This window comes from Sinohyriopsis cumingii, chromosome 4, assembly GCF_028554795.1.
Source record: "Sinohyriopsis cumingii isolate HCF-2022 chromosome 4, ASM2855479v2, whole genome shotgun sequence".
Taxonomy (NCBI): Eukaryota; Metazoa; Mollusca; class Bivalvia; order Unionida; family Unionidae; genus Sinohyriopsis; species Sinohyriopsis cumingii.
Window position 1 is genome coordinate 65,922,680 of NC_142964.1, and position 64,526 is coordinate 65,987,205.

The 64,526-nt window shown below is 35.3% G+C and overlaps 1 protein-coding gene across 1 annotated transcript; it reads left to right on the forward strand.

Annotated features, from left to right (window-relative positions):
* The first annotated feature begins 3,965 nt into the window (after nt 1-3,965).
* On the forward strand, nt 3,966-34,584 carry LOC149801363 (NADH dehydrogenase [ubiquinone] 1 alpha subcomplex subunit 13-like). The gene is made up of 4 exons (XM_089955429.1): nt 3,966-4,081; nt 25,221-25,299; nt 30,168-30,239; nt 33,976-34,584. The coding sequence occupies exons 1-4, from the start codon at nt 3,988-3,990 to the stop codon at nt 34,178-34,180; spliced, it is 450 nt and encodes a 149-aa protein (XP_089811555.1). The 5' UTR covers nt 3,966-3,987; the 3' UTR covers nt 34,181-34,584.
* The last annotated feature ends 29,942 nt before the right edge of the window (nt 34,585-64,526 follow it).

A 64,526-nucleotide genomic window follows, 5' to 3' on the forward strand; every position in this document is an offset into this window, starting at 1 on the left:
TTCAGCAAAGGTGCCTGCACCCATAAAATTATTAAAATACATGCATGTACCAATCTTCCCTTCTCTACCTTCCAACTTTGCATGTATATATTCTGACTATAACATCCAAGGCCTGACAACAAGAACAGAATACATTAACTCCCTAAATTTAGATATATAAGGTGACATAAGCCCAGTCATCAGGACCCTCCGCACAAGGCGGAACTAAACTAAAGTCACAACAAAACTTATCATTAATAACACACTACACAGGGAGCACAGGACTTTTTCAGACCACGTGCTGACAATTTTAACTATTAATAAAAAAAATAAAAAAATAAAAAAAAATAAAAAAAAAAAATATTATTATTATATTAGAGTTTGAGGCACAATGATAATTAAGATAATGGTGTGTGGCAGTTGAGCAGAAGGGGACTCCAACAAGAAAAGACCAGCAACTCACAACAACGATGACAGAAAGAAGACACAGACATCGATCAATTGCCTCAAAAGAAGCTCTCACATTGGCTATTAGAGGGCTCTTCAGACATACCAAATTTTTGTGGCCCTAATTCAATATGATCATTTTTGGACACCGCCATCAAAATTCAAAACTTAAAAATTACAATACAAGAACTGAAAGTAACGGGTGACAAACACCTAATTGATTGGCATAATTTATGTTTTTTTTTTATATACATACACAAAAGTACACTCTGTACATAAACAAAAGAAAAGAAAACTGCTATAGGTTAACATAAACAAATCTAACAACTATCAAGATCAGGATAATTACAGTGGCTAACACGACATTGATATATTTAACGTCCATTAGTACAACTGGACTCGATTTGAACAATAGGCTTTGGCGTTTCTAACAACATGGACCTGTGACGTCGGGCTCCTCCTGGACTCATGCCTTCCCTCCTTTGCCACGGACAGACATTTTAATTAAGTAATGCGGTCATCGCATATAAACACGGGGATGTAGTGGCACCATTCCTACAAACCCGATCAAATAAATAGCCTGGTCATCAGGCATTAACAAGACGCAAAAGTACTAGTACGTAAGCGTCTATAATTCAATATTCATCAGTCTAGCTACCCTTGTTGATTGATCAACACAAGAATGAATAGCAGAATAAGCAAACTTCTTGAACTCCAGATACATCTGGAATATGTCAGGCGCCTGTTAAATGAACTGGCCGCGGAGGCTATAGTAGAAGAGGAAAGAATGAAGAACGAAGAGGAGGAGAGAAGACAGAGGGAAGAGGAGGAAAAGAAACTAGAAGAGAGGATGTCGTACAATATTCCCGAGACAGAGGATTGGGGTGTTGAAGCGAATCATCCTCCCTCTGCGCTCCCCAGAAGAAAGGTGAAAGGAGACTGGGGAAGAAGATGCGTGTGTGGCGCCAGGCCAGGAAGGTGCAACCATTAGATAGGTGCATATGGAGTTCAAAAAAAAACAGCCCTTTTAAGGGCTACCCAATACTCTAGAAAAGAAATAACTATTAATTTGCCAATTTGTGTAGGTAGAGTAGTGTGAATATAAACACTAACTCTTTTTTAAAAAATGTGAGTGAATGTGTGTTTGTGTGTTAGTGTTTGTAAGAGCTCAGGTATGTTAGTGTGAATAGTAGATTATAGGTTTCTTAGCGTATGTGAAGAGTATAGTTAGGGTTTTATTATATGAAATGAGAAAGTAGGGGGATGTTTTCCTTCACGTCCGCGCGTTGTTAGGTCATGATCTAGGTAAGATCAATTTTATGTTTTTAGGGGGATGTTTTCCATCACGTCCGCGCTTTCACTATAAGAACCCACCAAGTTTGTCGTTGGAACCATTCTACGGAAGAACCCAAGAAAATGTGTATTGAACTATTTAATGAGTTAAAGGATAGTTGGTACTGGATGACAGATGCAGCCTATGTGGTGGAAAGGCTAGAGAAGGAGTGGATGCATGAAGTTACTAAGGACTTTGTCAAAAGTCAAGTGACGAGTCTAAAACTTGCCAGGGATCTGATTGTGGACATGATTGAAGAGGAAGTTAAAAAGTTAAGAGGCTTCATAAAACTTGACTATGTGAAAGTAGGTAAACTGAAAGAGGCCCTTGATTATGCTATTGAAGTGAGGTGTTTTTTAAAAGATATTTTGGAGTGGACTGAGTGGTCCTATGTGAAATGGGGTTTAAACCAAATGATGAAAGCAGAGGAGATGATGAGGAAAGTGATGAGAGAACAAGTCAAGATAATAAAAGAAAAGTGGTCAAAGGAAGGAAAAGAAGAAGAAAATAGAAAAAAAAAGGATGAACTAGAAAAACTGAACACAAACTGGATGAAAATCCAAGAGAAGTTCCGGGCCATGGGCCACCCGGACTGGCTGCCGGAAACAGAAAAGAAGAAGAAAGGAATGATGGACAAAATAAGAGGATGGTGGAAAAAGTTAAGAAGTTAAAAGAAGAAGAAGAAAAAACCCAAAGGCCCTTTTCAGGGCCAGCCATATTTCTCGAAAAGAGATAGCCTTTCAATTGCCTACCCCTTTTTTTAAATTTAAATTTAAATTTAAATTTAAAAAAAATTTTAAAAAAAAATCCCATGTACAATCCCCCTTGTCCCTAGACAAACCCAAACTCTATGTTCAATTCCCATTGTCCCTAAAGTGACCCACGATTTTTCTCCATGTTAAATTTCCATTGTCCTTAATCGGTCCCAGGGGTGTTTTTAATGCTAAGTCCCATTGTCCCTAATGCATCCCCATTTACTACTTGGGATTCTTGACGCGCTTGCAGTTTTTGTTTAACAGCATCTATCATCGGAAGATATTTCTTAATTGCTTCTAGTCGCTCTCCAGCTAATCTAGCTGTGTGAGATTCCAGCGCTTGGGGGCATTATTTGTTATAATTTTATTTTAATTGATAGCAGCAGAGAGGGTGCAGCCACGGATATGTGTCACGGTGGGTAAACTCGCGCGCGTACCTTTTTAAAAAACACTAACGCGAAAAAAAGGTAACAAAAACAACTAACCCGGTGGAGAGACTCACTCTCAGAAAGTTAGAAGCTTCGGTTTCACGTTACCGGCGTATTTTTTCTTTTTTTCTTTTCGTTTTCATAGGAAGCCTTAGTTTTCCAAAATGGACCTTATAAAAATTGGTCTGTTCACCCTCTCTGCTGAAGGAAAAGAAAAAACTAGAAGAATAATAAGAAGACAGTCAAAGGCCCTTTTCAGGGCCACTCATATACCTCGGAAAGATTTGCTTTCCTGCCTTTTTTTTTTTAGTCGGTTGTATTGTTGTTTGTATCACATACTGATGTTCATCAATCTATGTCTGTATGTGTTATATATGTCTATGTCCCGCCAAGCGTTCTATGTTTTTCCCCCTGCTGTTTGGTCCGATTGAGGTCAGCCCTTTGCAACATTGTTACCAATCTTTAGTACCGTTGCGTCACCTCATCTGTTCCATTCCTCTTGTCCCTATACAACAACCCCATTTTCCCTTGTCCCAATATTCCCCATGTTAAATTTCCATTGTCCGTAAACGTTCCCAGGGGCGTCTGAAAAACCTTGTCCGTAAACTTTCCCACGACCTTTTTGACTGGGATTTCCATTTTCCGTAGCGTATCCCCTATTACTACTAAGATTCTTTCCCTAAAACACCATCTGATGAAAACGGTTGCTACTTTCCTGAGAAAATCACGTGGCAACCCACTGGAATAGTTTAGATTGTGAATCTTGGCGACTTCGTATTTACTCTGAGTTTACCAGTGAGTTTTCTGATCGTAAATGTTCGATAAATCTTTCGTCCTTAAGATCACATGTCTCTATTATGTATATTTTTTGTTTTCGTGATACACTGGCGCATAAAACTTTTATTAGACACTATCCTCTTCTTGCTTAAGGTTCCATAATTGTCGATGAGCCTTTCGGTATCACTACTGTCAATGATTATATCCGGGATCTATTTGACACAAGTAATTTAAATTCCTGTCGCCGGTTTCGAACATCTGAATAAATATGGCCTCCGCCGGAGGTTACACGCAAGACTTGCCACCTCAAGGAGGTTATGGCCCAATTGATTGGGCCAAAAGAATTCCAAAGCGTCTAAATGGTAAAAATATATTTATAGAACATCATTCTGCATTAGAGGGATCATCTGTTTTATAGAGTTTGTCAGTAAGCAGGCTAAATTTGCATGTGACCTTGAACACGAACCATATTTTGAATCTGATCTGATTAGTTTTATTTGTAATTTTTGTTTTGCAACGAAAGGTAGACTATTTCACGTGAGAGAAAAAAGAAACACTTGTAAAAAAATGACACAATACAAACAAACAAACATCAACCGATATCGTAACACGCTGTACAAGCTCGTTATTTGGGTAGTAAGACATAGCACTAACACAGAAATAACGTGCTTTGTCTTACAAAGTTACATTGTAGGACTAGTGTCTGCAATGATTGTCGATAACATATTTTCGAGAATAACTCATTTTCAATCTCTATCTCGCCCATATCACGGCACAAAATGAGTTTCATGTTACCAGTAGACAGACAAATTGTACTCTGACATTGTATATTTCTTCAGGATGACTACAGTACAGATTTGAAAAATTATATCTTTTTACAGTGTTCCAAGTACCTATTTTATTAGTACTAATATTAGTACCCTTACTCGTACCTCGTGGACAGGGTACTAACATGAGCATATACGTGTTAATGGAGCAAGCCGGGTGTGAATCACACCCAGCGCTCTTTTAGCCTAATAATAACACTTTAAAAACATTCCTTGCATATAATCCAATAAATAGAGTAGTCCTCTTATTTAATACTGGAAGTATCGAAAATCATTGTAGAAATAGTTGTAAAATCTCGTTTACTTTTTTCAGCCGATATTTTCGTTTAGATCGTCCGCCATGTTATTTCAAATAATGATTACTTCCATTCTCAGCCTCGTCTGTTTGTGTGCCATATTAGGACATTGACGCCTTATTTGGAAATGTAAACAAATCGTAGTAAAAATTTGGCGCCGTTTGGGTCAAAAAATCTGCGCATTAAAAGTAAATACGGTTTATCGGCAACATTGAAATTCAACCAAGAAGCGATTATTCGCACTTGATTGATAATAATATAGCGTAAAATATCCAAAATATGTTCTGGCAAGCCTTACGTAGAAAAGGGGTCACGGCGAGAGTCTCGCGTTGTCTGTCATGGTGGACAGGATAAGGTTAGAGTAACCATACCAATTTATTTTATCGTGTAAGGGCTTAATAAAGTCAAAATAAGCCAAACTTCTTTCACAACATGATTATACTTATGTAGTTGATTTCTACACTGTTTGTTTTTCTGACTTTAGTGATGATTTTTTTTGCTCCATTACATGATATGGGATCAGTTCGTAGCCTCAACCACAACAAATCAAGTTGAGGCTACGACATCGTAGCTACTATTTTATTGGTGATGGAATTGGTTGGTAGGTAGGGGGTTTGAAAGCTGTTGGTTATATGAATTAGCTTATTGGGTGGGTGGTGTGGTATAGTTAAATATCACATATAGTATGTATATAACGAGTTTAAAAAGTTATATATTATTAGCTTTAAACAGCTCATTTATATTTTCATGGACAATCAGTTTTGAGGAAAATTTATTTATTGGAGCTAAAATAGGCAATTTAATATTTTACTTTATGCTAAATAGATCACAGTATTGAGCTATCAGAGGTCTCGGAAATGCTTAATCACGCGTATTTGGCAATTATTTTTACCTGGGACACAGAAAATCACTTATACAGGAGTCCTCCATATGCACACATTTGCCAGATTGCAAATTCAAGGACTTGCCAGTCCTGCTTCACCTATCTGTTGAGTGGGAAAATGTTGATCAAATGACATTTTAGCTGTGCTGATATTCACAGTGACAAAATTCAGTGGCTGAAAGACCCCCAGCTGTTGTCATTATAAGAGTACATCTGAAGAACATGACCCAATAGCTTGGCGGCAAGTTCAAAGACTTGACTAGCTGCAGAGTGGTGGGAAAATGCACTAATGTTTACTATGACTGAATACAGAAGCAGAAAGACCCAGTGATGTACTTTTGTGTAAGAGTACATCAAATGAACAACATTGCCTTTCATTATTGTGTTCATTTCCAAGTGTAGGCGAGTAAGCAGTGCATGTGACCTTGAAATCAAGACATGTTGAGAGTTAGACAAAATGCTGTTTGCAAATTTGGATAAGTATTTTGGGGCAAATTGGCAAAGATTGTAATGAGATTAAACAGAGTGCTAGAAGTTGATATTTCACATGGAATACTTTACATGTGTGATGCTTAGCTTAGTGCATGGAGTAAGACGTTTCCTTGGCCTGACATAATTCACTCTCACTTTAATGGACAAACAAGAGTTATATGTCAGTGGTATAATGAGATTTGTATAGTCATGTGACTCAGAATGCAAATAGCCAGATCCAGGTCAAATTTCAGCAACGAATACTGTCTGTCACCGGATTCAAGACATGATGAATGCTATGCTCATGATTCTCGAGAAAATAAATCATATTCTTATCGATTTCAGGCAGGTAAATCTCAATTAAAAGTCGTTCAAGTTTGCTGGGCCAGCTAGTAAGCAGCTGCTCCATGCTGACACTAAATGGTGTCGGCGAATTCCAACTTTTCATTAGGGAATGGACTCTAACCCTACAACCCAACATAAATGTCCAAATATCAAAAATGGGATGGCACAGATCAGAGGAAACTCGGACTAGTCACTGGTGTAAAGAAGTTAGAAAATAAAACTCAATGGCAACCACTCATTCTACTCATCTGGAAATTTAGCCACTTCAGGTATACCCAATATGCTTCTGGTAGGGGACTGCAACTTTTGCTGGTGGGACTCTTGTTTTTTTCCAAAATTGGAGTCCTGGACTTCTAGTTTTAAAATCCCAGTGAGACCTCTAGTTATTGTATTGCATTTATCTTGTTGGGTGAAGACTAATCACATAACTGTAAACTTTTCAAAAGCCACCTAGGGAGATTTTTTAAAACCCTTTACGTCTAGTAACCACATTTTGGATGACTCTACTCCATCCATTCTCATTAAAGCGGCTTTGGATGCCTCTGCCAGATTCGCATGGAAGTGCCTTTGGATGCCTCTGACCTATTCTCTTATAAGTGCGTTATGATGACTGCTGTAGACATCAGTAATTTTGAGCTGGGTTTCGTAGTGCCTCCTTCGTGGAAAACCCCCATTAGATACTTCATTCATTTACGTGAATGACCATCGTGTCAAATCATGTGTCTGTTTAAGCTCTAGTTGTAATCTACTATTTAAAGTAATGGGGTCAGATTCTTCTTTCTCTGAAATGGAGAGAGCGGATTTCGTGCAGTAGTTCTGGAGTTTGCACAATTAGAATCACTACTTTAAAAGCTTCAATGACATGGGTAAAGGCTCTGATAATAATGCAGGCAAAATTGAATTTTTTTTATGATTGATAAAATTCTGTTGATTTAGTGATGTATACATAGAAAAAGAACTGCTAAATTTCGATTATGAGAAATGGTAGCTATGGTTGATCACATGTCTTCACAGGCTTAATGGTGAACAAGTTCTCTCATGATTTTTAAGCACACAAAATTATTCTGTGAAAAATCCTTATACAATTATACAGATCATATTTTTCTCTTAAAATTAAATCTTTCTTTATATAATCGAAGAGTACCAAAAATGTAAAATGGTTAAAATTGATGTTGAACATGTACTACACTGCTATATAAGGCCTATATGTATGTAGTCAAATAGGTAACAAGTATTCTGTTTATAACACACTGCACTGTGTAACTTTGGTACACGTATATCAACTGCCTACAAAGCCATATGAGATAAAGGGTTATGCCTCGTTTTATCTAACTATGAACTGATCTTTGTCCAACATGTGTGAAATTTTCACAAAGTACACACCGTTTCTCCCTGTGATGTGCCTTATTTTCCCCCAGAACATGCCCTCATTTCATATTCTGGTCAGCTGTAGCCAGACTGCACAATATCTTAAGGTTAAGTCTTAAGTAAATAAAAGCAAGAAAGCCAGTGTGACTAATTAACAGTTAATCCTTATCATTGCAGTTATCTTGTGAAAAGGACTGGCCCTCTGACATAATTCAAAGAAACCATGTTCTACAGTGTGTGTTATGTAAGCATCAGCAATTGATTGGCATTTAAAAGATGCCCCATTTTGTTGTAACTAGTGTTGCCTAATCTCAAGCTACTGTACATGTGGCAACTACTTTTCTCACATTTTTTTATCCCAAATTATTTCCTTATTCTCAGCTTGAAAGGCATTTAACATTGTTTACTAAATAACATATTTATTCTGGATTAGTTTTTTGTATGTGTATGTGTGTGTGTGTGTGTGTATCATTGGGATATATATTGAATTTTATTGCATATTTTAGAACTATTCTAGTTGTGATATGCATATCCCCTAGTGTGTGAGAAGGCACTTCTCACAAAACAAGAGTCTGAATCAAATTAAGAAAAAGACAGATTTTAAGAAAATTACAAACTGATGTGGTAAGATATGTGAACAGTTGCATACAAGATGATACTTCATTCAGTTCTGGTGGATGTCAGAATTGTCACTGATTGTGAATTGTAAACAAACTAAAGAACATTAATTTTAATAATACATTCTTTTTATACATCCATGTGCTTTTCCACACTTGTGTATGCTGTGTCAAATAGGTCATATAAGTATATGGAAATATCTCTTTTTCCAAGAAATTGGTTAGAAATTTAAACTTGTGATTCATTAATTAATAAAGTATAGAAAACTGAATTATCAATTGTACAATAGATTCTTAAGCTTGTACAGAAAGACATGTGAGGAGACGATATGAATATTCCAGACTCTTCATTTGGTGGAACATTATAATGTTTGTGAATAAAATTATGTCATTATTAATACATGTACTACCAAACTTCATGGAGAATCGTTATCGTCTTAATCACAAAATGCTGCTTATGGTTAATACAGGCTTCTGTCTCTTTTTTAGGAACTACTCTAATGGTTGTTTATTTGCAAACAGTATGTGCAGAAATAAGAATATTTCATGTTTAAAGTTTTATTCAGTCAGTTTCTCCTTGCCACTAAATATGTTATTCATAAGTGTTATTTTATTTTCACTACATCAGTTATGCCCGTCAACCCTACCTGGGTATAGACCGCCAACAAAAGATCGCCATAGACATCTGTCCTGTGCCATCCCCTCAAGCTGACTCCAGGTGTGACCCAGCTTAGTCGCCATGTGTTTCTTGGTTGGTCCCTTCTCTGCTTGCCTTGAGGGTTCCACCTCAATGCCTGCCTGGTAATGTTGGTTGGCGGCTTACGTTGAGTGTGTCATATCCAACCCCACCATCTCTTCTTGATCTCTTCTTCTACCGGAAGCTGGGAGGTTCTCTGCAACAGTTTGGCATTGCTGGTGGTGTCTGGCCAGCGGATCTGTAGAATTCTTCTTAGGCAGCTATTGATGAATGTCTGAATTCTCTTTACGGTCAACTTGGTGCTTCTCATGGTCTATGCTCCATACAGTAGGACTGACTTCATGTCGGAGTTGATCTTCTGTTGGCGTTTTTTGTAGCAAGTTGGGTTTGATTGGGTCAGGTTGCTAGCCCCACACCCAACCCTCCTCTTTTTACATCCAGGCTTGGGACCGGCAGTGGTGGAGTTATAATTGTTTTTTTTTCCCCACTACATACCAACTCCATATTACTATACACTGCATCAGATTTGTTGGACAACAAGGTATGGAATTGTTTTTGTTTTGAGGTATTCTTTCACACACTCGCTGCTAATTGATGTGTGATACTTAACTGAAAGAAATGGGACATCACTATTACCATAATTTTAGCCATTTTTTTACAACCAGAATACCATCCCCCACCCACTTGTACAGAATGGTGCATTACCAATAGCTCTTATGAACAATTGGCAATACAAATAGTCCCAACATTGTGGGTAGGTGTGGTATAGCCATCTTTTCGTGGAATTGAGATAAAAAGGAAAGACGGACTCAAGTTATTAAGACCTAGTATTTAGATTTTTTAATGGTCTTGTTTAACTGCCATGGCATTGTTCAAGATGTTTCAAGTTCATTAATTAATAATGAAACTGTCCCTTGCTAATGCTTGCAGTAGTGTAGTACAACACTGGTTAAACATATTAAGCACCTATGAGCAACATCAGAAGTGTAAAGATAAACATCTGGGCATATGGAAGTTGGAGTCGGGGCTTGTGATAGTTTTGAAGTCACCATCTCTGGGCCTGTATTTAAAAAAATGTTTCTTTGAGCACTGTTTTCATTTTTTTCATTACATACTTTTTGCTACTTGATCGATTATTCATAAGTGTCAGTGACATTTATGTTTCACTACATAGAGACTCCATATTACTGTAAAGGTATGGAATTTATTTAATTATAAGTTACACTTTCACAGGGGCCCCGAGTGGCCGAGTGGTCTAAAGCGCTCTCCGTTACAGATCACTGCCATCTCACCTCTGTCTGCGTGGGTTCGAGTCTCGGATTCAGCCTATGTGGGTATGTGAGAAAGCTTGCCAGTAGCTTCTCGTGGGTCGGTGGTTCTTTCCGGGGTTTTCCCGGGTTCTTCCTCCACCATTAATACTGGCTGCCATGTATAGCCTATCGTGTGCTGAAAAATGGCGTTAAACCCTAAAACAACAACAACAACAACACTTTCACACACTCACTGCTAAATGTTGCAGATTACTTGATTGAAAGAAATGATTTTATCACTTTTTCCATAATTTTTAGCTTTCTTCACAATCCCAGTAGAGTCCAGACTTGCCTTTGGGGCCCCGAGTGGCCAGGTGATCTAAAGCGCTCTCCATTATGGATCACTGCCATCTTACCTCTGTCTGCGTAGGTTCAAGTCTAGGATTCGGCTAATGTGGGTATGTGAGAAAGCTTGCCAGTAGCTTCTCATGGGTCGGTGGTTCTTCCCAGGGTTTTCCCAGGTTCTCCCTCCACCATTAATACTGGCCACCATGCATAGCCTATCATGTGCTGAAAAATGGTGTTAAACCCAACAACAACAACAACAACAACATACTTGCCTTTGCTGAATTGTGCATTACCAATAGCCATTGTTTCCCTTTACCATCTTTTGTGATTCAGACTCCCAAATTTTTAAGTTGGAGACCAGTTATCACACCATGGTTTTGTTTTGTTTGCTCAGTCAGACCCCAATTCTGACACCAAGGAGATATTTGACTCAGTTTTGCATCCCGATGGATACACTGAATAGCCATTAATGCCAGTTGTATTGGTAGGGGTGAAATGATACACCTGTGTCGCATATCGATACGATTCATGATACACAGCCTACAATACAATACATATTGATACACATATGAACTTGATGGTCTTTCTGTCATTGGAAGGTAGGTGGTGCCCCTTTATGTATGTTGACATACTGATTGTATGTCCAGTATGCAGATTACATATATAGTTATATATTTATATGCAATTCTCATCGAAGATAAGAAAACAAATATAATTTCAAAACAGACTACCTGTTGGCTGTCAATGAGTTTTATTCAACATTTTAGGCTACTTACAGGTGGCTCCATTTAACTCACTTTAGTCACCAGGCCCTATGTTTTGAATGGCATGAATGCTTTGAAAATATCTTATTACCAATTTCATGTCTCACTTAAACTTGGAAGACATAATGATATCTTCAAAACAGAAGAAATAAAACAATTTGCATAGAAAAGTCTCATCCTGAACAAATCTGGGTATGGGAATGAGGATGAATTCCAAAAAAATTGATCACATTGTAATCACATTGTACTTCCTGCAGATGCAAAGGACTGCTGTGGCCACAGGTACTTGTATTTGTTTGTGAAGAAGGAAAACTGAGCGGTTTGAAATCTGCCACCTTACTGATTCTGTGCTAATTTTATTTATTCCATCAGAACCTTCATTCACTGGTTAAACATCTCATCATAAAAAGATAAATTTCAAATTTGTTCTCCATGTACAGTTTAAGGAGATATGCTACCAGGATTTTATATTAAGTGGGACTTCACCCTTTGTCGCTCAAAGAAGGGGGGAGTAGAAAAGAATGAGGATGAGGAAACTATCATTGTTCAATATTTACCTTACACTTCAATATCTGTCTCTCTCTCTCTCTCTACCTGCTCCACTTTTTTAGAGCTCTACTGAAATTAGACTCTTTAAAAGATGTCACCTTTAGTTGTATAAGTATTAATCTGTTAATTATTTCTTAGCATACTCTGTTTTTTATCTGTGTATGAATATTTTTTGTTCTTCCTTCTAAAGGGGTATATGCATAGCTAGCTTTCTCAGCTTGAAGATGTGTGGATGTTATTGACAATTTTCCAAAGCTTACAAATATTATCTTTTGGATACATCTGCTCCAAATGTTTTTTCACTAACATAAACTTACTTTCTTGAATCAGTAGTTTACTGACTAGTGACTACCATGCCAGATTTCTTATCTGTTCCATAATGCTGTATTAGTGTTTTAAGTCCATCAGTGCCATAATCTGCTTCTGTAGACAGAGATATTCAAATAAATACCTTTACTTCTTAATTTAATTTGTTTCATCTTTATTTATTCAGTTTCTCTTAACCCTGATATGGATATATGGTTTTGTAGCATATGATCTGCAGAGCTAAATTGATTGATAAAAGAAAGGAAAATTGCATTCTACTTTTAAATTGTCTGTATTTTAATTAGGCTCAGTATTCTGCCCTTTCTACATTTAATTTCAAATTACAGCTGAAAGCAAGATTTACTGCCATGCCATCTATTTGTGTCCATCCAACATATACATCTGACTCATATTTAACACTATTTTTGGGGCCCTGAGTGGTCTAAAGCGCTCTCCATTACAGATCACTGCCATCTCACTTCTGTCTTCACTGGTTCAGGTCTCGAATTCAGCCAGTGTGGGTATGTGAGAAAGTTTGCTGGTAGCTTCTCATGGGTCGGTGGTTCTTTCCAGGGTTTTCCTGGGTTCTTCCTCCACCATGTATAGCCAATCGTGTGCTGAAAAATGGCGTTAAACCCCACAACAACAATAACACCATTTTTGGGCTCAAAATCACCCCCTGATACCTCCATTAACAATTCCCCAGTTCCAGTAATCCAGTATACTTCACAACTTTAAAAATTACTGTCATCATCACTATCACCAGCCAGTATTTGTCAAACGTAAACGTAATGAACCACACAGTGAATCTGACATTTTGGGTTTTCTGGGTAGCCAGTATTTTAAACATGCATTTGTAAAACTTCCTTCATGGAAAGTTCAAACTACGCCATAATGCTTATTCCAGGGCACAATGTGCCAATCATATTAAGTTTAACAACCATTCATGTCATGCTTGAAGAACCTAGATGTGTAAACAGTTGCCTACACACAAAAACAGATGTCAGGTTAAATAAAAACTGATCCTTCATGTGCAGAATGTTCAACTAATTTTCAGGAGTTCTTGCACTTCAAATTCATAAACATTTTGCATGATTCATGCAATCACACACATTTATGTGCAAATTTGTCTGTTGCTGTGTAGTACTTCCTGTTTGTCAATCATTGATTAAGTTACACTGAATCCTGATTGGTAGTCATTATTTAACCCATTTTATCCTGAATACGACTACGATCATAATGCCTCATTCTATCCTGAATATGCCTCTGGTCGTAGTATCCCATTTTTATCCTCAATACGACTACGGTTGTACTCTACTACGTATGTGTGTAGTGTCTCTAGAAATGTGTTACACATCACAGATATTTGTGTACTTCTTTACAAACACAGGAAATGGTTAAAGCACGCATGCACAGTGAAATTTTTTAAAAAATCTGGTTGGAAAAGAAATTGTTGGCTTGAAAATTGATTGATAAAAATACAAACATGGATGTTGATAGTGAGGGTAGTGACCATGAAATTGACGATTTTAATGATTCTGGTGATAATATTGACTTAAATGATGGGTTAGAATTGAATCAAGTTGATGAAAGAGATGGTGCATGGCTTTATACACTTTGTGGCAGTGATTCAGAGAATGAAGCTGACTTTGAAGGCTTTCAAGAGAAATGGGTCCTTAATGATTTTTCACCTCGGTTGCAGCCACAATTTAAGTTGATAGATGGGGCAATTGTTCAACATCCAGAAAAAGCAAATGCACAACATTACTCTGAGTTACTTTGGGGATGATTTAACCTGGAAAATTTCACACTGAACAGGGATGTATAAAAAATCCCCCCCACTGCTGTATGATTCTCTGTTTTACCACATGTATTTAGAATTGCTTCTCAGGAATCAGGCACTGCAGTTGAAATTGGTAAACAGGATAAAATGGGTTAATCTGGACCGAAACAAGCAATAACCAGCAATGAGATCTCAGCGTAACATATTTCACCATGTGACACACCAGCAGTGTAGCTTTCAAATTGACAAAAGTAGACCAGATAAAATTAAATGTAGAAACTTCGCATAAAAGTGGTTTTTAAATGATGAGTAAAGTACTCTATAATATCCATGTGGAACACATTTGGAATGTATCGTATATGCAGAATGCTGCTGCTGTGTTAAGATCAGTAGCATTGGGGGGGGAGATTACAAATCATGTCACTTTGTTTTAATTTTTAGATGGTATGTGAGTATTCTCAATAGTCTTTTTCATTTTTACTAATAAAAATGAGTGCCTCGAACTGCAAATGCCATTTCAAATGAATTCTATATTTAAAGAATAACAAGGCAAACTAATAATTATTTATGACTGCTGAAGACTAAAATAACTTATGGTAAGTATTGGTTTGTATTGATTCTCCAACTCTTGTATCGATATGTTTATCATTACAGCAATAGTATCAATGAATTGATATCTCGATGAATCGTTTCACCCCGAGTATTTGGTAGACATAGAACTTTAAAAAAGCATGGAAAGAATCATCAACCATTTAGAAGCTACCAGTAAGCTTTCTCGCATACCAGTACCCATGTTGGCCAAGCCCGAGACTTGAACCCACACAGGCAGAGGTGAGATATTAGTGATCTATAAAGGCAAGCGCCAGAGCGGCGATCTACTGGACAAATTTTGTTGTCAGTTAAGATTTTTAAATTGTATAGTCCCAATGAATTGGTTACCTGAGTCAGAGAGCAGAAATCAGTTTACTGATGAAATAATATTTGAAGATGACACATTTTTACTTCATACTAAATTTTCAGTATTTGTTTCCACGTCTGCATGGTTCTGGATGCATAGTGTTAGCTGAGATTGATTGCACAGGCAATGAATTAGACTGGTCACATGTAGGCTTTAAGCAAGTCTAATCACATTGAAAGATAGCAACTTAATGTTTTAATAGGAAGTTTCACAGTCGAAAAGGAAATACTGTGGATGATATTTGTACAGTGTACTTCCCAAGGCCATTTACCTTCGTAGTCCTGTTATCCTACCATTTCAGACTGCTTCTGTGGCATAGTGGTTAGAGCATCTGCCTTGGATGTGGGAGGTTGCAGATTCGAACCTGGTCAAGTCATACCAAAGACTTTTTTTAAACAATGGTACTAACAGCTGCCTCGCTAGGCACTCCGCATTAATTTGAGGTTAGTATTAGGACTGGTCAGCCTGATGTCAGGATAATGTGAATTGGTGGGACATCATACTATATGTCTGCAGCTTGATGCCCAAGTACTAGACATCACTGTAAACTGCAACACTGCAGACATTGTAGTGATATGATTGAAAATTTTTAAAACTACGTTAGAAATCCAAATCACACACACACACACATATCCCATCACTTCATCGGGAGATGACTTGGTTCTATAGAGTGGAGAATTGTCAGTAAAACACATTCCACTTGTACATCTCTTATGCCCATGAACAGAACAGTCATCTTTTTCAAGGATGCTTTGTTAATGGTGGTGTTGTACATAACATGACCAGAATTTTTTTTACTTGTTGCAAGTTTAAAACCACATTTTGGTTCTACCTTCAACAGTATTGTATCTGGTGATACTTTTCATCCATCTCATCTTCTCTTTATATGCCGGTAACCCCTGTCCCTTTTAGAAATTTGTTATGGAAAGGACTGCTTACTTAGGTTACTACGATTGATTCCACCCTTTAGGAGCGAAGGTCCACCCCTCTTATTTTCAGTATACAATTGGTTGCCGGTAAGAGTTGTGTGTTAAGTAACAATGCAACATACATTCTACCTCAGCCTTATAAGAATTTGTATTTCTTTATATTAAATAATTGCCTAAACATCAGTTCTGTGATTTTAACATTTTGTCATTGTATATTAAGGGTTCACATGACCTTCATTGTTTTTATGTGTCTGCATTGCTCCTAGAGAATAATAAAGATTTAACATCAAGAAAAGACACAAATCCGTACTTACCTTGTACAGATACACTGGGATATATGTGGCACACAGTGTATACAAGCAAGTGTATTGCCAGTGTTATTGTCTTTTTTCTGATCATTTTTATCTGACAGAACACCATCGGGGCAGTGTGGAAAAGAAATGGGCCCTTGGGACACTCCCCCAGGATACCTCACTTGTTCAGAGAGTACAGTCATGTAAGAATCATAGTTTATGCACAACATGAACTAATGCAGTCTGGAATAGAGATGTATTTTTCGAGGGCGGATGAAACGTCAAACTCAACACACACACACACCTTATCATAGGAATTTTCAGGCGTTTCTTTTGATAGCCACAGGGAGCCCACTATAAGATGACTAGTTCTTCAGCTCAAAAGAACACTCTTGGGTCTCAGGAGCTTATTGGACCAGTCTTTTCTGAGACAGGTAAGCCCCCTTCTGTAGAAGGAATGAAAGTTTGAAAGAGTAAATCACCTCTTCTTCCCTCACCTCACCCCAGTGAGGAGAAGTTGAACACTGCTCATGTTCTAGTCAGGTGAACAGTATTGATTGATTTGATCACTGATCAGTGTCTGGTCACCGATCACTGGGCATTTCATTAATGTGATCATTCAGGGTATGAGTGTGTGTGATTTGGATTTTTAACATAGCTTTAACAATTTTTCAGTCATATCGCTACAATGTCTGCAGTGTGGCAGTTTATATTGATGACTAGCACTGGGGCATCATGCCACAGACATGTAGCATGATGTCCCACCCAGTCACATTATTCTGACACCAGGCTGACCAGTCCTAACACTAACCTCTTAATGTTGAGCGCCAAGCGAGGCAGCTGTTAGTACCATTTTTGTAAGTCTTAGGTATGACCCGGGCGGGGATCGACCTCCCACATCTGAGGCAGATGCTTTAACCACTAGGCCACTGGAGTGGTTCTTCAAGGTATGATAACCAGTCAGAATGTACTGGTCAACAGCCACTGGTCAGATCATATCAGTGACCAACTTTCTATTGAGTATTAATCAACGGCCTTGTAAAGGGACAGGGATCATGTCCCACCATCTCCTCATTAGGTGGCACCAGTCAGAAAGGCTGGGTGCATTAGCATCGTCTAGGACAGATGAGTGGTTTCATCTTTCTCATGGAGCCTCTAGCACTCATTTTGGATGTTCTTGTGGTTTAAGTATAAATCATGTTTGCAGTTTGTGCTGAGATCACTTAAAGCATTTTTGAAGTTTAGTGATAAGATGAATCAATATATATTATCTAGGTGATAAATTCTGCTGTTAAAGAAATCTTACATTATGAAACAATATTAGAACTGAGTCACATTTGTAGACCAAATTTTATTGTGAGCCTTATAACCAACAGCATTACGTGTATATGGTGAATTGACTGTCATAATTTTAAAAGATGAGGAAAACAAACACCAGAAATGCAATCAGAATTCTTTATTTGTAAAAGAATATTGAAACATTATCATACAAGTTTCTGCAAGCAAGGATATAATGCAAACTGGTTTACCTTCCTAGATAGTGTACATGCTGGAGGGACCACTCTGGTGACCAAAGTGGTTGGTGCATTTGCCTCACATGTGGAAAGTCGCAGGTTTGAACCCCAGCTGAGTCATACCAAAGACATATGAAAATGGCAGTAGTGGCTGCCTCACTTGGCACTCATTATTAAGAAGTTAGTGTTAGGATTGGTTGGCCTGGTGTCAGGATAATGTTGCTGGGTGACATGATACTTTATGTCTGTGGTATGATGCTACAGTCTTAGATATCTGTATAAACTGCCACACAGCATCATAGCGATATGACTGAAAATTTGTTAAAGCTACATTAGAAATCCAGATCACACACACAGATACTTGCTGGAGGCTTTAGTACACAATTCTGACAATAAAGATAATTTTTTGGACTATATTCAGGAAACAAATGTATTACTTCTTTACATGATTTATCCAGATGGAGAGAGAAGTAATTTTTAGTGTTTGGATTGTAGGGTCAGTGGCAGTACCTTAGTAGGCAAAGACTTGCCCAAATGCATGATTTCTCATTATTTAGCAAATTATTAGTAAACAGTATTTTTACTGGGGAATGGAGAAAAGCGCTCAATGACATAAACATGACAATGATCCTTTTCAGTGCTAGTGGTGGTAAATAAGCTTGATGTGAATAAACACACATACACACACACACACACACACACACACACACATATATATATATATATATATATATATATATATATATATATATATATATATATATATATATATATATATATATTTCACAGCAGTTAGTGGTGTATATGGCAGCATTATCAAAGGCCAGATTAATAAAGAACTTTTTAAAGTATTTTTTAAGGTTTTGGCATTACTTTTGTATATACTTCCTTTCTCATTGTATTTGGCATGACTATGAATTGCGACAAATCATTTTGACCTTTTACCTTGTGGTCAAAGTCACATTGATGGAGAATCTGCATTAAAAGTACATGTATATATGCAACCAGTATTCTGTGATCTCCCTGGACTGTATGTTATGGTGTGATTCATTTAAGGATAGAATTGATAGTACATTGTTTACATAACTGAATAGAGTTTTTGTTTTAATTCAGGTGCATTAAATGTCTTATACTAATGGTACCTAGAGGCAAGCTTTCACTGTTGTCTGTTATTACTAAAGTGGAAGTCAGAATGGTGTAGTTTGTAGCACTGAATTGTTCAAATTAATCCATAACCTTATAATCCAGCAACTTTTTGTGATCAAAATGATACTTGTAATAAAAAATATCTTGTATACTTTGAATTGTATAGCTTCATGAACTGAGTAAAATTTTCACCTCATGTTAAGGATATAAACAAAGAACATTTGAGAAATTTTTTTTTTTAGATAAAAAGTATGACTTCTTGTAAAGAAATGTTGCAGAGACCTCTATTTTCATTATGTTACTAATAGTTTGTCAAACATAACAGCTGCACTTGGAACGTTTGAAGAAATACTTCATCAGTAATGCAACCATAAAACTCTACAAAATTTCAGTCTTTATAGAGAAGAATAAATGTTCTATAAATCCATAGAAAAAGTCGAAATTAATGGGGGGGGGTTTAAAAGTCATTTTGAAGGCTTCTGAAATGTTTTGATGACATCCTCAGAAATGCATCATTCTTTGTGCGATAGCATGTATCATTAGTTATGAGAACTGATTCACATTTAGAGAAAGATACAGATTTTGAGACAAACTTTTGTTAATTCCACAAAGTAACACTTTTAATTGACACTATTTACAATAAGCTGATTTTTACTTAATTGTTTAGCCGTTAAGTGAACATGAATTTCAGAAAAGGGATGTACAGAAATTGAATGGAAAGACAGATTTAGGTTTTAAGATGAAATATAGAACTTGTTTGTTTTCATTCACATGGACTTTTTCCTGTAATGAAACCAGGACTTGAAATACAATTGATAGGTGTAAATTACAAGAATGATGTTACTTTTGAACAAGATTTTATGTTTCCATTAGAGCAATCAAGCAAATATCCTATCTGCTTATTGCAACTCAGGTACACACAATACAACTTCAACACACCTGTAATTAGGAAACCACTAATCTTCTCCAATTAGAGGGCTTGAGAAAATCAAATGGGTCTTATTGGATTGAATTCCCAGTAATGGTTATTTTATTTATTCTGCCACATCTGGTGTTTATGTTATGCTTTTGCCTTTTTTGTACACCTTGTAATTTAAAATAGTGTACAGACATCATACAAATTATGTGATTTAAATAGAATTAATTTAATGATAGTAAACTGAGGAATGAGCTAATTTGATGTGATTCAAGCAAGCTGTTGCTCTCATCCACTACAGTACTCTCGCTAATTAGATATGTATGTAATGACATTTTCCACACATTCACAATATCAAATAAATTATACAGGATAATTTACATCATGCTATTAAATGTGCATTTGAAATCGTGACATTTTTCTTTGTTATAGGTGGAATAATGGTTCTCGTTGTTCCCAAATCAACACATTTTATTTTATTTTCAGATCTGATTGCAATAATTTCCAAAGTTAGAGTGGTTTTTAATATAATTACTCAGATGTAATATACATGTAGGTATATCCCTTTTCCTTCTTTCATTAGTATTTTGGTAAAAAAAAAAAAAAAAAAATTTTTTTCATATATTTGTGCATGTGTACCTCCCAATAAAATAACTATTCACTTTATTCAGAATCCAGGCGACACATCAGTCCATAACCTGTTTATTCCATTACATACTCACCACAAATGCAATATTGTTTCAGGGAAATTTTTGCACAGTACATTTCAGGGTACAGGTATCAGACAATGGTATTTCATACAAAAATAAATAAATTTCTCAAATGCTAATACCTTGTTAACTCTTATAAGTAAGTTAATCCATAACTTTGTTTTCACAAGATCTCCTGTTTGGGGTATATATATATATATTTCTTCAATCAACAATTTCCAGGCCAATAAAAAGCTCGTATTTTATCTTTTTGGATAATGTCATCACATTTTTATCTAACAGGAATAGGTATTGGATCTTGCATATTTCATATGCAAACCGGTGTTACTTTTAAAGTTAATATAGATTTATCAACATCATCACCAGACCACCTTTAGAGAATGTTGATATAGAGACGAACAAATGACTTCATACTGGAATAACTAAAGTTTTCGAAACTGTTCTTTGAAATACCAGTAATGCATTATCTGTCACTATTGCCTTGCTTACCTTTTCTAGGATGAGAATCCCACAACCAAACTCATAGTTGCAAACCCCATTTAGATGGAACATTCTAGAAATCTAAAATGGAGATAACCCAGAACCAGTCTGAGTACCACATCATTGGCTCATGTGGGATACTCTTCGTCTTTTCCTTGGACACTTGTAACACTAAGGCATGTTCAGTTTGCTCTTGGAATATTGCCTCCATTTACATGTTTAAATAAATTCTATTGTGTTTTATTTGACTGATTATCCCTTCATTTTTTTAATTTAAAATTAGCTCTCTTAATAGTTATGGGGACTTCATTGCACCATGCTCATCTAGTGGTGCTCTTCTGTTCTTTCCTATTATCCTATCCAGTGTCAGGGTAAGTAATTCCTCCTGTGTGGTCATTCTGGAATTTATTTTAGTGCTTTCTTTGGCAGTACTCATATGTTTGCCTAGGGTAAATATTGCTACCCTTCCATGCTACCATAATCTTGATTCCCTTTTATTCATTACTTCTGAAAATGAATAACTAATAGCACTTGCTTTGGCAGTGCCCTTAAAATTTGTTTTTTTATTCACTTATAGAAATTTAATTCTATCCAGTACACTCCAGTTTCTGCATTGAAATAATTTTATAGCACTTAGTCATCAATACATTTTTGAATAAGTACTCACTTTGGTAGTTTGAATTTAATTGTTGCATCAGATTTATTGCACTGCTTCAAGCAAGCACAAATTTGCATGTATAGCTTTCTTTGTTTCAGAGTTCTAGTTTTGGCAGTGCATACCTTTTTTCAGTAATGTCTCAAAATGTGTTGAAATGTAAATACAGGAAGGAACCATGGGATTCTTACTACCTTTTTATCTTGTATACAATGCATATGAACAGATCCTTGCCTATTCTATTTATGGTTTGGCACTGTTTGTGACCTGGCCAATAACTAGTACACTTATAAAGGGAAGAAAAATCCATCCAAAAATCACATCCTTTTCTCCCCGTTTTCCTTGATCTCTCAAATATATGGAATTTTTATCTTTTTTGATCCTAGGAATGCATGGGATCTTTCTCTTTCCTAGAGAAGATTTCTGCTGCAGTTGGACAGTTTCATTTTGAGTAATGTGGGACTCAGAATGTAACTCATCACTCCAGAGAGAGAATGGGACCAATCATTCGATCCCCAGACCATACAGACTCTGTCTTTCATGGAGTTGAGTGATGTTCTGCCCCTGAAGATTCACAGAACTCTATCACAGTTGGCAGCCCAGTGTGGGTACCAGAGGCCAGATTGCACTTCCCAGAGAAGGGAAACCAGTGACATTGCCCTGGATTATCACATCAAGGCTTGTCCACTAGATCACCACCTGACCAGTAGTCAATCACCAGGCATTAATCTTCTAAGACCAGACACTGGTCAATACAGTACCCTCAGTAGTACAGTGTCAGGGAGAAGGTCGATACATCCCTAGCCAATTATTCCTGTTTGGGATAGAGTGTCAGCATATACTTTTCCAACTAGGGACAGGAATTGGATTGCTATCTTCCCTTTCCTATCTTAACTTTCAGTTCCTACAGGATGTGTGAACATCCATTCCAGGGAAGCAAATTCTCATTTCCATTAACACTGCTGTAAATGCCTATGTCTTGGCCTCTTAGCAGTTCTTTTAATCATATTTTTGGTGTCGATTTCAACCTGGATTGTCACTAAACTCTAATTTTTATCCCCTTTTTATTTTAGGACATAAAACATTTTGCTGTTGAGCACAATCAGAAAAAGCATGCATCATGTTTAAAATGTGCTGTAGATGGTAAGATGTGTATCATGTCATTCTGTACAGTATATGGCTTATACTGTTCATATTTTCAAATAAAAAACATGTTCATGGTAGAAGGTATAAACACCCAGATGTCTTGCCAGTGTTTCATCCCACGTTTCTTATTTAGCACACTTCACCTGCTGAACTGTCTACCCCTGTAATTTCAGACTCTTTGTCTTTTCTTTTGTTTCTTAGAGGTTTCTGATGGATGTTTGGGGTACAAAGTGGGATATTTCATCACTCGGTTATATTGCCTTATTTTTGCACATGGGCATGTCCTAATAGATTTACACGTTGGAGTACAAGGTGGGATCTTCATTACTCAGTATTGTGGGGTACAGAGTTGGATCATTCATCACTCAGTATATGGTAGATGCAGTATCATGTAGATGGGACAAGTTGATGATGAAATTAAATATTTTTCTCAGGCCATTCAAAAATACATTAAAATAATTTCACAATGTATACTTTTTAACCTCTCCTTTGTAAAACAGTTTTAAAATGTAACAAAGGTTTTAACTTCAGGAAAGCAATCAAATAATGCAAATCAAACTTTCCTTTTCATGAGGCAAACTATAAGTATATCAGAATTTAGCATATATTATATGACATATATGGGGAAATACAGTTCATGTTATTATAACATTGCCATTATTTTTAATGTTATGTACAAGTTACCCTTCAAACTTTGTGTCACCATTCATGCCACACCAGTCAACTTTGTCACAGTGTATAATGCCAAACAGCTAAACCAGGGGTGTCAAAGATACATACAGACGGCTACATATAGCGCACCAGAATCGTTAGTACAGCCCGCAGACCAGGTCCGTTGTTAGTATTAAATTTCTATGCTTATCATAGCTCATAGTTGACGATACATGTGGTCTGAATGAATTACATTTATAGCAAATGAGTTTGACCTCCTTTGCTAAACTCAATCAGTATGGCCAGACATGTGACTAATGACCACTCAAAGGACAATCTGTATGTGATCATTTTAACTTAATGGTCTTTCTACATTGGTAAATACATTATGATTTGTGTATCAATGAAATCAGTAGAACTTTTCCTTTATACATAGGTGGTCCCATATGCATGTTGTTATTTCAGCATGTTTGACTGCATTTCATTTTTTGTTTTGACTTGGATGCTGTGAAATTGTGCACTGGTCAGCGGGTATTCAGGAAGGAATGCGAAACAAATTACTGAATAACTTTGTTAATACCTTTAAGTTTAAATGTAATACCTATGTACAAACTTATATAAGCCCTTTATGCACATCCTGGACCTCCAGATGTTAGTCTTGGACCCCAGTGTTCCCTGACTCTGCATCCTGTGCATCATCAACAGCTAATATTTAACCCTCAGTTTTTTTTTTTCGAACTTTATACATTTACAATAGGTCAACCACTCCGGTGGCCTAAGTGGTTAGAATGTTCACCTTGGATGTGGGAGGTTGAGGGTTCAAACTCCGGTTGAGTCATACCAAAACCTTTACTTGCAGCTGCTTTGCTTGATGCTCAGCATTAAGAGGTTAGTGTTAGGACTGCTCGGCCTGGTGTAATAATGTGACTGGGTGGGACATCATGCTGCATGCCTGTGGTATGATGCCACAGTGCTAGACATCACTAGAAACTGCCACACAGTAGACATCTTAGTGATATAGCTGAAAAATGTTTAAAGTTCATTTAAAAAACCAAGTCACACACAAATACAATAGGTCATAATACAGTCCTTGTCAGAAAAGTGTGCAAATGAACAGAAGAAAATAAGTCATTATATTCCAACTGTTAGAAGATAAAGTGAAAATTGTAATGAGACTAGCATTCAGAAGCAATAAGATTTATTATAATGAAGATTTGTTGGTTTCCATTTTAATGATTTTCCAGCCACTGGTGGACTTGCACATTTCTTACTGGGATTCTCAATTTTTGTTTATGAAAATTTAATTTCCTGATACATTGGGTCCAGGACTCGAACTGTGAAATTTCCACAGAGGTCTCATTAATAACAGCTGATCACAGGACTGGAAAATATCTTGAACGGTATTCCTTCATATTTTATATCTGATTCTTGGCAAGCGACATAATATTAATTTGCCCAGCAAAATTTCCAGCTTTTCCTGAGACTCTCAGACTTGGGCTTTTTCAGCTCTAGGATTGGCTGATTTAGTAGTAAAATATCTTTATTGTTAATGCAACTTGAACATCATTCCTTGTAATATTTATATGATTTTCTTTTCAGGTTATGCGGTATTTGGAGGTTTCATTGCATTCACTGCAGCATCCTGGACCGTATTTATACACAGACGTCGTATTGAGAAGTAAGAACAGTTTTAAAATAGGGCAATATTCTTCTCTTTTTGACCAGGTTGCATAACAATTCGACTATGGACTGTGTATGTCCATCTGGTGTGAACACTTGGGGATTTAAATTTTTGTCATGTTCTCCGACATTATTGCATTTAGAGCTATGCAAGTTGGTATTTAGATGTGCAGTGTAAAATAACAATACATTTCATTACAAATTGGGTCATTCTGTCTTGAATTTTAAAATGTAGTAATTTTGGTTAACCATTACATTGAGCTCATTTTCAATGGCACTGGTATGTTATAAGGAGTAATACAGCCTAAGTTAAAACTAGGTTACTTTGATCTGAATTTCTTTTCTGGGTGTTTTGTCCTTATCTTTGCTTTTAGTTTCTCTTGATTGGAGTTTGTGTTTGGCTCAGTTTTTCAGACACTTCTGTTTACTGAGTCTTGTAACTTTGGATAAAAATTTGAAGTACTACTCTATTCAGTCTAATCTAGGTCACTTATTTAAATTTTTCACAACGATGAACTCTCTTGACCTTGGCATTTATCTTAGTTTCTCAAACAGTATTGGCTGTGGAGTCCTGTAACTTGATTTGTAAATGTTTCACAATTAATTCAAAACTAGTTCCCACTCCAAAGTACTATGCTCTTCAATCAAAACTTAGTCTTTGTAACCTATATTTCATACTCTGTTGATCTGCATTATCTTTAGAATCATAGTTGCTGTTACTGTTGAGTAATGTAGGAAGTACATTTACTGCACGATTCAGGGAAAACAAGATCACTGCGGTGGCCTAGTGGTTAGAGCGTCTGCCTTGGATGTGGGAAGTCGTGAGTTTGATCCCCGGTCGAGTCATACCAAAGACTTACAAAAATGGTACTAACAGCTGCCTTGCTTGGCGCTCAGCATTAAGAGGTTAGTGTTAGGACTAGTCGGCCTGGTGTCAGAATAATGTGACAGGGTGGGACATCATGCTACATGTCTGCGGCATGATGCCCCAGTGCTAGACATCACTATAAACTGTCACACTGCAGACATCATAGCGATATGACTGAAAAATTGTTAAAGCTACGTTAAAAATCCAAATCACATACGCACACACAGGCAAAACAAAGCTTTGCAATCTGATCATAATGCCTTCAGCAGTTTTCTTGTTTGAAAAATGATATCAAGAAACTAGTGTCCCACGCTTGTGTCTCATCTTTGATAGCGTAGTGAGACATAGGCATAACTATTCTTGAAGAAGTGTCATTATCATCAAAGCTTTGGCAAGTCAGGTAACATAGCAGCATGATTGCAGAAATAATTGTATGCATTCCCTCCCTAATAATGAGCAAGCCCATGAATATCACACAATATTATCCATGATTATCAAGCACTTACTAGACCTCATCAGCATGTAAACCCACCCACCCCTACCCATGACTTTGAAAATCAAAAGCATCAAGGATGTAAGAAATACACAAAAGTTAGTTATTTCATGTTTAAAAAAATATACACAAAACTTGCAATCTTTTCCGGTTGCTGAAATAGTCTATTTTCAGCAAAGGGGGGATGCAAGGCCTATACATTCATAAAAGGTAAACACATTGGCATTTGCATCCAGTATATGTGATGTATATTTCTAATAATTCCCAGAAGAAATTGAAACAAAGGGATGAAAAATATGTCCTTACATCTCAGTTACAGAAATTTATGGAATTATCCTGAACACTATGAAGTACATCATTACTGTTGTGTGAAAAACATGGATTTGCCAATGCAAATATAGATGTCATGTTACTGTTGAAGTTCCATTAGGTTTGAAAAGCAAAGATAGTGACAGTGTAAGGGACTGCTTGGTGACATGCAAGTTAGATATTATAAATCAATGAATGAAATTACAGTTCAACCCCGCTATAATGCGCCCCGCTATAACACAAATTCAGACATAACGCGGTCGTGGCATTTTTGGACCTCAATTATCGCATTATAGCGGGGTTCCACTGTAGTATGTTTCATGTATTTTGTATGTTCTTCATGATCTTCATTTTCAAATTGCACTGGTGGTACAGGTTAATGGACAGTTAGCTGAATAATGTAAGTGACTTTTTGCAGTTAAGCAGTAGATCGTTTTCATTGATCATTAAGAACCTTGTACCAACTGCACTTGGTGAGGGTATACATTGGAGGACGTGCAGTTCATTTCTAAAGCTTTTGCTGTTCTGTGCTTGATGATTACTGTAATTATGCCAGTGATGAAGGTAAAAACTAAGTTTCATGGTTATTCATTGAAGATTATTTATCATACATTGGTTTGTTGAGACATAAGAGGATCTCATGTAAAACTTCCAACCCCAGCCCCCTTCACTTCAGAATTGAAAATCCTAACCATATGAAAATACCTGAGGGGGAATTACTCATGCCCAAGGGTGAATTTCTCCACTTTATGAATGTTCTGGAGAAACCACTGCAGTAGTTGATAGATCAATCTGCAGTAAGGAACACTTCTTTGTAAAAAGTAAACTTCAACAATTAAATTTTTTTTGTTGCTTGATATGCTAAAATTATTATTAACACCCTGCCCTGAATATAGATGGAAATTTTAGTATTATTGTCAGCTGTCTGTTCCTTTGTGTGGTGGGCAATATGTCAGGGATTTATTTTGTGTCTGTTTACCTTTCTGTGAATAATTAAAAACTGAATTCCTATTTTTGTCAGTGATATTCTTTCCACTGATCATGATGTAAATTTGTTTGGCTTTCTTGCTTAAACTGTATTGTTAATGCACATGATCTGGTCACATCAGCAATATCTACAAATAGTAGAAATGCATAGAAGCTGATCTACCTTCCCTAAACACACATATATGAAATTTCTTTCCATAGATAGTCTTCATGCTTTGGGTGATCAAATGTCAGTCATTAGTGTTCACCAGCTCCATCCACAGGTGAATTGTACAAGATGTGCCTGCCAAGTCGTGGTTATGATTTATTGGTATTTACCCCTCCACTACAGGGTTATCTCAGAGGGAACAAGGAGAGCATTAACTGACCCACTGTTGACTTGTGGAGAAATTAAAAATCACATGAATAGCAAATTATATCATACCTGTCAACTTTTCAAAAGCCAAGTTGGGAGATTGAATAAAAAAATAGGGAGACTTGGACATAAAATCGGAAAGTTTTTCACTGCAATTTTTTAAGTCTCGTTTTCACTAAATATTGACTGATTTTCCAGGTCCAGTATGTGTGGGGTGGCTGAGTGGTCTAAAGCACTCTCCGTCACGGATCACTGCCATCTCACCATTGTCTGCTTGGGTTTGAGTCTTGGATTCGGCTAATGTGGGTATGTGAGAGAGTTTGCCAGTAGCTTCTCATGAGTCATGGTTCTTTCTGAGGTTTTCCTGGATTCTTCCTCCATCATTAATACTGGCCACCATGTATAGCCTATCTTGTGCTGAAAATGACGTTAAACCCTACAGCAACAACAACAATAACCATTATGTGTGAATCCTCAAAAGGGTATGCCATTTCTTCCTGTGACATGCTTTATTTTTTCCCAGGATGTGCTGTCTTTTTATATTCTGGTCTGCTGTGACCAAACTGCACAATAGCTAAAGGTTAGTCTTAAGTAAACAAGCAAGAAAGCCAGCAGGACTAAGTAATAGTTAATCCTTATTGTTGCAGTTATCTTGTGAAAAGGACTGGCCCTCCAACTTAATTCAAAGAAACAATGTTCTATAGTGCATGTTATGTAAGCACAGCAATTGATTGGCAAATAAACAGTGTCCTATTTTGTTGTAAATATTGGTACCTAAATATGCATGTAACGTACTTATGGCAGCTTATTTTTCCATGTTTTATATTTTGTATCCCTTTTTTATTCTCAGCTTGAAAGGCATTTAACATTGTTTACTAAACAACATATTTATTCTGAATACTTGTTTGGGGTACACAAGTTGCTTTGTATGTTTCTACATTCCTTCTTTTAATTTAATGATGGTAATTAATGTTTGTATATATGGTATAGTAACTCAAGGTGTTTTGAGGGTATATGACCTGCATGGTATGTTTCTTAATTCCTTTTATTTTAATAATAGTAATTAACATTTGTGTATATGGTGCAGTAATGCCAGGTGTTTACTCATGTAAGTTTCTTTGGTGGGAATGGAGATGCTACAACTTTCACAGTGATCATTCTTTGAATTCGAACTAATTGCTGACAATTTCAATGTTGTGGTTTATTTTCTGATTTTAGTACTGTTGCAAGGTTAGAAACATTCATAAATTGACTTGGGTAATGTTTAATTTTAATTCTCTGAAAAATTAAGGAGATACAAAATCGGGATGTAGGCATGGAACGACCCAAAAAATCGAGTTTTTTTTCTCCCACCGGAAGAGTTGAGAGGTGTTTTATATCCTTATATGTAAGAATATAACAATAACAATTTGCTATGGTGTGTCCCTGGGCAAAGCACTTTACTCCAATTACTTTGGCACTAAATAACCTACTTGTGTTGCTCTGCTGTATAACAACACTGTACCAAACAAAACTAGAACAAGAATTGGCAGAACACCTTCATACTTAATGTCCTTTACCTCTATAAAAAAAAAAAACATTTTGGAGTTGCATACTCTTCACTAGTGCAAGGTGTTAATTGTAACAAAGTAGTCCCTGTTAACATTTTAATGTTGGCTTGAAAACGATGCATTTATTTTAATAAGGAAATAGTAATATAGCACACCCTCACTACAAGTCCCTTTATTATAACAAATTTCATTATAAGGTGAATATGTTCATTCTGATAATATTATGTATCATATAATGAGGGAGTGCTTTAATGAGGTTATGTGAGGATAATATTTCTCTAATCTACTTTTAAATTGCTTTCAGGCGACATGATCTTGAGGTTAATGATGCTAGAATAGCAGTGTTTCCACTGTACGAAGCAGAGAGACATAGAATGTAAGTACGGTATTCTTCTGTGGTAAGAAAAAGTGGACCAGCCTTTAGATTTATCCAAAAGTTGGGGATTAGTCAATTATTGGACATTCCCAGTGTGTGTTTTGCAATATAGAATAGGTATAATGGAAGTTACCTGTTACTGTAAGACACATCTGATGGTGTTCCAACTGTGAAGGTCTTGGACTTTATGAAAGATTGCAATTTATGCAGAAAAATGTTACCCTTGTGTTGGAAGGATTTTTTGTTTTCTTACTGTATTGCATGCTGTCACATAGCCAATATAGTGCTGATGTGCCATTACCCCACCTCAATGCATACAAGCATACTGCTGTCTTTGCTATTTGAAGGTGTTTTTGCAACATTTAGTTTTTTTCCGGTACTAAAACAATTAGTTTGATGCTTGGGGTCCATCAGAATGTAGAATGGGTCCTTCCTGCATTCAGAGTGAATTGGCCATTGGGTTTGTCAGCAGAAAAAAATTATCGAATTTGCCAGACAGTATCTTGAGTGTGCCAGGGAAATACTGCATTGTTATTTTTAAGCTCTCGAAAGATTGATAAGTTGTTAATATTCATTCCCCTGCCAGGCTGCATTTTTAGGTCCATAATGAAGAATGTCTGCTTCCTTATACTGAAATGTATCAACATTGAGTACAGAAGTGAAGCACATGACCTCTAAATGAGAAATAGTACTATTTCAGTTTCGGGTATTTCATTTTATATCAGTGATAAAATATCATTTTGATCACAAAATTGCATGTTAAACATCTTTTATATTACATTGTGTGTATTGACCACTCCGGTGGCCTAGTGGTTAGAGCATCCGCCTTGGATGTGGGAGGTCGTGGATTTGATCCCCGGCCAAGTCATACAAAAGATTTACAAAAATGGTACTAACAGCTGCCTCACTTGGCATTCAGCATTAAGAGGTTAGTGTTAGGACTGGTCAGCCAGGTGTCAGGATAATGTGACTGGGACATCATGCTACATGTCTGCAACATGATGCCCCAGTGCTAGGCATCACTATGAACTGCCACATTGCAGACATCGTAGCGATATGACTGAAAAATTGTTAAAGCTACATTAAAATCCAAAACACACACACACACACACACACACATTGTGTATATGTTTGTTATTGTTGTTGTTGTAGGATTTAATGGCATTTTTCAGCACAAGATAGGCTAAACATGGCGGCCAGTACAAATAGTGGAAGAAGATCCTGGAAAGAAGGGGCCCTGAGTGGTCTGAACCCTCTCCGTTTCGGATCACAGCCATCTCACCTCTGTCTGCGTGGGTTCGAATCTAGGATTCAGCCAATGTGGGTATGTGAGAAAGCTTGCCAGTAGCTTCTCGTGGGTCGGTGGTTCTTCCCGGGTTCTTCCTCCACCCGTTAATACTAGCCACCATGCCTAGTCTATAGTGTGCTGAAAATGGCGTTAAACCCTACAAGAAGAAGAACCTGGAAAGAACCACAAACCCACAAGAAGCTCCTGGCAAGCTTTCTAACATACCCACATTGGCCGAACCTGAGACTCAAACCCATGCAAAAGAGGCGAGATGGCAGTGATCTGTTATGGTGAGCGCTTTGGAACACTCGGCCATTCAGGGCCCTTGTGTTTACCTTGGTGCATGTCACCTATTTATTAATTGGAACAGTTCTGTGTTACCCAGGGAAACACAATAACCTCTGTTGCAGTAGTAACAAATTTGCCTATTTGGCACCATTCCTGTTATACAAATTTGACATGAAATTAAATGGAAACTCCTGATTTAGCAGTAGGTAAAAGCCATATAAGCATGTTCTTTGGGCACTGTTATTCAGTTAATCACACCATATCATGATAAAATAAAATATTTACAGTCCACAGTTCAAAGAAATTGCATAATATAGATTGGGTACACAGTAATCTTCATCTTTAAAGCACATTGAACTTCTTTTCATGCAAGTACATCACTTTTCATTGGTTTGGTTAAAACTACCACATTTTGTCTGCATATAATTTAATTTTATGTCGTGAAAAGGCTGGACTTAAAGATGTGTAGGAAATTGATTACACTGAAATATTTGTGATTTACACTACAATTAACATGAAATGGTTGTCACGTTGCTTTAGTCAACCAGATTTGAAGCTAGAAAAACTATTAGCCCAAATAATATTTTCAGAATATTTTTAAGGCTCTGCACCAGAGGTGGGAGCTTGATAGTAATAATCACTTTTTCTGTCTGTCAGTCTTGTTAACTCTATGTCTGTTCACGCTTCTTGTAATCACCAAAAGAAAGAATCTCTGTAACCCTTGCACAAATTGGATGCCATTGGTAGGTTGATTCCTTATTACAGATATATGCACTATGTTGAAGTTGAGTCTTTTCAGGTACAATTTTTGTGGAGTTATTGCCCTTTTCCATCAAATTTTTAATCTCCACCAGGTCCGATCTTTGTAAATAGCTTAGCTCAGAATCATTCAGCATATTCCAATGTAATTTTGGTGTATAATCTCGAAGTCTGAAATGTGCATTATATGGGTTTTGTTTTGTTAGCTCCACGTTGGGTAGAGCTATGGACCTGAGAAATTAATTTTTGTATCTTGGCAAGGTATGTAGCTTGTAACCAGCACAGTTTAAGAAACTTTCAACATATTCTGACACAGTTTGATTTGAAAATTGTATCCCATTTCTTTTGTCATTTTGAACAGAGTTATGGCCCTTCAAAACATTTACTGTCTTTACATTGGATGTTGAATATGGCCAGCCTGGCTTAAGAACCATGAAACATATGATGCCATTTAGTATACATGTGCATTTTATTGGTTTAGTTTTGTCTTCTCCATAGATACCCTTCCTTAAGATGTTTATCATGTGAGCATCATATTTAGTGAATTTCTACACAGCAATTTAGAAGCAGATAAGAGTTGTGGAGAGACCAATGCACAGGGGGTATATCAATATTCCTTGCTAAAAACTTAATTGAATAAGGACATCATTTTTAATAAAAATGAGTTCAGTAGGTGATATTAAGTAACATCAAATATGGGTATCGATTTAGCCTCGCTAGGTGTATGTTTTCAAATGCAGAGAGTGTTTAGAATTGACCTGTTAAATTCATAACAATGCCTTTTCTTAAATAGAGTGTGCAGTCCTTAGAATCATAGGTAACTAGTGCTCCTACCTTATTACTCTCATGGTCTGAGGACACCACTGGTTATGACTATTTTTTTCACTTCAGATTATTCAACTGTCTTTTCAGTTGGGTGATCACAAATATTTTGAGAAATATTTTTTTAACTTTCATACAAAAGTCTGTATAAATTCATTGTATAAAATCTTCAGAACTTGGCTGAATGTGCAGTCCATTATCATAAGAAGAGAAAGCAGAAGAAAACTAACCAGTTCTAAACACATTTTTTTATATACTTTACTATGTAACTTAACATTATCAATGTTTATTTTAATAATAATTTTAGAATCCATGCAATTTGTATCAAACCGCAAGGATTAGAAATTGTATTTGTTGACCAGAAATGCTTAGGATTTTTTTTAAAAAGGTGAAGAAATTACAAAAATTTCAAAATAACAAAAGCAGATTTGCCAGTTTACCATATTTGCTGCAAATACACAAACATTACTATTTTCTGTTAAAAGTTGTTTTGTTTTTTTTATTATTAAAAAGGTCATGCCTTAATCATTATTCAGCTAGAGAAACATTGTGTTTTGTAAAATTCTTGTTTTCTTTTAGGTTGCTGCGACTTCATCGTCAAAATCGTGATGAGGAGCGTGAACTTATGAAGAATGTTCCAGGATGGGAGTTGGGAACTTTCTACGGAGAGCCAGTTTTTTACAATATGAGAGATAGATTCCATCACCCCATACTGGAGGAATTATATGCCCACAACAAGTGGTATGACATGTACACAAAAGCATTTGAAAAGCTTGAGCATTGAGGATATGAATTCTGTTTATACAACAAATTAAAGGACTTTTATATTTTGGGATTGTCCTGTCATATATATGCTCAGTATTTTATCATACATGTAAACATAGTAAATGGAGAGTTTGCATTCAGTACGACTACAAATTGAGATGTGCTGTTTTAATTTCGCACAAATACAAGGCTTAACTATCATATATTTTTGTTTGTGGACTTTGAATGTATCAGTTTGCAATGAGTCATGCTTCAGAGTAAACAAAAGGAAACAGAAAGACAAAAACACTGTTTTAAGAAAGACTACATTATCTGGACATTTCAGGAATATTGTAGTTAATTTATCAGTTATATAAAGCTTCTTTAGAGTGTATGCGTAATTTGTGAGAGAACTGAAGTTTAAAATAAACATTTAAATGTCAATTAGTGATATTTCTTGTTATTTTTTATTATATTTTTTTTAATGTATATACTCATGTGTCTAGTTTAGCTGCAAAGACCCATAATGCACTGCCAGATATAGGTCTGTGCAATTTGTTACAAGTAAGCAGTAGAATAAACAACTTAGACCCTGATCTTTGGGTGCTTTATACAACGGCAGATCAATATCATTGTTGTTTGCACTTTGACTCAACTTATAAGTGAGTACATATGGTAATAATTTTAGCACTTAATCCTCTTTTGCCTTGTAGATCATAAACTTATTAAAAAGTACACACAAGTATATGTATTTGAACACACACAGTCTAAATGTATCTCAACACAGAAATAACCTAATTTAGTACAGTATCACATGGTTATAGACAGGTTCACTTGTATCAGTAATTACTTTGGCAGATGTTAATTAATAAAAAATGTAATTTCATGATTTTTTTTAAATATCTACAAAAATACTTGTTTTATGGAATTAATGATGTATTTAATAGTCTAATAATTCATTGTAATTTATCTTCATGAGTTGCAAAGCCACAGTATTGGAAATTGTTTTGTACCAGTATATGGATTTAACTGACATAATTAGCTCAAAACAAAAAAGCTTTCATCTTATTGTTTTATTTAAGTTTTTATGACTGTTAGCAATACAAAAGATAAAAGGAACAGTTGCTCCAGGGCTCCCAATTGGCAGGGGGTCCCACAAAGCAGTGAAATGGTGTGGGGTGGTCATGGGAAGCTGCATTTTGAAATTGCTCCATACATGAAATTTTAATAACTTGATAGATTCATAAGTAAATGCTTATAAATGAAACTACATCCAGTTAAATATGATGTTCCTGTTAGACAATTCATCTGATTTTACTTTTGGTCACTTTACTCCAGTCTTGGCTATAAGATTAAATTTATTTATCTGTAAAGCTAGTCGGTTTCCAATGTCCAGATTGCTTGTGATGACAAGAAATGATACAAGAAAATAAAGGATTTAATGCAGTTTTGTGAAATAATCAGTATTATTTACAAATGGAAACATATACACATTTTTGTTGCAAGGAAACATTAAAAAGATGAACAGAAATGAGAATTATTTAATGTTCATCAATTCATTGTAACTAAAACCACTTTATTGCTGTTCCTTTATTTTCATTAATTTATTTATTTATTTGTCCATTCATAATTAAATACACATAAATGAAAACTTCATTTACTTACACATGATTTTCCAGGGAGACGACTCATCTGGCTGTCCTTTTAGGTTGCCCATGTTTGCTTAGATATGACCCAAAACATCATATAACAGAAAAATGGTTTCAATTTTAAACTGAAACTAGAAAATGTCGGTTGCCAAATTAGGAAAAGAAACGTGATACAAAAAATTTAGTATCACTTGACTAAAGAAGCATTAGTTTCAAGATATATGCTGCATTGTAAACATAACAGTAAAAATTTACTTTATATGCGATTACACCCTGTTTTAATCTTGATGTAGTATGCTTTTGTTCAGATTTGTTTGAAATCTTTTACAAAATTCAGTGCAGTTTATTAATTTTGGAGAAAAATTAACCATTCTGTCTTTCAGTATCAGTTCCAAATAGGCAAGTACCTGGTCCAACTGTCATAAATGACTCAGATTTGAGTAAACACAAATTTTGCATGCTGATTATTTGTAAACTGTGATAGGATAAAACTGCATTAAACCCAAGTTCATTGTTTGTGTATGTCGAATGTTTATTTCTAACCACTTACCTTTTGTATGCTTTTAAACTTCAGAAGATGTATGTTTTTGTATGTTGTTGTTATTGTAGGGTTTAACACCATTTTTCAGCACAAGATAGGCTATACATGGCAGCCAGTATAAAAGGTGTAGGAAGAACACGGGAAACCCTCAAAAGAACCACTGACCCACGAGAAGCTACTGGCTAACTTTCTCACATACCCACATTGGTCGAATCCGAGACTTGAACCCACACAGACAGAGGTGAAATGACAGTGATCCATAGCGGTGTGTGTGCTTTAGACCACTCAACTACTCGGGGCCTGATGACAGGAGTTTACCTCCCATGAAATCTGTCTGCCATGATGTAGGCAATTTAGGGAAATACATGTAAAACAAAGTATCACAAGTTCGAGATCAATAAAACACACATTTTATTCTGTTCCCAAACTTTATAACATAAACAAAACAAATTACCAATAAAAAGGTTTGGAAGATTGAGTTAAATGATGGCTGATCTCTCAAACACCACCCCATTTTAGGGGAGATACATTTATCCTGAAAGTCAAAGTTTTTAGTTTACAATTCTGTATTCATTTATGCTTGTAGTTTTATCAATATTGGATTGTCAATTCCTCTCTCTTTCTCTGCCTATAACATGATCTATTTCAGTATGAGTGATATGTTACCTATCCTTCCCTACTGCACCATGAATAGATACCTACTGGCTCATGTACACTACCATTTTCAGTGTATTTCATATAGATGTTGTATTTCCCATATACAGAAAGTGACAGCTGTGTATCACCATGAAAATCTGTGACAATCAGATGCAAATCAAAACAAAATTGGGGGCACCGTTGGGCTCAGTTATATAAGGCGCTTGCCTTTACTTCTCTCTTTTGTCTGCATGGGTTAAAATTTCAGGCTTGACCAGTGTTTGTATGTGAGAAAGCTTGGCAGTAGCTTCCTGTGAGTCAGTCGTTCATTCAAGGATTTTTCCATGTTCTTCCTCCACCAGATATACTGGCTTCCAAGTATAGCCTATCATGTACTGAAAAATTGTGTTAAACTCAAACCAACAAAAACGATAATGACAAAGTAGATCGTTGGATGTGAGGTTTCTTCTTTATTATTTTGGGGATTTTTTTCTCACAAAGTTTACATGCTTAAAAATTTTCTTTGCTGTTATATCTAAAATTTTGATACTAAATAGTGAAATATCATGCTTTTGCACTTTGTGATCTTTTCCCCATGTGAGATTAATTTTCAAATATAACACTGTAATATGAATTTTCAACATCTGGGGGATAAATCGTGAAAGTTTCAAATTGTTATAAGTAATTAATAGTCATAGCACTAAACAATTTTAGTCATGGCTAATCTGATTCTGTTGAATAGGATGATTTTTTTTGGTCAGGGGATTCAGACATTATGCTTCATTCATATTAGCTTGAAAATTGATCCTTATCCTTTTTGTGAAACGATAAACACACCATATGCTATAGTATTCTCTTACCCTCCCATTTGTTTATACCCCCTCGCACCACCACCACCAATTTTGAAAATCAAAAGCATTATGGATATACAATAAATGCACAAAACTTAGCCATTTCATTTATCAGTGTATAATTTCTAACCTAATTGTCACAAGATGGTCTCTCACATTGGCATCTTGTTCCTATTTCAAATCGAACGAACACAGTCATTGTAAACAACTAGACAGACTGCTCACCATTTGTTGTTAATTTCTAGAACATTCCATTTTGAATAAGAAACGCTGTCTGCATTTAATATTTGCAATAACTAGTTTTAATATTTCAAAAAAGAAATGAACATAAAGGAGGGTAACTCTTACATGTGCATTAAGGGATCTAACTCCTAAAGTTACTGAAATTTAAGGAATTATTCAAAGCATACGGACATACAACACAATTCATTTTACTATATGTTCTCTACATTTGTTTCTCAGGACTGACCTTTCCACTGTGTGACAATCAGTGCAAATCATATGTTAATCTAAAATACCTTCAAAGATGACTTCAGGGTGAAGTTCTTGACAAAGGTTGACCTGCTCTTTTTTAAGATGCTGGACTGTCAACAGAGCAGCTTGTAAACAGAGCACATAATTCACTTCTGGATCATCACCAAGGCCTTATTACTCACTGTGCACTGTCGCCAAAATACACACAGACAACAACACCCTGAGCTCATTATCAAGAATAAACAATTACCTTTAAATCCCTACTAATAATGCATTAATAAAAATCTTCTATCACTACCAAAATGAGAGAGGAAAAAATGTTCTAAAAATAGACTAGAACTAAATTCGTGGTACTGAACTGGAAGTACTAATTGTGACCCAATTCCATATCGAAGATCTCGAACTACATCACATCAATTAGTCTGGAAACAATAGCATACAGTGGTGTAGTGCTAAATAAAGAAGTGTGAGATAATGAAATGAGCACGTTGCTCAGATGCGGAAGAACAATGGGCGAGCGCAAAGAGGTTGTCCATAAAGGGCGTCCGCAGATAATAATTGTTTTCCTACCCCTCCCCCTTGTCCGCATGTGGCTCACCCCCACCCCACCCCCGCTGCGGACGTCCCCATCTATGGTCTGTCAGTGTAATAGTCTCAAAACACAACGCTCACTGATCTCATCACAGCATGTAGCGCAAAATAAGGAATAAAATAAACAAGGTTCTTTCTTTAAAAAAAAGTCTTTATTCAGGACATATATCTAAAGTTGTCATCTCACAGAAAACTTATTTCGATAGACTTACAATGTCTTACTCCACTTCAAGAAACGCAGACTTTAGCCAGTCAAATAAGCTGCTAACAACTGGCAGACCATCATCACTGCTCTCAGTCGCGGAAGTAGATGATTCAGTTGAAAGAATAGCGCTAACAGATTCAAGCTCCACAGCGCCGACGTCTGCCACTTCTGCATGCCTGTGAATAAGGGCATGACTGCGCTTCGCAGCCTGAGATGGAAAGTACAGGCCACACTGATTACAAACGCGCTTCTCAACAGTCACCGACGGACAGTAGAAATTAAATGGTATCCTCAGGAATGTCCACGATTGTCTTTAGCAACTATAGTTGGTCATCTTCTAAGCGGGGCCTTTCTCCTTTCTGCCGACAGAACTTTTTGAGTCGCTGGCCAATGACTGAATGTTCTTCCGTAACTTCAGTCAGCTTTCTCTTGAGTCAAGCCTAGTGTTGTGTTTACTTGCTCATTCAGCTGCCAGACGTTTTAACTTTTTCTCCAGCTACACCTTTTTGCTGCCGAGTTCATCAGACTTTGTTTTCATATGAGCTGTCCACAGTCCAGTTTTTTTTCACCTGTAGAAGACTAGCTATGTGTGTGTTGACAGATTCTAACTCATTGCTTGATGCGTCTTGTGCTGATGTAGAGCATTGCTTTTTTTGTTTTTTCTTCACTAGACATGCTACTGCTGTCGTTTGCGTCTCGGCATCAGTCTCTCTTGCTCTTACATCAGCAGAAGATGCCTCTTCCACCTCTTACTGAACTGTTGACGGAAGTTCCCGAGATGACGTGGTTAGCGTCGAAGTAGTTGACTGATGCTTGGCTTAGACTAGCCTTAGGCGTGGCAGCGCGGGCCCACATGCTCATCGGACGATTTTTTCTTTCTGGAGCTCTCGCATGCCAAACTCGAATCAAGTTTTTGACTCATTTTTTTTATACAATTGTTACACTGCTCTTGTGCACGTTTATGTGCCAGATCTTCCTTCAGATCAGGATGTGCAGCAATGAAAGCATCCTTTCAGTCGGCATACAGTTTATAACGCGCATCCATTATTAGCATCGGTAGTACACAGAATATTCTTAAATAATATGTAATATTAGCTGGGAAAATATAGATATTAAAACCTCTACTAAACAATACATTGAGTATGTCACTGTTTAAAACACGTGTGTGGAAGGCAGCTGGAGTCGATGCTTTCAGATGTACTGTGCGTAGCAGCAGCGTAGTGGTGGCTAGTGCAGCCAGCCGCCTGCTTCAAGGGAGGCTGACACTAGCTCTGCAGTCGCAAGGTTAGCCAGGGTCTTCATCACAGGCCAGGCACTGTATTGTCTAAATTGAGAGCGTTATACAGGCTGCGGTGCATCTTACTTGGCTATTTGTATACTCGCTCAGGTCCGCAGGGTCGATATGTGGGCCATGTAATCAACTTCAGGCACTGGGAGCCAGACCTATTTAATAATGCCAACCCATTCATATATATTCTGTGGCACGAATCGTACGAATTGAAATTAACAAATAATTTATACTTAGGGATCACCCATAAAGGACGTCCGCAAAGCATACTGGAATACTCGCAGTAAGCCTAAAGCAGCCATTCAACACAGAATATCATAACAAAAAATACTAGCTTGCGGACGTCCGCAAGGGCCTTTTCATCCCCTCCCCCCTTGTCCGCATTTGAACAAACCCCCTCCCCCATTCTTTGCGGACGTCCTTTATGGATGATCCCAAACATAAATAAGGGAACGAGAGAAAGAAAGTAAAGAAACACCGTCCTCACTGCACTACACCCCAGTTTGTATGACTATTTAATTATAATATTTACAAAGTTTTATAGGGACTGGGATTTTAAAGCATTTTAACAGAAATGTTATATCCAAATTCATATATTTATCAAATGTTTTACGTAGTTGCTTATGAGATTGGATGTAAGCGTAGAAAACAATTTATACCCAATGTTACGACTCCTACGTATCGGTCATAAAATTTCCCCCCCCCCAAAAAAAACACATACTATGGTATAAATACATGTTATCCTGAAGAAAAAACAGCGAAAATAGTTTCAATTTACACTTTCAAGGGGGCCCCGAGTGGTCTAAAGCGCTCTCCATTACGGATCACTGCCATCTCACCTCTGTCTGCGTGGGTTCGAGTCTCGGATTCGGCCAATGTGGGTATGTGAGAAAGCTTGCCAGTAGCTTCTCGTGGGTCGGTGGTTCTTTCCGGGGTTTTCTCGGGTTCTTCCTCCACCATTAATACTGGCAGCCATGTATAGCCTATCGTGTGCTGAAAAATGGCGTTAAACCCCCACAACAATAACATCAACAACAACACTTTCAATGTTGTTCATATGTGTTTCTTTCTATGTTTAACCAGTGTTGCATTACACAAGTGTAAACTTAGCAAGGGACAGCTCAATTCTCGTTCATTAAACTTTAACTTGAAATATTTTGAATAATCTGTCTTTATTTTTATCTCACCTCCGCCAAAAGGACGGCCAATTATTAATCAAAGACTCAAAAGTCATCATGGGCTACATTTGATCAGTTTATTACTAATAATACCTCTCAAAATAATCCTGCAAATCGGCCAGACCTAAACTATCCAGATTACAACAGTAAGATAATCAATTAACAACTTGTACACGGCATCCGTTATTTCGTTACTCAGCCGACACCGTTTACAACGACTACTGGAACAGTTCCGGTATCCAGCGGACTGGTTCTGGCTGGTGTCTATAATGCGTGGATAGAATGCATAAAAATTATCTTTTTATGTCCTATTTATTAACTTGTATTTTGTTGTATTTTTTATTATTTGATTTTGGATTAGAAAATTTTAACTATAAAACTGCATTGTCTTAGACGACCTTAAAACTATTTTTGTTCTACCGCCGGTAGAATCACGTGTATGCTAAATCCAAGTGAGCACTAATCATAGGTGACTAAGGCGATCTGTACCCTATTCATAGGTCACATGTTCTGCTTTGTACACAAAGTTTACAGCTTTCGATAGAAATACGCTAAGAAGATGATCAAGAGTATACACATGGGGGTGTATATTAATCATTTACTAATCTTTCAAAAACCTGAGAGAAAAAAAGCCGCATTTCATTGGCGAAATCGGAGTTTTCTCTGGCAAATTATACTTCTTTTGGACAAATCCCTATGGGTACTTCACTTAGATTACGAGATGGGCTCGGTCGAAACATTGCAGGGTCTCCGGTTGGTAGGGCTATCCGATTTTTTTGGGCACTGGCCCACATTGTTTATCTGGCTTCGGCGCATCACCTGATAAAAACGTTATAATTGCTTTAATTTTTTCCAGGCAGACCACACAAATCAAACACTATAACCAATTAAACGTTGTAAAAACGTAACGTTATAACTCAGCATTTTGAATGCATATTAGTTAGGAATTTGGCAAGGGAATAAAGCACATAATAATAGAGAAAACGTATCCATGACTGTGATATATATATATATATATATATATATATATATATATATATATATATATATATATATATATATATATATATATATATATATATATATATATATATATATATATATATATATATATAAAGAGAGACAGAGACAGACAGTGCTTTGTGGTTTCGGGTTCGCTGCATAACTCTATTTCTAAATGACAGCTAGTTTTCTTCTAAAGATAGTCGTTTACTAAACGTCAAGTAAAAACATATCCGAAATCGTGTGTGCTTCATTTGTGCTAATCTTTCAACTGGATAGTTGTTTCGAATTTCCAACGGGAGAAGATTCCATTGAACACATATATGTGGTAACATTAGGTTTCGTCCAATGTCAGGCCCAATTGTTTATGAAAAGTGACATCTCTAATAATGTACCATTCGTGAAATGTTGTGGGCTATCTTCTTTTTCAGATTTTCTGGATATGGCTATTGATTTGGTTTTGTTTGGATTAAAATAAACGAATCATCTATCAACACACACATTTATTTAAGTTGGTCTTCGTTCAAAACAACAGCAGCTAAGGGTTTGGCCCTCAAAAATAATGGACAATGATGTAAGATTTTGATTTAATCTTTGTCATCTATTAAATTGCTGGTCTGGGGCCCGGTTTGGTGAGTGGTCTAAAGCGCTCGCCTTTACATATCACTGTCATCTCACCTCTGTCCGCATGGGTTCACGTCTCAAGCTTGACCAGTGTGGGTACGTGAGAAAGTTTGCCAGTAGCTTTCTTTCTTCGCCAGCTATATTGGACCCCATGTGTAGCCTATCATGCGCTGAAAAACTCAACAAAAAAAACCCACAAAAAAAAAATTGTTGGTCCCTAATATAATCACGGCATGTTTAAAGTTACCGATGTATACTGCGGTACAAAATATTTACCCATCTCTCTCTCTCTCTCTCTCTCTCTCTCTCTCTCTCTCTCTCTCAGACATCAGACAGATGTCACGGACTAATTTCCGTTATTTATACTAATATAATGTTTGTACAGTAGAATATAAAACAAAGAATATAAGGAAGCAAAAATAATATACAGTGAAACGTCCATAAACCGGACACTGTTGGGACCAACAAGTTATTTCTGGATAGATCTCTTTAAAGCGATTTAATATGGACAACCTTTTTGATAGGTTTGATGCATCGAGAGTATGAAAAAGTATACAATTTATTATATTTTCTGACCGATTCTTTGCATTTATATTTTCACAACTTTGATTTTAATAGGCACCATATAACCAGTATTGTGGTGATGTGGCGTTAAATCGTAAAACATACAAACTCATTTCTCAGAGACGACTTCTAGGACAGAAGCCTTTGACAATATTTGAAGAGCAGTTGTTTGGTTTCTATTCTCTTATTTTGCTAATTACCTGAGTGTAATATAGACATTGAGATCAAAGAATAACCGCAACCAAATCTGTAACTGTACACATCTTAAATGTGCATGAAGAAATATGATGTTTAATGTACAATTTAATAATTTGTGATGTAAAATATATACAAACAATTATTTGCGTTACAGTAATTTAATTCGATTGTAAAACGCTTTACTTTGAAAAGACTAGTGAAATAACTTTGTATGAACAAGAAGCTCAGGGCAATATGACAAAGAATGTAAAAAAATAAATAATAGATGTCCGCAACGCCTTTTTCGAACACTTTCTATGTGTGACACTATAGGAATCAAGCAAACATATGTTGCAATTACAAACCAGTTCGCACGTTATTGTGCGAGGATAATTCCTCGATAAACTTAGGGACAGACTAGGAATTGTTATTAGTCTTGCGTGATTACGGTTAGGAATTATGTAACTGGGCAACAATAGATGAAAATTGTTCTTAAATGTATACAACATTAAACCTTTCAGAGCAGTCAAAGAGTCACTCAACCAGGCTGTCTACCTCAACAAATAGATCGTAACGTTTACAAAGTTAAAAGCATGAATTGCAATTAATCAGTCACATGCCGAAGCGTGGCACATGTATAATTTATCTTGTACGTTCAATGTTCCTTTATGCATGCATATATACATAGATTAGAACAAGGGAATTGGGGCTGTTCATTTTCATTTTTTTTACTTAATGTATGTTCACGCGATAATCACTGCGGTGCGTAATTTTAAATTTGTAAATAATCTACTCTCATCAAGGGAAACAAATCGAGACAATTAAATATGTATAGTTTTAAATGATTGTTACGTCCCCCTAGCACAAATATTGCATTCGCATGGGCATTATATCAGTATAACGACTACGTCTTTTATAATAACAAAATATGGGGTTGGGGTAAAGGAAAGCATTTACAACTGAACTAATTGCATGTAAAACAAAGAAAATATTCAGCAATCATGATAAGGCACATGTGTCAAGGCTTCGTAGTTAGATTAATCTTTCATGTCCGATAAACGGCTGATATTTAGTCCTCTTCACAAACTGCCGTCTATTCCCTTGTCCATTCTGTCGAGTCCAGTAATTGTTAAGTTTATACTGTAAATTTAAATTATTTTAGTTTTGGTTTGGTAAACTGGCAGGTGAAAGGACATATCAGGTTAAAAAGATTTAATTGAAAGCCTTTTCCTTTAATGCACACTAATGTTAGCCATAAAAAGGTCTATTTGCGAAAGGAATTTCCGAGTTCACAAATTCATTCAAGTCGATGTGTTTGTTTACATGCCTTTTTATTGGCCAATAAACCTGTATAGGAAAAAAGACATACAAATTAATGCATATGTACTTGAAAATGGTCGTTAAGAAAAGCAGTTTACATCAAGTTTCTATTTCATGAAAGACAAAAGAAAAATAAATAATATAAAATTGTTGATAACACGCTAAACAAAAAAAATCAAATGTAGAGTTACGTCAGCTAACCTTATCGTTCTTCACTTTTAGGTCAAAATTCTAACAGTGAAATAGAAAAAAGAAAAACTATTGTGCTCTTTCGTTGATTTTAGGAAGGTGCTTGAATTGTTTTGGTGTTTCTCTCTTTGACATAACTTGTTAGGAAGTGAAATATAAATTCTTTTTTGTAAAGTTATTCACAATATGTATCAAAATATTCAATCTTGTATGGGTTATAGTGTAGAACATTCAGCATATTTCTCTAGCAATGCGAGACTTAGGTAGGGAGAAAGACTCTCTCCAATCTTATTTTCATTTTTCTCCACGATCTTGAAAGTTACCTTGTTCAAATTAAAAGTCAAGGTGTATAATTAATTATCAAAATACATACGTATTATTTCTCAAAATATTTGATTGCTATTTGTCCACGTTGCAATTAGTTTTGCATAGGACGATATGTCGTTTCGGTTTAACCTTATCATTTTGTATTTTTAATTATTGCTATTTTGGATGATTAAATATAAGCTTTTATAAAACAAACATAATAAGTGTTCTGGTAAAAGATAGATATTGGGTGAAATGAAATAGAAATTACTTATCACTTTTAGTAAAAAGGTGTTTATTGTTCCAAGTCGAGGAATTCCCATAAAGCCTGATGATACTCCGGTAATCAAGAAAACTTAAATTTACAAATAAATTTTAAAATGTTTTCTTTTAGATCGTACTGTGGTGTGAATTTTGGTAAATGAGTGTGTCTGAATTTTAGAAAGTATACGTAGTTGAGAAATTGCTTCATGAAGTTATACGTAACATGGAAATACGTACAAAACGTAGAGCACTCATTCATATATGCTATGTACGGAACTATGACGATTTTCAGTTCCGATTTACATCAGCGTAAGAACGATAGGCTTTCGGATTGCCATAAAGAACGGGTATAACAATAAAATGAGTAATTTGATTCTTATCTGTGCAAAGAAGTTAAAACTGGTTTTTATGAACACAGATGGGGAAATAAAAGAGATTCTCCAAGATGTCGATCGAATTGATTTATTGTACTCCAATTTTGTCATTAATCCACAAACAACAAAAAGATCTATCGTGGATGCTCTGAAAGATCAATATGGACGAAAGTGGATGGATTTATTATCTCAGTTCTCGACTATCTAAAGCATCAGGTTGTTTTTTTTTTTTGTTGTTTTTTTTTACTATCTGCTGCATCTTCCGCGTTGGAACTATATTACACAAAAGAAGATCCGGAAAATGGATTATAAATATGGACAAAATCTTGTCTAAACAAGAAAGGTAATTTTATCTAAAGAAATACTCAAATATGAGGACATATATTAAAAAGTAATAAAATGCTAATGCAAAATATTAATCTAAATATGCTTAAAACACCGAATTAACTTTCTTACATTAATTATGTATAATTTGAAAAAGGAAAAAGATGTTGTCATTATATATATATATATATATATATATATATATATATATATATATATATATATATATATATATATATATATATATATATATATATATATATATATATATACTGACATGCCCTAAGACCTAAAGATATATGTTTGTCTATAAGACATCCATATTTCTAATAGCAAAACTATGCAGAAAATTCAAGAATTCAGTGAATTTGCATATACGTGATCTAACACAAATCTTACGATCTATGTATTTATTTAGAAGCAGATACAGGGGCGCCCGCAATATGTACGGGTCAGCTATTAAGTTTTACGGATGTGTCCCAAAACATGTTTAGAGGTAAAATCGGGTTGGGGTGGTGGTGCACCCACCCAACCGCCCTAATGTGCGAGCGTCCATGAACAGAGAATAACTTTCACAATTAATGATAAATTGATATTCATCAAGTACATTACAAAATGGACACAATCGTTGCTTAACGAGATCAAGATGTGGTCTGTTCTACCTACTGATCTTCATATGCAAATTATCTGCTGATGTTCTGATATAGCTTCTAAAAATATCATATTGTAACCAAATGAACTGTTGTATAAATCATGTTTTGCCCTCTCTAAACCCCAACTCTGCTTATAATTTTGTACTGTTTATTTGTTTTCCTTGTAAATACCTAAATAGAAAATACTTATTTTGTAAACAAAGGTGGAAGAATGAAACGTACTCTATATATTCTGAAATGTAATGTTACATTAATATGTTTAAATTTTTCCCATATTTTTTTCTTTTGTATGCCACTTGAGTGTGACTATAGCTTGTAAGATTTAAACAAAAGTATTGTTCTGTTCAGTAGTTTCCCACGAAAACTCCACTCCAATTTTGGCCCCGAGTAGGACCAATTAAAAATTAGCTTCAATTAAGCTTTTGATCTGCGGCGCGCAGTTTGTTTTGATGTACATATGTAAGAAGCCTAGATACATCGTTCAGATAATGGATTTTATGGTCCACTGAACTGGAACAATATCTGTAAAGGAAGCTCATTGTCTGGTGGGAGTAGTTTTCTACCTTTGATCAGTTTATAACACCTTTAACAACTCTTGCATTTTTACCTTCTGATTAGGATCCAAGAACAATTCTAAACACCTTGATGTTCACTCATTTTCTTTTCAAATTGATGTCATTCCTCTTTAAGGACAAGACTATTTTTGTTGTCTAACCACTTCGTTTGGCAGACAGACAGACAGATATATAGAAAGATAGACAAAAATCATTATGGTGATTAAAAATCATACATATTCGCCGTGAAAACGTATTGACTAAATATATACGATGAGAATCTCTTAACAAGGCTGTAGTCAGCAGTACAGCTTTTACCAAGGGTGTGTCCAGAAATATCGTTCAAAAGAGTGTGGGCGTAAACAAGTAGGCACAATGTGGGATTGAACCCTTGTGGTGACCGTTCCTGTATTTTAAATGTTTCTAGAGTTTAATGTTAACCATCTGACGGTAACGTCCCCTAAGAAACATTCCGTTTGTCTCGCGCTCATTTTTACAGGTAGGAGCACCTGCTACGCCCTGCATTTCACCCCCTCCAGCTTGCCCCTGGGTACTGCCTACAAGTCATAGCAATACCAATATTTGACCAAAGTAAAATAAATGAAAAAGGAAATGAAGAACGTGAAACTAAGTAGAGAACGTAAAATTAACGGTTCAGTACTATCAGTGGCGTCATAGGACGGTGCGGGCGAGGGGTGGTGGTGGACCGCACCGGGTGACACCATCAGAGGGTGTGATACCAAAATAACTGTCTATAAAATTTTTGAATTTTTTGATGCATGGAGGAGGTTAATGGGGGTGACACCATGAGTTACCGCACATGACTGTCTATATAAAAAAAATTGTGCTGGAAGGAGTAACCATTGGGGTGACACCATGAGTTACCGCACTGGGTGACACCAACCCTAGTGACGCCACTGAGTCCTACACAGATAGAATTTAAACTTGTGCCACAAGTGTTGCTGGCTAAGCGTTAAGTTGACGAGGACGTTTCTAACAGCATAGTAGCCAGGAACAACCAAACCTCTCCACGCTCGAATATATCGACAATGTTTGTGATGCTTGGTTATACCGATTTTAACTTGCCGTGTCTAATAAACGAAGGACACGTCTTAATAATGAGAATAAGAGAAATATAAAGAAAGTAAATATACACACATTTGCCACAGTTCCAACTGCCAGACAGTGGGAATATTGTATGTTGAAACAACCGATATAGTATCAGCTATGGTTACAATAACACTTATCTACATTATCTGCATAGACGGCTGCTAAGAATCGATTTCAAAGGAAAGGTTTTGCACGACATGTTGGTGAAAACTGTTAAAATGAGTAAATTTGATGCAAAGTAAAATATTAGGAAGTATACTCTCACCTCATAAATAATTCTAAATTCTATACAGCATGTCAGAAAGGACAACAAATGAATAAACAAAACACATGTAATATATTTATCATTCCGAATTTTATTTAATGGAAAGTGTCAGTAAAATAATTTCATCGTGTATCATACAATATAGCCAGAAGGCATACGTGTAGCTGCATGCAACCTACCTACTCAAGAGTGCGGTCTAATGCTTGTGAATTAGTGACCCTAACTAATTGACGGAGTTTCATAAGACAGCTAAAGTAAGAACTAACTTTGTTATTCCTCAGAATGATTATTTTATGGTCAAATACAAATTAATACGAATCGAATGACTTGCGATCTGCTTAAAAGCGCTTTTTAATATCATGAACCAACGTAATGGCAAAGACTGACCACTTGCACTTGAATATATGTCTTTGATTTTGGAGCAGCTGTGACTAGGTCTTTAAGCGTTGGAAACGTGCCCAGAAGGGCGCTGGATTGATTCCCACGAAACCAAATACGGTACAGGAACGTTTGGAAGTTACATTGTGCCCAGGCTAGTTGAGCAAGTGATTTGCGCAACGTCTGATCACTATACCACATGCAAACTGCTCACTTTTGCTCATCTAGCCTCGGCAAGATGCAGCTTCATAACGTTGCTGTGCCGTATTTAGTTCGCATCTAAAATGCAACCGCCAAGAAGAACGAGCTTTATAGCTTTTGGTCAGTGTTCATTGTGTTTCGTTCGAAATATATTCCTCTGCAAATTATAGTTGCAGAAAATTATATCTGGAAGTATTTTTAGTACATATTTCCCAGCACATTCATAAAATTGAACATCCAACAAAAATCTAGAAGAAATAGTGCTCGAAGATGTATTGCTTGTCAACTGCACCTTGATCCCTGAATACTTACCTCCGATATGCAAAAGTTATAGCCATGTGTATAAAAACTAGAGCTGGGTATCACGAATTTTTTTTTTTCTTTCGCTATATACCACGGTATGCCACAATTATCTCAGCGACCAACAATTTAATGTTATAAGGCTGGGGCGTAACACTTTTTTCTGTCAATAGCCGTATAAAAATATTTTGTTATGATTTATAGCAAAATAGTACCATATATCCATTATATTTATTTATAAAAAGGGGGGAAGATAAAGTAAAATATTTCATCTCCAAAGAAAATTGCACCCCTTTCAAACTTTATACGATCACTAGTTTATAGCAGTTGAATTTGCAAAGTATATAATATGTGTTGTTGAGGTTGTCGTCTAAAAACTGCAACTAAAGTGGATTGTTTAAGCCTACACCATTGACGACACCCTGTAAAAGACACTGTGCTGACAGAGTTTTCTGAAAACAATTGGAAGTGTTGACACAGATGCCTACGATTTACTCTTTTCATTATTTATATAACAAACAGGGAAACTTTGAGTGGGATTCCATCACCATGGCAAGATATTTTTCAGACAGGGCCAGTAAACATAAAACGTACTCAACATGTCAGAAAATATTTAATGGAATTTAGAAATTACGTGATATTTAAATAAGAAACAACTGCACTAGTGAAGCAGTATTACAAAGGAATAAATGCACTTAGTACATTAACATACGCTATTAAATATATTAAAACTGACATGTTAAACAAATCCGAAATCTTTCCAGAAGTTGGTTCTGACCTGAATATCTTTCACATCGTCCAATTTTGCCACACTACGTGACACGTATCATACAAGGATCATATATATATATATATATATATATATATATATATATATATATATATATATATATATATATATATATATATATATATATATATATATATATATATATATATATATATATATATATATATATATATATATATATATATATATTAAAATCTGTGATATCGAAAATTAGTTTGTGTCAAATATAAAAATAATGTGTAAATTTATTTTCTCATGAGACACGAAAACACGTTGTTAATATCGTTAAATTCGTAACAAGATTATTCGGGTGATTCCGCGCATTCCTTACTGACGGAAACAACTAAAGTACCAGTACGGTGAAAAAGATTCGTGGTACATACAACCGGAAAAAATGATCGGGGTATACCTATCTCTCTCTCTCTCTCTCTCTCTCTCTCTCTCTCTCTCTCTCTCTGTTTGGTTGGTTGGTTTGTAATATAGTAAATTTTAGCACATCAAAGTAAACATTTATTTTAAATTTCTTCTTCCATATGCTAGCCTTTTTTATATGATCCCATCCTATATGGCTGCTTTTAGGGATTCATCCTTAAACATTCATCCATCCGTCCTTAAACTATTGCGGAGAACATGTTTCATTTGCCTCATGGGAACGAAGATTTATGTTTAACAAGGAAATAACCAAGAGACGAACACGCACACACACAGATATATATATATATATATATATATATATATATATATATATATATATATATATATATATATATATATATATATATATATATATATATATATATATATATATATATATCGTTCAACAAAGAATCTGAAACCAAAATAATGTTTAAATAAACAAAAAACAAGGCATTGTGTTTTGAGAGAGAGAGAGAGAGAGACTGCATTGATGATATTTACTGAAAAATTAACTTCAGCTAAGAGTCGACATATCATATCGGACACTTTTATACACACGAATATGTAATGGATTAGTTTTTGATGCAGGTATTAGGAGTTTTAATGTAAAATCTTCTCGAGGAAAGATGTGTGTGTGTGTGTGTTTATCTATGTATGCATGCATACATGCATGCATTTAAAATTCTAATTTGTAGTATAGTTAATCCCTTGTTCTAAGGCGTGTCATTTGTATTGATGTACAAAGGTAAGAAATAAAGATACATTGTCCTGATAATGGATTTTATGGTCCACTGAACTGGAACAATATCTTTTACGGAAGCTCATTGTCTAGCGGGAGTAGTTTTTGACCTTTGATCAGTTCTAACACCTTTAATAACTCTTGCATTTGTTACCTTTTGATTAGGATCAAAGAATAATTCTAAACACCTTGATGTTCACTCATTTTCTTTTGAAATAATTGTCATTCCTTTTTAACGACACGCGTTCTTTCGTACCTAGTTACTTGAGAGAAAGAGAGAGAGCATGTGAAAGAAAACAGAAAAGGTTAAGCGAAGCTGAGAAAATGAAACGAACGGTTCAGTTGTATAGAGACAGAATAGACAAATCTACTATAAGAGTGTGTTGCTGTTTATACGTTAAGTTGATGAAGACGTTTGTTTTAAGAATGTCATCATACCACCCTCCCCCCCCCAAAAAAAAACAAAAAAAAAAACGAGTGTGTTATGTGGCCGTACCACCTTTGATTTGTCAGCAACAGGCTTAAAAAGATATGAATAATTATCACAAAAAGCCAAACAAGCAAGTATATACAATTTCCACATAGTTTCAATTGGAATACAACCAATATAGCATGATCTAAGGTTGTCATACTCTCTCATATCCACGTTTTGTGCATATACCGTTTGTATTTCTCTTCCAGGGATACATTTGTTTCTTTGTGATCTTATATCAATTTGGCTGCACGACTGCTAAGAATCGTCTGAAAAATGAAACATTGTGTGAAATACTGCTTAAATCTTATCAAAGGTGTCAATCTGAGCTAAACGAAGAACTTTGTACTAGTTACCAAACTCAAGAATAATTTTACTTTTTGACATCAACCGTTTTGATTTCTTTTTCCACAAACTGATCGTGTAATGTTCCAGACGCTAAGGTAGCTTATCTCAAGATGTACTTTTATACGATGATGCATCGTTACTGTATGAAGTTAATATTCGTATTTTACGCCATAAATGAATTACTGAAGAAAGAAAAAAAAGAGTTTATCGAAGTTGTTTATTTTTTTTTGCGAACAGGTGGCTATATAGTACATATATTTATTCGTTCCATGAGAAAGTAACATTGTTTTCATGCATATATTATCAATTAAATTTCTAATAATAATATTTTTATTATTCTTTTGGTACACTTTAACCTGCATTTTCTTTATGTTTTCTTTTGTTGTTTTTATTCTTTTATTTTTATAAATGTTTTTCTTAATGAACCGATGATACATTTTGAAATCTGCAGTATTCAACTTTTAAATTGTTCGATAGCTTATTCTGGTCAGCATGTACATGCTTATTGTTGTGCTAGTATATTCTTTAATTTGTCACTATGTTCACAGTTGTCAGCATGTCGAAAGGATTAGACATTTATAAACCGTTAACTTTCATACCGATCTTTCCTTTATCATTTTGTTCCGATTGCAAATTTGATTCCTCCAAATTAAAAAATAATATGTTGAAATTAAAAAACGTGGCAGAAAAAAAAGATACATATATGTTTAATCCCTGTATATTTATCTTTCTGAATATATTAACTTGAAAGATCCTTTGTCAACCAAATAATTTCATCGCCCAAGTCACGTGTTTAGTGTGGCGCGAAAAATTAATCTGATGCTATTCAACAATAAGAGAACCAAAGTAATATGATGGGTTTGATAAGAGAAATAAAGTATCCATTTCAAGAATAAAGAAACTAACATACAGAAAGGAACCCATTCATTGTTAATAATTGGAAAGGTGACTTTTTCTCAAATTGCAAATTTATTGCGAGTTTAATGGCCAGTACAAAATACTACGTAGATATCGAAATGCATTAAATGCATAAAGTGGCATTTAACAAGATGACAAATGGTGATGTTAAAAAACGGGTCACATGCACTTTGAAATATATCATTGATCTTGGAGCCGTTGTGGCTCGGTCTTAAGGCGCTGGAAGCGTGCCCAGAAGGGAGCAGGTTTGATTCCCACCATTAGGTCAGCCTGTATCAGCTACCGTTGTCAGGCCTTCGGCAAAACAATTTCTTCAGCGTCAACCTTCAAGAGTTACTGTGTCGTCAACACACACACGCACGCACGCACGCACGCACGCACACACACACACACACACACACACACACACACACACACATACATACATACATACATACATACATACATACATACATACATACATATATACATGCATACATACATACATACATACATACATACATACATTTATTCATACGCGTTTTTGGTCAGTGCCTTGTGTACTTGATAAGAAATCCATTGCAGTTCAAATTAAAGCTGAAGAAAAGTCATGGAAGTATTTTTAATATATATTTCAAATTAAAAACGGTAATTTTCTTTAACTTTTCCAATGGTCAGGTCAATGTCAATAATGGAGGAAAAGTTACATCAATTAAATGTCCAATAACAGCGGTTACAAATACATGATTTATCTGCTGCATACTTGAGATATGAACACATACCTGTTTTATAGATATTTCCCGATAAATTATAAATAAAGATACAACAAGAAAGCCTGATTTGTATTCTGTTTACGTGTTTATGGTTTATAACAGTATCTTGAGATTCAATTAATTTTTTTTAAACTTCCAAATACCATATAAAATGAACAGTAAATCTGCAGCACACCACAAATATGGCTGCTGATGACATCATTCGGATTCTGTCTATTTGGACGTTACAACGGATATCATTTCAATGTAATTTTTGTTCGGTACCGTCTAGGAATTTAAATATAAAGCAATTACGGTCGGAACGACTATGATCGTACCAAATTTCGTCCGTAAATGTATACATTCAAACAAAACAAATCCTAATACCCAACAAACAGATGAGCATGTCAGAAAGAAAAATTTAGGTAATTTTGCTGTCACTGTTTGCTAAACCACTAATGGTGGAGGATGTAAACGGGCACGTCTCTCTTTCACCTATGATCGTGTGGTGATAACAAAAGCATATTTCATTATTATTCGTTTGAGACTATTCGTTTCAAACATGCTAAATGATTCTTACACTTATAGGTTTAAGAAAGCTCAAATAGAATGGACCACTGCAATTCCAGTATTTAGTACATAAATTTTCTTTTCGGGTTAAAAATAAAACTTCAGGCCGACAGTCGCTCCAATGCGAAATATCGTCATTGTATAAGCAAAGAAAGATGTAGAGTATACTTTTTAGCGCATTAAAAAAAATCATCTCCTTCGATGTTAGAATAATTAGTTTAAGACCTCTCTGTGAATGTCATAATTAAAAATTTATTTTACAAAAATATATAACAGATCCACTTTGCTTGCAGGCAGTTAGAGTAAAAAATATAAAATGTTCTCCTAAAAGAAATATGTTGGCATGCATATATTAAAACATGCATATCAATTAAAAATTATATTTTGTACAGTTAATCTCTTGTAATTTATGGTGATGTACAAATGTAAGAAACTAAGATACATAGTCAAGATAATGGATTTTATGGTCCGCTGGAAGACCATTGTTTAGCCGGAGTAGTTCTTGACCATTGATCCGTTTATTGCACCATTAGGAACTCTAGCATTTTTACCTTCTGATTAGTGTGAAAGAACAATTCTAAATACCTTGATGTTCGCTCATTTTCTTTTGAAATAGTTGTCATTCCTTTTAGCACACAAACTATGTCTTTTTTATTCTGTAACTCTGATTGATAGATAAAAGAAGAAGAAATATTTTTTCACTTAATTCAGTTGGCCTTGAACATACAAGGCAGAAATTGATTGATTGCCATATTAAATCAGCCATAATAAATAAACATAAAAGGAAAAAGGAAAATATAATATCGTATACCCATGAGTTATTGTAAATCTGTATGAGAAAATTATTTGTAATCGGTTAAACATAGGACGAGAACACATATACAGTCCAGTATCAGCTTTACCCACTCTTTGACCACTGTAAAATGTACGTAAGAGAAAAGAAAGAAAACCGATAACAGTAACAATGAAACTAAAAGGTTCAGCTCTATAGCGATAGAATGGACAAGTCTGACAAAATAGTTTTGCTGTTTTGTACGATGATTTCACGACGGCATTTCTTTAAAGAGAATGTGGACAGGCAACACACAGGTCAGATCTTCGGATCACAATAACAATTCTGAGATAGAAGAGCCATACAATTGTAAAACCAACAAAATTGTGGTGCAAGTAGCGCTTGCAAACGTTTGGCTGACTGGTCATAAGTACACTAGATCTATGAATACCTACTTGTTCTATGAATGCCTGCTTGATCAACGAATAACTATCTGATTAATGAATGCATATTTGATCTGCGAATATCTATCCGATCTATGAATACCTACTTGATCATTGAATATCTACTTGATCTTTGAATACCTACTTGATTTATGAATACCTATCCGATCTATGAATATTTACTTGATCTATGTATATCTACTAGATCTAGGAATACATACTTGATCTATGAATACCACCTTGATTTATCAATACATACTTGATTTATCAATATCTATCCGATCTATGAATACCTACTTGATCTTTGAATACCTACTTGATCTATGAATAACTATCCGATTAATGAATACCTACTTGATCTGCGAATACCTATCTGATCTATGAATATTTACTTGATCTAAAGTATAAGGATTATTACACTTGCTTTTAATAAGGCTGACGTATATAGGTTCACTGTCGTTCCAGCTATGAGTACATCAGATTTCTGGGGGGAAAAATAAGGCCAGCAACCATTACTTTGATGTTACTATGCAGCTTCTCAATGCAAAATATCGTTGTTATAAAAAAATTGTTAAAAATGGATTTGTAATGCAACAATTTTTGTTCATTGAAAATGAACTCTATTTAATTTTTTATTTTGAATTTATTTTTAATTACTTAGTTTTTACTTAATCCCATACAACCCCACCTGGCTCCGTTTAGGGATTAGGACAGTAATCCTTAAAAAATTAGAAGTACATGTTTTGTTCGCTTATTCAGAACGAAGCGTCATATTTAACAAGGAAAAAAGCAAAAGATCAGCAACATTTTACACACGCACGCACGCACGTCCAAACATTGAAACTGTAAAAAAAATTGGCTATCAGTTAAGATAAAGAATGAGGGAAGAGAGTATATAGTAGAAAGAGGGACAAACAGAACGATGAAGAAGAAAAAAAAACGGCTTGATATTTACCGAAAAAATTATCTGAAGCTAAACTGTCTCCAAATCGTAATAGACACTTTATTACACGATGATATTTTAAAGGTATTAGGAGTTTTAAGATAAAATCTTCAACAGGAAACACGTATGTCCATTTCAAATTGTGCTTTGTTGTGCAGTTAATCTTTTGATCTGCGGCATGTCATTTATTTTGATGTACACATGTAAGAAACAAAGATACATAGTCCAGATAATGGACTTTATGGTCCACTGAAATGGAACAGTATCAGTTAAGGAGAATCATTGTCTGGTGGGAGTAGTTTTTTTTTACCTTTGGTCAGTTTATAACACCTTTAATAACTCTTGCATTTTTACGTTCTGATTAGGATCCAAGAACAATTCTAAACACCTTGATGTTCACTCATTTTCTTTTCAAATATTTCTCATTCCTATTTAAAGACACTAGTTTCCTTGCACAACTATCTTATATATATATAGTTGATTTGATTTGTTCTACGAATATATATAATTAAGCTATTATATATTTCCCAGAGGGCAAATTATCGGTGCTGCATTGAAGATAAATAAAAGGATGATGGGACATAAAATTATATATATATATATATATATATATATATATATATATATATATATATATATATATATATATATATATATATATATATATATATATATATATATATATATATATATATATATATATATATATATATATATATATATATATATATATATAGATATAGATATATACATAGATATACATATACATATATATATATATATAGATATATACATATATATATATATATATATAGATATAGATATATATATATATATATATATATATATATATATATATATATATATATATATATATATATATATATATATATATATATAGATATAGATATATAGATATAGATATATATATATATATATATATATATATATATATATATATATAGATATAGATATATATATATATATATATATATATATATATATATATATATATATATATATATATATATATAGATATAGATATAGATATATATATATAGATATATATATAGATATATATATATATATATATATATAGATATAGATATAGATATATATATATAGATATATATATATATATATATATATATATATATATATATATATATATATATATAGATATATATAGATATAGATATATAGATATACATATATACATATATACATATATATATATATAGATATATAGATATATATAGATATACATATATACATATATACATATATATATATATATATATATATATATATATATATATATATATATATATATATATATATATATATATATATATATATATATATATATATATATATATATATATATACATATATATATATATATATATATATATATATATATATATATATATATACATATATATATATATATATATATATATATATATACATATATATATATATATATATATATATATATATATATATATATATACATATATATATATATATATATATATATATATATATATATATATATACATACATATATATATATATATTATATATATATATATATATATATATATATACATATATATACATATATATATATATATATACATATATATACATATATATACATATATACATATATATATATATATATATATATATATATATATATATATATATATATATATATATATATAACATTTTGGGCAAAATACAATGCATGTGAAATGCAACAAAGAAAAAAATAAAAATATATTAAATGAAGTAGAGAAAATGAAACGAAAGGTTCAGTTCTTTAGAAATATAATAGACAAGTCCGCGATAATAGCGTGTTGCTGTTTAGATGATTAGTTGACAATACGTTTCTTTCAAAAGATTTTCCATTAGCAATCCACATCTCTCTCTCCACCCTGGCCCATCGAAATCGATTGCACTATACTCTATTGACTTTTACTTGTTAGCGACGTACCCAATAAATAAAGGACCAGTTTTAATATAACTGAAAAAATTTACCAAAAAGCAATCATGTAAACATGAATACTTTCCATATAGTTCCATCTGCCAGTCGGTGGGAATGTTGTATGATGATACAACCCAATACATCTTAATATACGGTTACCATACTCAAGCACATATTTTATGTTTCTCTTCTAGGGCTGAATTTGTTTCCTTGTAATCTTATATAAATTTGGTTGGAAGACTGCTGAGAATCGAGTGAGGCTCGGATGAACCAACGTTTAAAACTGATAAAAGGTTTCAATCTGTGGCAAGTGAATTTGTATGAATTACCTATCTCATAAATAATTCTTTTTTTTTTATTTACAAAGTCAACGCATTTAGTCTTTCTCGAGTACTGCCACAAATAATTTCTTGAGATGTTCCTAGCGTTAAGACCCGTATATAGTTTATATTTTTGTGTTCTTCTGCAAGGTGATGTATTTTTGTGACGCCATTCGTTAATTTACAGAATGAAAAGCAAAAATATATAATAGGAATATTTAAATAGACATTTATCAACCGTTAGCTTCCGTTCTAAGTTTTACTGTCTCATATTGTTCTAACTGTAAATGTTATTCAAACAAATTAAGAAATACATATATTCAAACTCAAAACATTACATAAAAAGCAACAATATATCAAGAATCATCGCTCAATATGTATTTATCATTCTGAATAAAGTAAATAAAAGGTCTTTGTCAGTTAAATATAGTCATCATCCAAGTCACGTGATTAGGTAGTCAAAAAGAATTAATCTTGGAAAGAAAAATAATAGTGGTGGGTGGTGAGATCCCGCACTCTAAACATGTTTTGATCTATATCCGTAAAACTTAATAGCTGGCCAATGCATGTTCCCCCACCACCACCACCCCACCCACCCACTACAAAAAATAATTCTGCGGGCGTACCCGTCAGGGAGCTTACATTTAGATACCCGTGTCCAGCATACGTGCATTTACTGTGTGGTGCTGGTCAAGAATCAGAGAACCTAATTAACAGACGGAGCTTCATACTAGGAATAAATTAGTCATCCCGAGAACAAACAATCCAACAGACAGAAAGGAAACTTTTTCATAATTGGAAAAGGCGATTTATTTATCAGAAAGACTACTTAATGGTCGAATGGACATTTAATATGAGTTTAATGAATGGCGCAAAATACCACGCATATATATCGCAATTTATTAAACGCTTAAAGTCGCTTTTATCATGACGATAACACTGGACAACAAATTTTTACAAAAGTCATGTTACTGAAATAAAATTAGTCAATTCTTATCAATTTTTATGTGCTGAACACGAATATGACAGTCAAATTGCAAAATTGGCTCTAGTTTTTTGTAATCTGCAAGAAATTAATGTTTACATAACGAAATGCATTCCAATAGTAAAAGGTCAACTGTAATAGCCTACCTATAAAAAATCAAGTCATTGACTACATCTTAGATTTCTTCGCCTGTCTCTTGTACAGCTGTTCGGGAGCATCTCTGAGGAGTGTCCAGCAGTAGTCAGCCAGCATTGTAGTGGACCATTTTCCCTGGTATCTTTGTTCCATTGTTGCGATATCTTGATGAAAACGTTCGCCGTGTTCATCACTAACAATACCACAGTTGCTAGGAAAGAAATCCAAATGGGAATGAAGGAAGTGAATCTTTAGAGACATATTGCAGCCAAGTTTCTTATACTTCATCAACATGTCTTCTACTAGTTCCTTATAGTTTACTGCCCTAACATTTCCGAGGAAGTTTGTAGAAACTAGGCGAAAAGCATTCCATGCTTGTTTCGCGTCACCTTCCAGCAAGTTGTTGAACCGGTCATCTTTGAAAAGCTCTCGAATCTGAGGACCCACAAAAACTCCCTCTTTAATCTTTGCTTCGCTGAGTCGAGGGAATTTTTCATGCAGGTATCGGAATGCTGGCAAAGTCCGGTCAATGGCTTTCACGAAGTTCTTCATCAAACCTAGTTTGATGTGAAGGGGTGGTAGCAAGATTTTCTGAACCTCAACCAGAGCTGGGTGTTGGATATTCTTCTCTCCAATGGCTACATTCTGCCTGTGAGTCCATTCCTTCCTCATGTAGTGCATTTCCCTTGCTCGGCTATCCCACTCGCATAAGAAACACATGTATTTTGTATATCCTTGCTGCAGTCCCATTAAAAGGGCAACTACCTTCAAATCACCACAGAGGTGCCAGCTGTACTTGTTATACTCAATGGAATTCAGTAGCTGCCTTAAGTTATCGTATGTCTCTTTCATGTGGACAGCATACGCTACTGGAATAGATGGAAGAATGTTTCCATTGTGCAAAAGCACAGCCTTGAGACTCAGTTTCGAAGAGTCCACAAATAGTCTCCATTCTTGTGGGTCATGAGTGATTTTTAAAGCATTCATGAGGCCCTCAATATCGGAACAGAATATCAGATTACTTTCCTTTCTGAAGAAAGGCTCCAATTGCTGGTGGCGCTTTCGATATGCAGTAATTGTGACATCTTCTTCTAGAAGATTCCATTGTTGGAGTCTTGATCCTAGCAATTCTGCCTTGTTCTTTGATAAGTCCAAATCACGAATCAGGTCATTTAGTTCTTCCTGTGTTATTCTGTGTGGGGTTGATGATGCACCACAGTGAAAATCTGGATCACTGCATGCTGATGGACCAGGAGAAGAACAGGTCGACTCACCTTTGTCTTCGTCAGATGAATCAAGAGAATATTCTGCTGGAGGTTCTGGAATAGGAAGTCCCTCACCATGTGGAACTGGTCTCAATGCAGACGGAATGTTTGGGTAGACTATTCTCGACTTCTTTCACTTCGTTATTCCGCCGGAAAGAGGAGGAACCAAGCAGAAGTAACAGTCATTTAGGTGGTTGCTTGGCTCTCTCCACACCATTGGGACTGCAAACAGCATTGATGACCTTTTGCAATTCAACCACTGTGAAAGCTGTGTTGTACATGTAGCACAGCATATATGCGGAGCCCAAGGCTTGTCTTGGTCATCAACCTTGCATCCGAAGTAAAGATGATATGCCTTCTTCACTTGAGAATTGATACTTTTCTTCTGGTTGGCAAATGTCACTTCCCCACAAATATAGCAAAAATTGTCCGCGGTATTAACACACTTTCGAGGCATTACTGTTCTTTATTGTACGTAAATGGATAAAATAATAAGTTTTATGTAACAGTAGCTTGAACTGTCTCGCACAACGTCTAAAATATTTTAAATGCTGAACCTATCTGATTGGGCTTTATATAGTACACTGCTTACGTCAGCTTCAGCAGCCGCCTGGCATTAGTATAATAGGCCTACACATGTATAGTACACTGCTGACGTCAACTTACTTCAGCAGCCGCATGGCATTAGTATTGCATTGCATCAGAAAATGATGCAATCAACTGTGGATGATGTGAGCATGATGGTATTATGCAATGTTACATCATTATTCAGGATGTTGCTGCAGTCCTACTGGAGAAATTTACACAGTGAAACATAGAAAATGAGGTATATGAATATCTTCAAAACGAGAGCCAATACAAATTTTTCACGGTTATATTCATGTTCGGCACACCAAAATACTACAGATTAGGGCCTTTTCAAGTCAGTAATGATTTCACTGTTGACCAGTGTAATTAGTAATGATGCAGTCGGGTCACATGCTCTTTAATACAAAGCATTGATCTTGGAGCTGCTGTGGTTCAGTAGTAAGGCGCTGGACGCGTGCCCAGAAGGGTGTGGTTTCGATTCCCACCTTCAGATCAGCCCGGAACGGCTACTATGGTTAGGCTTTGGGCAAAACGCTTTATTCGGTTTGCGTCGGCGCGACGTTAAATTCAAGACCTACGTAAAGAGAGCCTGCACGCACGCACGCACACACACACACACACACATTTGGTCAGTGTCTATTGTGCTTGATATAAATTATTTTAACATGCAAATTATAGTTGCTACCTCGCTTGGCCCTCAGCATTAAGAGGCTAGTACTAGGATTCGTCGGCCTGATGCCAGGATAACGTGATTGGGTGGGATATGATGCTACATGTCTGCGGCATGATGCTCCGTGCCGATCACTATAAACTGCCACTGCTAACACTGCAGACGCCGTAGCGATATTACTCAACCTGTTATAGCTACGTTAAAACTCCAAAACACATACATACGCACGCGCGTTGATTATAGATGAACAAAAGTTATTTCTAGAAGTAATTTACAACGTATGTCAAATTAAAAGTGGCCTATTTTCTTTTAGTTTTATAATGATCAGCTGTGTGTCAATAACGGAGAAGTTACATAAAATTAAACATCCAATAAATATGAAGTGCAAGCAGCACTTACAAAGATACGACGTGTCCATTGCACCCTTTATATATATGAATACGTGCCTACTACGCGCACATAAAAACGCGTGTCTTTCCCGTTTGATTTTTGTTCGTTACCGTCATGGAATTTAAATTTAAAGCAATTACGGTTGGAATGATCATGACCGTACCAAATTTCGGTCATAAATGTATACATTGGAACAAAGAAAAACCTAATACTTAACAAACAGATGTACAAAAAATATAGCAATAAGAAAACGTTATGTTAGTTTGCTATCACTGGTTCCTAAATCAGTGATGGTGGAGGGTTATAAAAGGACACGTCTCCCCTTCACCCATTAACGTGATATGATTTATTTAAACATATTTCGTTATTATTCGTACGAGACGAGATATGTATCCAAATATGTTTAAGGATTCTTGTGCTTGTATTTGTGACAAAGCTCAAATGGAATGGTCCTCTGCAATTTCAGTAATGAGTACATCAGTTTAGTCCATCAGTCATTTGTTGCCATCTTGGAACTGCAATGTTTTTGGATTTAAGGGCCTGACCACTGTATCCGATCTAGTTTGATCTAATGGTGAGGATCGAACTATCACCATGCTTTGAACAACGCGATGAACTAATCATAGGAAATGAAGGGGGGGGGGGGAATAGGACAGGAAGCGTTCATCTGCCATCGTGCAACAATCAATAACCGTAATTAATCATAAAGAGAAGGAATAACTTATTCATTCCGAAAAGAATCAAACAAAAAGGAAACCTATTATTTGTAATTTGAAAATATTACCTATTTCTCAGAATGATTATTTAATGATCGAACGCAGATTTAATATTATTTTATTGTTTTGGAGGGTGCTGTCTCTGGTTGATCTTCTCAGA

Excerpts from the sequence above, each read along its gene's own strand:
- LOC149801363 (XM_089955429.1), top strand. The coding sequence starts at position 3,988 with ATGGCCTCCGCCGGAGGTTACACGCAAGACTTGCCACCTCAAGGAGGT. Across the intron at positions 25,300-30,167 it reads CACAGACGTCGTATTGAGAA|GCGACATGATCTTGAGGTTA; the intron begins GTAAGAACAGTT and ends AATTGCTTTCAG. Across the intron at positions 30,240-33,975 it reads GAAGCAGAGAGACATAGAAT|GTTGCTGCGACTTCATCGTC; the intron begins GTAAGTACGGTA and ends GTTTTCTTTTAG.